Source organism: Chiloscyllium plagiosum, chromosome 4 (genome assembly GCF_004010195.1).
Source record: "Chiloscyllium plagiosum isolate BGI_BamShark_2017 chromosome 4, ASM401019v2, whole genome shotgun sequence".
NCBI classification, from domain to species: domain Eukaryota; kingdom Metazoa; phylum Chordata; class Chondrichthyes; order Orectolobiformes; family Hemiscylliidae; genus Chiloscyllium; species Chiloscyllium plagiosum.
Genome location: NC_057713.1, coordinates 97,350,269 through 97,422,357, shown reverse-complemented (window position 1 = coordinate 97,422,357; position 72,089 = coordinate 97,350,269).

The following is a 72,089-nucleotide window of genomic DNA, read 5'->3' as shown; positions in this document are numbered from 1 at the left end:
CTTGTTTTCATATCATTCCCTGGCTTTGCACCTTCAATCCCATAGTGCTGCAAGATCTCTGTGCTTCTACAGTTCCGGCCTATTGTGCATTCTCAATTTTCTTGACTTTGTACGAGGCTGTACGCTTTGAAATTCCTTCCTTAGATTCTCCACCTCTCTCATTTTCCGGCAATCTCTTATGTCTAGTGCCTGGTGTCTGTCTTATTCCTTTTATGGTACTCTGTTTAGTGATGTAGGGTGCTACGATAGATATTAATAGCTCAGAGGGTTTATGTATAAAATGCATAATGACATCTTTACAAATATGGTGCAGTCACTTATGTGTTTATGAAATGAAACTGCAAAATTTCACTGTTTACTATAGGAGCAGAATTTCACATGAGCTCAGGCTCGTAAAGTTGCTTTCTGCATTTTCTTTGCTGAAACCTTAGCATGATTTATCTGCTTTATGTTTCTGTTTTTAATGTCCACCCACAAGACAGCAGGCAGTTCTGATTTCAACTCAAGCAGTCTTTTTTAATTTGTTCCTGGGATGTCAGTGTCTCTGGCAAGGTCACCATTTGTCACTCATCCATAATGACCCTGGAGAAATTAATGGTGAAATGGCTTCTTGCACTGCTGCAGTTCTCCTGATGTAGGAACACCCACAGCACAGTTAGGAAGAGCTTTCAGGATTTTTTACTCAGTGAAAACAGTGAAGGAATAGTGATATAGTTTCATGTCAGACTAGCATGTGTCTTGGAGGGAAACGTGCGGATGGTCATGTTTCCATACAAATGCGGAAGAGAGTTGTGTGCTTGGAGGATGCAGTTGAAGATGCTGTAGGTGAATGGAGTGCCAGTCAATTCGGTTACAATGCCATTGTCTTGAATGTTTCCAAGCATCCCTGGTGTGCTTTCCTTATGGGGTGAATTTCTACCTTACCATGATTGATAGAGTGAAAAAAAGTCACCCTGTTCAAGAAGAGGAGACATTCAGCATGGCCCAATTATTGATGTCTCCTGCAGGCCACTCAGGAAATAATAGACCCAGGGCCCCCATGAAATCTTTGCAGTTTTGGCAATCTCTGTGCACCATCTTCAAAGTCAAAAGTAATAAATGCTTTATTATTGAAGGAAACACATAACACAGGATAAATGAAACTTTCTGATTCCCTCCATAAACCTCCCTCCATCTACACCTCTCCCTCATCCTCTCGAATACTCCCTACCATGTTTTTGATCACCAATCCAAATGTCCTGTCATGTGGCTACTTTTCTTTGCTAAAGGTCGCATGAAGCACCTTAAGATACTTTACAAAATTAAAGGTGCCAATTAAATGCAAGTTGTTGTTGTGAAAAATAACACAATCCTGTTGTCCAACATTAGACTAACAGTTGTTTGTTGAATTGCTTCATGACGTGAGTGGTCACTGATTTGGAAAATATACACTAATGATTCTGTTGGGTCATTTGTTTGCAAGACAGAATGTAAAATACTGAATTTGGAAATATGAGCGAAGGAGGAGACTTTCATCTTACTGAAAACTATCTGTTCAAACAAAAAGTGAGCAAAATCATATCCCTTTCATCAGAAATCTGTGAAAATGACTGCTTAATCTTTAGGACTCTGTCCAATATTTCGATAAGTTATGAAGAACCCCTGAAACTAATGTGATTCTATTACTTAGCTGGAAACCCTCTGAAATTTCATATGTACAACAAACCTGGGTCACATAGAATCATCACAGAATCATAGACTCCCTACGGAGTGGACAAAGGCCCTTCAGCCCAACAAGTCCACACAAATGCTCCGAAGAGTAGCCCACCCAGGCCCATTCCCCAACCCCATTATCATATATTTACCCCTGACTAGTGCATCTAACCTACACATCCCTAGACACTATGGGCAATTTAGCATGGCCAATTCACCTAACCTGCACATCTTTGGATTTTGGGAGGAAACTGGAGCACCAGGACAAAACCCTTTGGGAAAATTGAGCCTTTACTTCACTTAATATTTTTAAGACAACAGCTATATAGCAACACACTGCACTAACCCCATTACCTCTGCTGTATGAAGACTGAACAGTGTTCTTGATAATGCTAATGAAATATCTTGCAATAGGAACAGGAAAATGATTAGGATACAAGACTGCAACTTAAAGATGAGTTTATTTTAATCTCAGATTTTACCATCCCCCTGCTTTCTCTTCTTCTCCTTATGGTGAACACATTGTGATCAATTCTGAAATGCTAACTGCCCATCCCTCACCTGAAGATGGGAAGATAATACTTGATCAGCAGACATTCGCCTATGTACATGCATCTCTATTCCTCTTCTGTGTTAATGCTTCTCATATTCAGAGTACATCCATCTTATTGACTGGTAACCCTCAAAATTTAGCATTTTGTGAAATTCTACATTGAACAGCACTTGTCACCCTGTTTAATTTGCTAATCTGTTCCTTTCAATCTCTGGCATTAACACATGACGTTGCTATCTCTTCATCAGCAAACAGTCCAACTATTGGCTTTTTTTTTCTACCAAAACCACTTCTTGACATTTTGTGGCTGAGGGATTTCAGTCACAATGTTGGTTTGGAGAATTTCAGCTTCTTCCCCTTGGAGCAAGCAATTGAGGGAAGATTTCACAGAGGTGTACAACATTATAGCAGATAGATATGAAAAATACTGGAGGGAATCCTTCAGAATGCTAAAGTGGATTGGTGAAACGCATGAAATTTGGTCATAGCTTCTCAGATGGATTTAACTCCATGTGTGTGTTTGTAAATTTGTGCAGTTAAACTAAGACTCATTTGGTCACATTATCACTCACAGGAAAACAAACAAAACTGCATTCTGGTGAGCAATTCCTCTGAATTCCCTCTTTGTTTGCTATAACCACTATTGAATCATAGCATGCTTCATATTGAACACTCAACAGTTTGTTGTACAGGGTATATGTATTGGAGCAATCACAGAACCTCCACAAAAATGCCTGTTGATGTATTGATTCTAGGTCATTCTGAATATACTTTAATCCTAAATCCATTCCATGATTTATTCATTCTTGCATAGTGGGCATAAATTAGTTACTGCTGTGTCATAGAGTTATATAGCACTGAAACAGACCCTTTAGTCTAACTCGTCCATGCTGACCAGATATCCTAAATTAATCTAGCCCCATTTGACAGCATTTGGCCCACCTTCCTCTAAACCCTTCCTATTCACAAAACCATCCAGATGCCTTTTAAATGTTGTAAGTGTACCAGCCTCCACACTTCCTCTGGCAGCTAATTCCATACATACACGACCCTCTGTAGGCAAACCTTGATCCTTCGTTCTCTTTTAAATCTTTCCTGTCTCATCTTAAACCTATCCTGTCTAGTTTTGGACTTCCCTACTCAGAAAAAGACCTTGGCTATTCACCCTATCCATACCCCTCGTGATTTTATAAACCTCCATAAGTTTACCTTTCAGCATTCAACACTCTGTGGAAACTAACCCCAGCCTACCCAGCATCTATCTATAGCTCAAACCCCCCAACCCTGGCAACTTCCTTGTAAATCTTTTCTGAACCTTTTCAAGTTTACCAACATCTATCCTACAGCATCGAGACCAGACTAATAATAAATGAACACAGAACAGTTGAGCCATTGAATACTCCACCCACGGCAAACATGGAGGCTATTTAACCTGTTGGGTGCCAGCTGGCTCTTTGCAAGAGAAAATTCACTGGTTCTACTTTCCCACCTTGCCTGGAATTCTTTTCCCCTCAGGTGCTTATTCAATTCAAGTTTGAAAGCCATGATTAAGTCTGCCTCCATGACACTTGCAGGCAATGTCTTCCAAATCCTAACCACATGTTTCGTTTTGTTCCTAAAGCCACTGTGTTGTTTTATCATTCACTTTAGACCTGATTCCCCAGGTGCTTGATCCTTCCATGGATGGGAGCATTTCCTCCTTTTTGCTTATGATTTTGAACGTCTCTTAAATCTCCATGCAATCTGCTCTTTTTTAAGGGGAACAACTAATCCAAACTACATCGCAAAGTGTAGTGAGTCTGTATAGTGTGTGTTAGATGCAGTAATTGACACAGTGATATAGTTTTAATAAGAGATGATCCAACATCAGTACAATGCACACCTTTCATTATCACTGATTGTAAATGATACTTATAGTGTCTGATTATCATCTATGTCTAACCTTTATCACAAACATCAGACTACCTAATGATCTTTATCATCGACAATACTCTTAAAGTTAGGGACTTCGATCTTCTTTCTTTGAAGCTCTAATACCATAAGAGGAGGTTTAGTTAGTAAGGTTGCAGATGAGACCAAATTTGGAGGTGTAGTGGACAGCGAAGAAGGTTACCTCAGACTACAACAGGACCTTGATCAGATGGGCCAATGGGTTGGTTTAGATAAATGTGAGGTACTGCATTTTGGAAAGGCAAATCAGGACAGGACACATACAATTAATGGTAAGTGGGGAGTGTTGCTGAACAAAGAGACCTCGGAATGCAGGTTCATAGCATTTGAAAGGAGAGTTGGAGGTAGATAGGATTGTGAATAAGATATTTGGTATGCTTTCCTTTATTGGTCAGCGCATTGAGTATAGGTGTTGGGAGGTCATATTGTGGCTGTACAGGACATTGGTTAGGCCACTTTTGGAATATTAGTATAGATTAGATTTCCTAAAGCATGGAAACAGGCCCTTCAGCCCAACAAGTCCACACTGACCCTCCAAAGAGCAACCCACCCAGACCTATTCCCCTACATTTACCCCTGACTAATGTAACTAACACTATGGGCAATTTAGCATGACTAATTGACCTAACCTGCACATCTTTGGACTGTGGGAGGAAATCGGAGCACCTGGAGGAAACCCACGCAGACACGGGCCGAATGTGCAAACTTCACACAGACAGTCACCCGAGGTGGGACTTGAGCCCGGGTCCCTGGTGCTGTGAGGCAGCAGCGCTAACCACTGAGCCACCGGGCCCCCCCCCCATATTGTGTGTAATTCTGGTCTCCTTTCTATCGGGAAGATGTTGTGAAACCTGAAATACTTCAGAAATGATTTACAAGGATGTTGCCAGGATTGGAGAGCTTGAACTATAGGAAAAGGCTGAATAAGCTGATGCTGTTTTCCCTGGAATGTCAGAGGCTGAGGGCAGATGTTATAGCAGTTTATAAAATCATGAGGGGCATGGATAGAAGAAATAGACAAAGTCTTTTCCCTGGGGTGGGGGAGTCCAGAACTAGAGGGCATAGGTTTAGGGTGAGAGGGGAAAGATATAAAAGACACGTAAGGGGCAATTTTTTCATACAGAGTGTGGTGTGTGTATGGAATGAGCTGCCAGAGGAAGTGGTGAGGCTAGTAAAATTACGACATTCAAGAGGATCTATGAAGAGTTCAGAGGGATATGAGCCAAGTGCTGGTGAATGGGACTGGATCAATTTAGGATATCTGGTCAGCAGGGACAAGTTGGACTGAATGGTCTGCTTAAAAATGTGTTGCTGGAAAAGCACAGCAGTTCAGGCAGCATCAAAGGAACAAGAGAATCAACGTTTCAGGCATAAGCCCTTCATAAGACCTTTTCCCTCCTGAATGGTCTGCTTCCCTGCTTTCCATTTCTATGACTCTATGACGATAAGAAATAGGAATGGGAGTAGGTCATTCAGCCCCACAAGCATGCTCTGTCAATCAATAGGATCATGGTTGATCAGACATCCTCATGTCCACTTTCCTGCTTTTTCCATAACCCTTTATTCCCTGACTGATCAACTATCTATCTCTCTCAGCCTTAAATATACACAAGGATTCTATCCCCAAAGCTCTCAGTGGCAAGAACTTTCAAAAACTCTCAACTCTCTGAGAGAAAATACCCCCCTACTTCAATCCTAAATTTGCGCCTCTTTATTGTAATATTATGCCCACTGGTCCTTGACTCTACCATGAGTGGAAACATCCTCTCAACATTTACCCTGTCAAGTCTCTTAAGAATCCTATATATTTCAATAAAATCCACTTCAAAGTGATTGCCACCATTTAAGTTCCAATGAGTAGATTCCCAACCTGTTTAATCTTTGACCATGCCAAGGATCATCCTGGTGAACCCTCTCTGAAGTTCCTGCAAAGAAATAAAATCTTTCCTTAAGTAAGTGGACCGAAAACTGCTCACAATACTCCAGATGTGGTCTCACCAGCACCTTGTACAGCTGCAGTAAGACTTCCCTTCTCTTATACCCCAAAACCCTTGGGTGGCACGGTGGCACAGTGGTTGGCACTGCTGCCTCATAGCGCCAGAGACCTGGGTTCAATTCCCACCTCAGGCAACTATCTGTGTGGAGTTTGCACATTCTTCCCGTGTCTGCGTGGGTTTCCTCCGGGTGCTCCGGTTTCCTCCCACAGTCCAAAAATGTGCGTAAAGGGGGAATTGGCCATTCTAAATTGCCCATAGTGTTAGGTGAAGGGGTAAATGTAGGGGAATGAGTATGGGGGGGTTGCTGTTCAGAGGGTCAGTGTGGACTTGTTGGGCCGAAGGGCCTGTTTCCAAACTGTAAGTAATCTAATTTAATATAATTGAGGGCCACCATTCCATTAACCTTCCCAATTACCTGCCGCATCTGTGCACTAGCTTTCTGTGTTTCAAGTAAAAGTAGTCCCAAATTCCTTTGAGCGCAGTTTTTCTCCATTGACATAATATGCTTTTTTTTGTGGTACATGTACTTGTGATATACATTACAGAACATTTTGTCTGATTGCCATGTCTCATAATTCAAGCGCAGTTGCAACATGCTCAAGTTAATCACTTCCAATGATGTTGTAGATGTTTCCAACAGTGAGGTTACAATTTCTCACAATAATTATCAAAGACTGTGACATCATACAATTATGCAGCACCTTTTACATAATAAAACATTCCAAGGTGCTTCACAAGGGAACTGTAAAACAAAATATGACACCAAGCTACCTGAGGAGATATCGGCACAGCTGACCAAAGGCTTAGTTTTAAGGAGTGTCATAATGGAGAAAAGCGAATTAGGGAAGATTTGTGACTTACAGAGGGAATTCCAGAGTTAAGATTCAGACAACTGAAGGCATGGCCATCATCGGTGAAAACAACTAAAACCCAGAGATGCACAAGAGACCAAAATTAAAGAAACATAAATATTTCAGAACATTATGGGCCTGGAGGAGATTACAGGGTTTGGGGGAGGGGGCAGCAGGGAGGGTTGGGGTCAAGGCCACGGAAGGACTTAAAACAACAACGTAGATTTTATAATCATGGACAAAGAGCCACTGTAGTTCCACGGGATATCATATGAGACAACACATGGGCAACAGAATTTTTACTTAAAAGTAAAATACTGCTGATGTTACAAATCCAAACTAAAACTAGAAAATGCTGCAGAAACCCAGCAAGTCTGGTAGCACCTAGAGAGAGATCTCTCTCCACAGATGCTGCCAGTCCTGCTGGATTTCTCCAGCAGTTTCTTGCTTTGTTTCAGAGTTTTGTGTTAATTCAAGTTAGAATAGGAGGCTAGCCTTCTACTGGAATTGTCAGGTCTGTCCAGAATCACACAGCTATTGAATTGTTGGCAGTACTAAAGTGATTGATTGTTTGCTTGAAACCTTACAGTTCCTGACACAACAGCTCAGAAAATAATCCCACAGATATAAAAAGGTTGGCTTGAGAGCGAGAGACAGCACCTCTCCCAGTGAGCACAGGATAGTGATGTGTGGAAATTTTCTGTGGGTGTCTCTGTACAATTTTTTTCTCACAGTGCAATACAGATTGGAAACCTCCTGAGATAGGCAGGAGGCAGCCAGACTGGCATCATTACAAGGATTCCCAGAACAGGAACCTAGTGATGACAGGCTGAGATAACACAGCAAAAGGCTAAAAATACAAGGGCATTTGTTGGCCTTAAATTCATTCACCTGTGAAATACAAGACCAAACACATATCGCTTCAGTGTGGATTAAAACACATTAAGTTAATGCTGTTAATTTACTTCATTGTGAATATTGATTCTCAGGAATCTAGCATCTGATATATTAGTGTGTATCATGGTATTGGTGCAGTTGGAAATCCCAGCCATTGTTATCACTACTGGAAGATGATAGAAACTACTGCATCAACAGAGATAACAGTGACTGATGTATGGAACTTCGAGCACTCAACTGTTGGGCGATACAGTCGAGGCAGACTTGAAAAATATCCAACTACACCACCAACACAAATATGAGGTGAGAATTTCCATCCTTCCTGAGCACTTGAACAATAGCACTTCTGTTTGAGTAAGACTTCCATCAAATAATGATTTGAAATCACTAATTCCAATTTTAACAGATCATACTTTGTGGATCACTATATTTAACAAAACTCTATGAAGGGTTTTGAAAGAGTAAAGAAGGAGAAGCTAGTTTCACTGGAGGATAATCATCAGAGCTCATCAGGGGGATTCTGGGTAATCCAAGATGAAGAACGGGAATAATTTCTGGCTGTAACAGCTGCTCCTTTTTTGAGGTATTTTAGGTGTTGGAGGTGATTTCCTCGAATTCCAGGAGCAGCTATTACTGTTTTATATGCTGTTGCATTGTTTTGGAACATTGGAAAAAAAAAGTCAAAACAACAGCAGTTTTAAAAGGGAGAAGAACGGACAAAGGAAGCACATGATGAGGTCAGTGCAGGAGAGAGAGAGAGAAAACCTGCACAGTTACTGCCTTTGCTGTTTGAATTCATGTATCGCTGGACATCGGAGTGCATCTGGGAAAGTTGACAAATTCACAACTGATCTTGGAGGATCTGTTGGGTGAAGTTCACAGCACAGAATCAGATACGTTAATTGTTGTTTTTAAGTGTGGCCTACAGAGAATCTGCAGTAGTAAGTAGAGTGGGTTCTTTCTTGATTATATGTTTATGGAGATATGTCTCTTGATTAAACTTAAAATATAAGCCATAACTATTAATTTAACTTGGGGCGGTGTTTGTAGGGGAATAGGACGGTGTTATTTTCTGGGTCTGTAGATTGTGAAGGAGGAAAAATGGCCTTTAATAGAGTGATATGTTCTTCTTGTCAGATGTGGGAGTTTAAAGAGAGTTTAAGGGTTATTGCGGATTATATCTGCCATAAATGCTGTTGGCTGCAAATCTTATCAGATCGAATTGATCAGTTCGACAGACAGTTAGAAGCAATGAGGAATTTGCAACAGCTACAGTATGTAATGGATGACAGTTATAGGAAGGGGGAAAGTCTCAGATACAGTCACATAGATGGGTTAACTCCAGGAAGGGTAAGAGAGGTAGGCAGCTAGTGCAGGAGTCTTTTGCAGATAAAGCCATTTCAAACAGGTATGCTGTTTTGGAAAATATAGGGGGTGATGGATTCTCAGGGGAATGTATCACTAAAAGCCAAATTTATGGTATTGAGACTGGCTCTAATGCAACGAGGGGTACATCGAGTTCCAAGAGATCAATTGTGTTAGGGGATTCTGTAGTCTGAGCTACAGACGTTTCTGTGGCCAGCAGCAAAAAAGCAGAATGGTGTGTTGTTTCCCTGGTGCTAGAATCAAGGATGTCTCAGAGACAGTGCAGAATATTCTCACGGGGAAGGGGGGCCAGCAAAAGGTCATTGTCCACTTTGGAACCAACAACACAGGAAGGGAAAAGGTTGAGATTCTGAAGGGAGATTACAGAGTTAGGCAGGAATTTAAAAAGGAGGTCCTTGAGAGTAGTAATATCGGGATTACTCCTGGTGCTATGAGCTAGTGATGGCAGGAATAGGAGGATAGAGCAGATGAATGCACGGCTGAGGAGCGGGTGTATGGGAGAAGGATTCACATTTTTGGATCATTGGAAGCTGTTTTGGGGTAGAAGTGACCAGTACAAGACGGACGGATTGTACCTAAATTGGAAAGAGATTGATATACTGGCAGGGAAAATTGCTAGAGCTGCTCAGGAGGATTTAATCTAGTAAGGTGAGGGGGGGGGGAAGGGTGGGACCCAGGGAGATAGTGAGGAAAGATGTCAATCTGAGACTGGTACAGTTGAGAATAGAAGCGAGTCAAACAGTCAGGGCAGGCAGAGACAAGGTAGTACTAATAAATAAATTAAACTGCATTTATTTCAATTCAAGGGGCCTAACTGGGAAGGCAGATGAACTCAGGGCATGGTTAGGAACATGGGACTGGGATACCATAGCAATTACAGAGACATGGCTCAGGGATGGGCAGGACTGGCAGCTTAATGTTCCAGGATAAAATGCTACAGGAAGGATAGAAAAGGAGGCAAGAGAGGAGGGGGAGTGGTGTTTTTGATTAGGGATAGCATTACAGCTGTGCTGAGGGAGGTTTATCCTGGAAATACATCCAGGGAAGTTATTTGGGTGGAACTGAGAAATAAGAAAGGGATGATCACCTTATTGGGATTGTATTATGGACCCTCTAATAGTCAGAGGGAAATTGAGAAACAAATTTGTCAGGAGATCTCAGCTATCTATAAGAATAATGGAGTGGTTATTGTATGGGATTTTAACTTTCCAAACATAGACTGGGACTGCCATAGCATTAAGGGTTTCGATGGAGAGGAATTTGTTAAGTGTGTACAAGAAAATTTTCTGATTCAGAATGTGGATGTACCTACTAGAGAAGGTCCAAAACTTGACCTACTCTTGGGAAATAAGGCAGGGCAGGTGACTGAGATGTCAGTGGGGGAGCACTTTGGGGCCAGCAACAATAATTCAATTATATTTAAAAGAGTGATAGAAAAGGATAGACCAGATCTAAAAGTTGAAGTTCTAAATTAGAGGAAGACCAATTTTGATGGTATTAGGCAAGAACGTTCAAAAGCTGATTGGAGGCAGTTGTTCGCAAGTAAAGGGACAGCTGGAAAATGGGAAGCCTTCAGAAATTAGATAACGAGAATCCAGAGAAAGTATATTCCTGTTAGGATGAAAAGAAAGGCTGGTAGGTGTAGGGAATGCTAAATGACTAAAGAAATTGAGGGTTTGGTTAAGAAAAAGAAGGCAGCATATGTAAGGTATAGACAGGATAGATCGAGTGAATCCTTAGAAGAGTATAAAGGCAGTAGGAGTATACTTAAGGGGGAAAACAGGAGGGTAAAAAGGGGAGAACTCTGTGGGAAGCTAGAGAAGTGATTTCTGGGCCTCTTGCTGAGATATTTGTATCATCGATATTCACAGGCGAGGTGCCGGAAGACTGGAGGTTGGCTAACGTTGTGCCACTGTTTAAGAAGGGTAGTCAGGACAAGCCAGGGAACTATAGACTGGTGAGCCTGACCTCGGTGGTGGGCAAGTTGTTGGAGGGAATCCTGAGGGACAAGACATACATGTATTTGGAAAGGCAAGGACTGATTAGGGATAGTCAACATGGCTTTGTGCATGGGAAATCATGTCTCACAAACCTGATTGAGTTTTTTGAGGAAGTAACAAAGAGGATTGACAATGGCAGAGTGGTAGATGTGATCTATATGGACTTCAGTAAGGCGTTCGACAAGGTTCCCATGGAGACTGATTAGCAAGGTTAGATCTCGTGGAATACAGGGAAAAGAGGGTTACCTCAGATTACAACAGGATTTTGACCAGATGGGCCAATGGGCTGAGGAGTGGCAGATGGAGTTCAATTCAGATGAATGCGAGGTGCTGCGAGGGAAAGCAAATCTTAGCAAGACTTATACACTTAATGGTAAGGTCCTAGGGAGTGTTGCTGAACAAAGAGACCTTGGACTACAGGTTCATAGCTCAGTGAAAGTGGAATCATAGGTAGATAGGATAGTGAAGAAGGCATTTGGTATGCTTTCCTTTATTGGTCAGAGTATTGAGTACAGGAGTTCGGAGGTCATGTTGCGGCTGTAGAGGATATTGGTTAGGCCACTGTTGGAATATTGTGTGCAATTCTGGTCTTCCTATCAGAAAGATGTTGTGAAACGTGAAAGCGTTCAGAAAAGATTTACAGGGATGTTGCCAGGGTTGGAGGGTTTGAGCTACATGGAGAGGCTGAACAGGCTGAGGCTGTTTTCCCTGGAGCGTCGGAGGCTGAAGGGTGACCTTATTGAGGTTTCCAAAATTATGAGGGGCATGGATAGGATAAATAGGCAAAGTCTGATATGGGCTGGGTGTGGGCAGGTGGGACTAGATTGGGTTGGGTTATCTGGTCTGCATGGACGGGTTGGACCGAAGGGTCTGTTTGTGTGCTGTACATCTCTATGACTCTATGACTCATCAAAAAAAATCTCAAGGTAATTAAGGAACCGGAGAGGATATGAGGATACTTGCTTTTACACCATGACTTTGTTGTGTTCTGAATGCATTGCTGAAAGGGTGGTGGAAACAGATTCAACAGTAATTTTGCCGATGGGGCACGATCCCATGAGTGTTGGTCATTCCTCAGTGAATGCGCAGCAACCTACTGAGTCATGGAAAGCATCACAGCCAGGCCATATCCTGCTTCCACCCAACTTTCATAAGCATGGACTTTCCAATTTGAGTCATGGATCGAGATTAAATGTAATAATGTCATCTGATTGACCTTTATATTCCTGAATTATGAAGGCTGTAGTAAGTTAGAAATTGTCATATTCATTCACAAAGAAACAATGGTGCATTTTCAAGTAGTTAATGTCTTTTTGAATTTATGCTTGCTAGCTCTCAGCTGGAACATTGTGTCCAGTTCTGGGCATCACACTTTAGGAAGGATGTGCGCAGTAGCAATAATGCAGTGAAGATTCACAAGATTGGTTCCAAGGATGAGGGTCTTCAGCTCCATGAAAGGATTGGGGAAAATGTTGCTCATATTCTCTTGAAAGAAGAGTTGGATAAGAGATTTAATCAAGGTATTCATAACGACAAGAAGTATAAATACAGTAATCCTTGATTTTCCTTGATTACTAACATTCCCATTGGCTGAAAAATAAAAATAAAATCTGGAATTAAGAGTCTAATAATGACCATGAAACCATTATCGATTGTCTGATTCATTAATGTCCTTCAGGGAAGGAAGCTGTCATCCTTACCTGGTCTGACCAACATGTGACCCCTGACCCACCGCAATAACTCTTCATTGTTCTCTGGGCAATTAAGGATGGGTAATAAATGCTGGCCCAGCCAGTGACACCCACATCCCGTGAATGAATATAATAATGGACCAAGTGCCAGAATGCACAGACTTAAGGTGATTGACAAAGAAGCCAAAGGCGAACTCAGTGATTGGTTCATATCTGAAATATACTGTCTGAGAGTGTGGTGGAAGCAGATTAATTTGTGGCTTTCAAGTGTTGGCAGGGCAAGAATTTGTCTGCTTTACTCCAGCTATTGTGACACAGTATCATTGAAAGTCAATCTTGAATGCTGTGAATATACATTTATCCTTGTTGAGTGTCAAATAGCATTGAGCCAGTCAAGTATTCAGCACTGATTGGCATAGAAATAAGTGAGGACTGCAGATGCTGGAGGTCAGAGTCAAAAAGTGTGGCGCTGGAAAAGCACAGCCATTCAGGCAGCATCTGAGGAGCAGGAGAGTCGACATTTTGGGCATAAACTCTTCATATGGATTATGTCTGAACTGTCGACTCTCCTGCTCCTCAGACACTGCCTGTCCTGCTGTGCTTTCCCAGTGCCACAATGATTGTCATAGAGTTATAGAGTCATACAGCATGGAAACAGACCCTTCTGTCCAGCAGTCCATGCTGACCATAATCCCAAACTAAACTACTCCCACCTGCCTGCTCCTGGCCCACATCCCTCCAAACCTTTCCTATTCATGTATTTATCCAAATGTCTTTTAAATGTTGCAATTGTGCCACATCCATCACTTCCTCAGGAAGGTCATTCTACACTGAACCATCTTCTGTGTAAACAATTTGCCCCTCGTGCCTTTTTTAAATCTCTTGCCTCTCACCTTAAAAATGTGATCCTCATCTAGAAATCCCCCATCCTCGGGAAATGACACTTATCATGAACCCTTTACATAACCCTCATGATTTTATAAACTTTATACGGTTGCCTCTCAACCTCTTACACTTCTGTGAAAAAAGTCTCAGCTTTTCTTTATAACTAAAACTGTCCATACTCGGCAACATCCTGGTAGATCTCCTCTGAACCCTGTCTAGCCTAATAATATGCTCCCTATAACTGGGTGACCAGAAATGGACACAGTGCTCTGGAAGATTTTCTTCAGCTTTGGGAGAAAGGGATTTTATGAAATGCACTAGTTACTGAACAAGGTGTTGAATGGAGCATTCTGTGGTACAGAATATATCTCCCTGAGTAACAACAGCTGTATAATATATATTTTGTAATATCTGAAAACAGCTGCACTGCACTGGGAGCATCATTAGCACTGTTGGGCCATGAAATTATGTTGATAGTTCTTCTTTTCTAGGAAATGCATTCCCTTCTGGAATAAAAAAAAAACTGAAAGAACTGCGGATGCGGGAAATCAAAAACAAAAACAGAAATTGCTGGAAAATCTCAGCAGGTCTGGTAGCACTTGTGGAGGGAAATCAGAGTTGATGTTTCAGATCCAGTGACCTGAAACAGTCACTGTTCTGAGGAAGGGTCATTGGATCTAAAAGGTTAACTCTGATTTCTCTCCACAACCGCTGCTGAGATTTTTCCAGCAATTTCTGTATTAGTACTTTTCTGGAATGATGGCCTGGTTGACAACAAGGTTCAGTTTGCTACTATCGCGTTGCGTAATGACTGGATTTGAGATCCATGGCAATGAATTGATTCACTCAATGATACAGTTGCATTGTGTCATTTAAACTCCTATGAAACGATTGCTTAATGGCAAAGAGCCACCTAGCCTTCTCATACTGACACTGTTCAATTCCAGACACAATGTCATGCCATTTATATGGTGCAGTGTGATTAATATGGCCATAGTCTCTTGTGGGGACTGGTAGATGTAAAATTCAACAGAATGCTCAGTGGAAATGTTACCCTGATTGGACACTTACTCCAATATGGAGTCCATGACTGATGATATATTCTAGTAGCATTGGTAACTTTAAACAAAGGTGAGGGAGAAGGGAACAGAAAAATGGCCTTACCTATGTACTGTATAATTCTAAATCTACGGTTTGGCCTCTCCTAATCTATCCTCTGTAAATCTGATCTCATCCAAAACTCTGCTGCCCGTGTCGTTATTTACACCAAAGCCCATTCACCCATCACCCATGTCCTCATTGCCCTGCATTAACTCTTTGTGAAAGGATAGCTGTATTTCAAACTTTTTATGCCTTTTATTTTCAGATCTCTCCAAATCCTAGCCATTCACTATCACTACAAACTTGCTTCAACACCACAACCTTTTGATATCTCTGTACTCCTCCAATTCTGGCTTCTTAAGGACTTCTGGTTTTAATCGTTACCCATGCTATCAGCTGTCTTGGTCCTAAACTCAGGATTTCCCTTCTTAAACCTCTCTACCCTCCTTATGGACACATTTTAATTCTACTTCTTTGAGTAAATATCTCCTCATGGGATCAGTACTAAATTTTGTTTTATAATGCACTTGCATAGTGACTTTGAATGCATATCACATTAAGGGCGTTATAAAAATGCAAACTGTTGATAGGATGGAATGAAGAGGAGCAGGAGGAGGCTCCTGGAGTCAAACAACCTGTTTCTGTGCTGAATGTTCTCTGTGTCTGGATGTAAGTAAATGGTTTTCCAGCAGCAATTGTAAATCATCATGTATTTACGTGGCCCCACTGGACTTCAGACCCTGCTCTGGGTGGAGTGAGATAGCTTGTCACAGATGGCATTTCACTGAGGAAACACTGCCACCACTGACAGCCCGCCATCCCCCCCACCCCCCCTCCCCCTCTCCCCAATCAACATCTGTGTCTGTTTTTAATCTTGGACAGCACTGAGAGTGACTCTGCCTAGTTTTCCTGTACATCCAAAGGATGTTCTTGTAGAGGCTTGACTTCCACTCCGGCAAAACAGAATTTTTGTTCACATCAGGGATATCACCCAAAATAATCTATGCTGCAAATGACGTGAGAATCATAAGTGGGCTTGCTGAACATTTCAATAAAGTCATAGAGTTGCACAACACAGAAACAGACCCTTTGGTACAACTCCACCGCACCAACAAGATATCCTAATCTGACCTACTTCCATTTGCCATATTTGACCCACACCCCTTTGAACCCTTCCTATTCATACATCCATCCAGGTGCCTTTTAAATCTTGTAATTGTACCAGCTTCCACCACTTCCTCTGGCAGCTCATTCCATGCATGTACTATCCTCTGCATAAGAAAATTGTCCCTCGGGTCCCTGTTAAATCTTCCCTAAGACCTTAAACCTATACCCTCTAGTTTTGTACTCCCCTACCCAGGAGGAAAAGACCTTGGCTATTCACCCTATCCAAGCTCCTCAAGATTTTATAAACCTCTATAAAGTCACTCATCAATGTCCGATGCGCGAGGGAAACCAGCCCCAGCCTATTTGGCCTCTCCCTACAGTTCAAAACCTCCAATCCTGTCAACATCCCTCTAAAACTTTTCTGAACCCTTTTCAGTTTACCAACATCCTTCCTATAGTAGGGAGATCAGAGTGTACACAGTATTCTAAAAGTAGCCTCACCAATGTCCTGTACAGCCGTAACATAATGTCCCAACTCCTGTACTCGATGTTCTGACCTTTGAAGGAAAACGTGTCATGTGCCTTCTTCACCACCCTGTCTACCTGCGACTCACTTTCAAGGAACTATGCACCAGCACCCCTCGGTCTCTTTGTACAACAACATTCCCCAAGGTCCTACCATTAATTTTATAAGTCCAGCCCTGATTTGCCCTACCTCACATTTATCTAAATTGAACTCCATCTGCCACTCATCAGCCCATCTGATCAAGGTCCTATTGTACCCTGTTCTGTGCTGTATTGTTCTATGTTCTATGTTCTATACTTCTTACGCTCACATCCAGATCATTTATATAAACGATAAAATGTCTTTGCAGTATACCGCTGGTCACAAATCTCCAGTCTGAAAAGTAACCCTGTACCCACCAACCTCTGTCTCCTACCTCGGCAACACAATAAGAATTTTTCAAATGCAACTGGAAAGCTTGGAAGCAACTCTGGTTTCCAGTGGAAGAGTGTTGAACATAGGAGTTCGGGAGTGACTAAAGCAATACTTTCAAGTAATGCCTCTTTGGGAGGGATGAAGATGTCTCATCACGAGACACCAGCAAAACCATAAATAACTTCAGTTGTGACAGGGACCATGCAACACAAAACTGAGTTCTAACCAGTTGTAAAGATAAGCATTGCTTTTATATTGTCAAAGTGTTTCTTTTGTTTTTGGGAGTGTTTAATTGTGAGGTTCAGGGGATAAGCAAATGAGCCATGATGGGACTCTGAGCAATGTGGACAATGACCAGATTTGCAAGGCAGAATCGGTCAAGACAACTGACACTGCCCTTGTTAATGTTTGGGGAATCTCACTCCATCTTTAATGCTCTAGCCAAGTGGTAGAGTGAGATTCTCACTAAGCAGCACCAAGTTCTCAATTAACTGGGATTACAACTTGGAAAAAGTGAGGACAGCAAATGCTGCAGAGACAGAGTTGAAAAGGGTGGCACTGGAAAGCTCAAGAAGCCAGGCAGCATCCGACCAACAGGAGAGTCATGTTTCGGGCATAAGCCCTTCATCAGAACTATTCTCCTGCTCCTCGGACGCTGTGCTTTTCCAGCGTCACCCTTTTCGACTAGGATTATTGCTGGTTCAACGCCTCATTAACGAACAACTTCATTAGTATTCAGCTTCCTATCTTATCAAACGCACCAAACAAGCGAGGCATTAAGAATTCTCAACTTGGAGTTGGAATGGATACCTGGTAACCTCAGCTTGCTACTGGCTGTGAGCAGTTTCCGTATTGATTGGCACCAAACATTATCTCAACGTCTGGTCCACAGGCACCAGCAACATACACCCCTCATCAACAAACGTCCAACACTTACCATCATGAATCCCCTCTAAACCATTGTAGGATGCAAAGGAAGCACCGACCAATATTGCAGGCCCATTGACAACTGGCATTGGAAGGCTGCTGCAAGGACACTTTACACTCAGGGACAGCTATCCAGCTCACACACTGGACCAGGCTGCATGTCAGGGCTGCTTGCTTGTTCTCTTAAGGACTCACTCATTTACTGCCTATCTGCATGCTCACAGCATTTTCGCTGTCTATGCCTTGCCATTGTTATCCCTTACCTTGTTATGCTGTGCCATGCCTGTTAGCATTTGGCTCTGGCTGAAGAGCCAATGTGCTCTCAGCATTGCTGCTATGATGTGCTGTTTTGTGCAGACACACAGGCTGCTTTTTGTGCTTGTCAGTTGGAATCTGTCCACGCTGGGGCAATAACATCATGATGTGAGTTATTCAACTAAATGGCATGTCAGAAATTGAGTATGGTCTAGTCCCTAGTCCAGTCAAGTGGAGGCTGGTGTCAGTCAGGGAGTCTCAGTACTCACAGTCAGGGGCACAGTCCATACACAGTCCAAGGGTCAGTCAGCAGCTTGGGTGGCTCACAGTCAGCAGATTTGTCCGACTGCAGTCCAGGGATTCGGCAATGGTCCATACCTCATCATCAGGGAGCTGCAAAGACAGCAGTCAGAGTCTGATCAGTCATGTCTTGGAGCTGCTTTTCAAGGTCATTTGGAGGCCTGGGGCAAATACGGTCCTCTGGGGGTCCGTCTGTGGATTGTTAAGGAGGGTGCTGTGGGGGTCTGTCGGTGGATTGTTAAGGAGGGTGCTGTGGGGGTCCGTCTGTGGATTGTTAAGGAGGGTGCTGTGGGGGTCCGTCTGTGGATTGTTAAGGAGGGTGCTGTGGGGATCTGTCTGTGGATTGTTAAGGAGGGTGCTCTAGGGGATATGGCAGAGTCAGGGTTAGGTGAGGGTGTGAAGATGCAAAGGCATTTATGCAGATGGTAACAAGAATATGATGGGGCAATCTCAAGGTGTATGCAGGATTTGCAGAGCAGTCTCACAGGCATGGTAGGCTATGAGCATGAGGGGCTGGGGTTTGTAGGAACCATCATAGACGGAGCATGGAGCAGCAGGGTGGCTATCATTTTGGGACTTGGGGATGGGTGGAGGAGGGAGCAATTGGAGGCAAAGTTCAATGTCATGTGTTTCTATATTGGGTGTTAGATAGAAATGGGCTGTTTTGGTAGAACAAGGTAAAATGGGACAGAAAGTATCTGGGGTTGATGGGTATCTGGCAACCAGGCAGAGCCCAGTGCTTACGGTGCTCAGCATTCCCTGCCATCACTTGCGGTTCTCTTGTTGTGAAATGTAACGGAGAAGTGACTGGGACTGCATCCAGGATGGTCAGAGTCTGTGTCAATTTGATGGGCAAAAGCACAGGATCCACATCTGCTTGGCATTAAAATCTTGAAGGGCTAAACACTGTGTTTGCAAACTCCAGTTACATTTAATTTGCAAACATACCTTTACACAAACGCAAAGTATGCAGAGCAAACATGTTTAGATGACAAAAGATAAATAGCACCATACCATCAAGGCTAGGCAAACAAATATCATCATCTCAGTAGTTCAGGAAGGAGTGGCAATAATTTAAAAAGGAGGTGAATGCTGGCCCATCAGTGGTTGAATCTCCAAGGGTGCTGTGGGGCCAAGGGAACATCCCAGTTATTTCCCAGTTTATGTAGCTGACTTCCATGTTCCCCATCTGGGACGTGACTAATAATGTGGAATACACAGATTGGCTTCCTGTAAGGAATGTTGCCCCGGCTGCTTGTCTTTCAGGATCTGGCAGCTCCGTGTGACATTGCCATCGGTGGAGCAACACTTGTACAGCAGGAGCTAAAAATTCAAAGCAAGCACCAAAGCATCTGAAACTATTCTGGAGGTTCTCCAATGGAGAAGATTTGCTGCTGACATCTCTCATCCATACTTTTGTAACTTCCAGACTCGAAAGCCCCAATGTTTTCTCAGCCTCCCACCTTCTGTTCTCCATAAACTTCAACACATCTCCAACAGAATGTGCTCATAAACACAGCAGGTCAGGCGACACCTGTGGAGAGAGAAACAGAGTTAACATTGCGAGCCTGATATGACTCTTTTTCAGAACTGAAAGGGGTCGGAAAATGGTGATCTTTATGCTTTGGCCAGAAAGGGAGGAGGAGAGATTGTGAAGAGTGCCCACAGCAAATGGTGGGGAAGTAGAGATAGAAATGTAAAATAGGTGTAAATGGAGATCTGAAAATGAAACACGAGGTCTGCTATTCTAAGTGGAAAGTCAACGAAACACAAATAAGACATGGCCTAGTGGAGAGGGGATGTAAGCAAAATGGAAGATCATGTTATGAAAGTTATGGAATTCAACATTGAGTCCTAAAGGCTGTCAGATGCTGAAGCAGAAAATGAGGTGCTGTTCCTTCAGCATGCATTATGCTTTGTTGGAACACTGTAGCAGGTCAAAGATGGACATGTTAGCATGGGAGTATGGTGGTTTATTGAAATGGCATGTAACTGGAAAGTCAGGTCATATCTATAGACAGAAAGGAGGTAGTCACCAGAAATCAGTCGACCAAATTGAACAAAGCACGATTAAAATGCTGCTTTGCCTGGAAAGTGTGTTTGGGACGTTGGACAGTGAGGAAGGAGGAGGTGAATGGGCAAGTGTGTTTGTATGGTGCTATGGACCAGGCCAGACCCCCTCAAAATATTTTAAGAAGGTAGCCTAGACCCCAAGTTTTTCTTATTTTAACAGCAGATTGAAGTGGATATTCCAGGTGTGATGCAGCTGGTCAAACCACTTGGCTTTAAGCAAAACAGAATTTATTTAAACACTACAGTTGAAACAAAAACAAAAGAAAATGGAATTTAGAATAACAACAATTGGAAAACATATTCTGGATTAGTGGTGCTGGAAGAGCACAGCAGTTCAGGCAGCACCAACCCAATACAGCAACTTAACTAAGGAACTGTTCCAATGCCTGTAACATCCTGTAAACACACCCCTTGGCAAAAAGGCAAATTGAAACACAGATTCTTACAGGCAGGAGGAAACAACATCCAAAGAGATTTCAGAGAGAAAGTCAGGCAGGAATCATTTCCTGAAGCTTGCAACTTTCCTGGACTCTAGCATCTTGAGGCTGCCACAGCTAAACCAAATTAGAAAGAAACCTGAACTGGGAGAACTGGTCACTCCCTTGGCATTGTTAAACTAGGCTCTTCTTAGACTCCTCAGCAACTCTGCCTTTAGAATCCCTCTTAAAAAAAACCCAAACAGAAAATAACCTTGTTAAGGTGATAGCATCATCACAATGGGAAGGTGCTTTGGGGAGTGAGAAAATGATAGAAGTGATGCAGGAGTGAACCACAATTTCATGACATAAGCTTCTATAACTTTAAATGTTCAATGTGAATGTTAGTTAATAGATGAATAAGTGAATGGACAGGTGACATAACTCCATAAGATGACAGTGGGTGAGGTGTGGAGGGTGCCAAATGGGTAGGGTTGCAGGGGTTAGGTTGGTAGAGTGGAATGTGTGTGAAGTGGAGAGAGGACTCACTGATTCAGTAGTCAGGTGGTTAGTCGGTTCAGGTCATGTGATATCTTGTTGGGACTAGCTGAGTGGTTGGTGTACAACATGGTCAGGAGGGGTAGTCAGGTTTGATTGCAGAGATATACGGGGAATCGGAGGGGTTGATAAGGAGTGAGTCAGTAATGGGGGTGGAGCAGTTAGTCTGCATACCTGGGAGTCAGGTCTGTAATTACCAAGAGTTCAGAATAAGGTGTTTCTGTCTAAAAATAACAATCCAGCAATGTAAATTGGAACGATCTAAAGTCTCTGACTTTAGCTCCGACTCGGAGATCCTTTCAGAAGGTTCCAGGGAGCAGGGGAATTGTCCATCTGATCTGGGCCATTTATCACATGTTTATGGGCACTAAAGGGAAAGGAAAGAATCTGTCAAGGCTCATTTCACTTCAACCTCTTGCAGTCAGCAGACAGAAGAGAACCTTAACCTCATCTGTGATCTCTCAATACTGGTCACTATTTATGAAGTCAACAATAGAGGCCAATATTTTTCAAGCTAATGATTGGTACCAAATGAGAGATTGCCTCAAGATTTAAAGCAAAATGCAGAAGCTGATGTCATGTTTTCCAAGCTCAAAGTCAATTTTTACGCTTCTCATTATGTGAAATTAGTTGGATTTATGTGCAATGAATTAACCTTTGTGCCTTGATCTTGTTTGATTCTCTCTCTGTTAAGAACTATTGGAACATTTAAAGTAAAAATGTTTACTGTTAGGTTAAAGGGATAAATGTAGGGGTATGGGTGGGTTGCGCTTCGGCGGGTCAGTGTGGACTTGTTGGGCCGAAGGGCTGTTTCCACACTGTAAGCAATCTAATCTAAAGAAAGTCTGTGCATGCACCCTCATCTGGGACTAAATCCTGGGCTTGGTTTCCCTTGCTTCCCTCACTCTGTCCTGCCCTTTCTACAATGCCTTCATTACAGCAGTGAGATTTAGGAATCCAGTACCTTCTTGTGAGTAAGTGACTCTTAGGGGAGTTCTGGAAAGATGGAGATTGGAGAAAGAGTTCTCTGCTGTCACGATGACAACCTGCTGACATAGTAGCCCTGAACGCTTAGGCCCCTACTTATGCCATTGAGGTTCAAGAATTGTGAGAGCTGATCCTCGTTGGTGCTTCCCCCCCCCCTCAACATGATGAAGTGCATTTCATAGAACATACAACATAGAACATAGGAAGTACAGCACAGGAATGGATGCTTCAGCCCAGGAGGTTGTGCTGAACATGACACCAAATTAAACTAATCCCTTCTGCCTGCCCATGACCCTCCATTCTGTACATATTCATGTGCTTATCATAAGTCCCTTAAATGCCCCTATTCTATCTGCCTCTTTAAGTTGCCTTAGCTTTTAAGATCTTCAGTGGGACTCGGGCCAGGAGTAGACAGGTGGGACTAGTTTAGTTTGGGATAATGGTTGGTTGTTTTGATCGAAGGATCTATTTCCATGCTTTTTGACTCTATGACTCAATTTACACCACACCTCCTCCACATGTTTATCTGTCACTTATCAACTAAAATTAGTTCTAAACAGGAGATGGAATTGGCAGCAAAGACAAATGGAACAGAATTATAGAAGAGTTACAACACAGAAGCAAGCCATTCAGCCCATCATGTTCTTACCAGCTCTGGTTCTTTCATAACCACCTTAAATCAGTGTCCTCTGGCTCTCAACACCTCCTCTAATAGGATTAGCTTTTCCTATCTATTCTGCCCAGACACTTGTGATCATGAACACATCTACCAAATCTCCTCTCAACCCTCTCCTCTCTAACTGGAGCAATTTCTTGTCAAATATTTTTTGCACACTCTCTAATGCCGTCACTCCTGCCTTGATTTTCAGAATTGGTGCACAGCCAAAGTTAATGGCTTTGGTTTTCCCAGTTTGTAGCTGAAGAAAATTATCGTTCATTCAAGTCAAGTGATTCTGACAAATATTTGTCAACCTCATTGCCGAGGTTAAGCACTGGAGGTACATCATTAGTAGCGCCTTCACAAGATCCTCCAGATTCGCTGGTAAAAGAAGAGAGTGCAATTGTGACAAATTCTCCCAAAATAACTTGTTCAGCATCAAGGCAATAATCACTCAATAATCACCAGCCCTCTGGGAAACGAGGACATGTCTGTTGTGTACCTGACACCAGACTTCTGAAGCAACTGTTTTACTCAGTACCCAACTTCATCAGGAGGACAGTGGAGGATAGAAATTTTAAGTTTGTAATGTGCTGAAAGGTTGTGGAAAGCGGGCAGGAAAGTGAAGTTCACACCAAGATGAGATTAGCCATATTCTTATCATATGACAGAGCAGCATGAAGGGGTTGAATTGCCTCCTCCTGCTCCTAGTTCTCAGATTCTCCTGTTCGTATGTCATAAAGTCATAGAGTCATAGGGATGTACAGCAAGGAAACAGACACATTGGTCCAACCCATCCATGCTGAACACATATCTCAACCCAATCTAGTCCCACCTGTCAACACCCATCCCATATCCCTCTAAACCCTTCCTATTTATATACCCATTCAGATGCCTTTTAAATGTTGCAATTGTACCAGCCTCCACCACTTCATCTGGCAGCCCATTCCACACACACACACCACCATCTGTGTGCAAAAGTTGCCTCTTAGGTCTCTTTTACATCTTTCCACTCTCACCCTAAACCGATGCCCCCTAGTTCTGGACTCTCCCACCTCAGGGAAAAAACTTTGTCTATTTATCCTATCCATGCCCCTCATGATTTTATAAACCTCTATAAGATCACCCCTCAGCCTCCGACGGTCCAGGGAAAACAGCCCCAGCCTATTCAGCCTCCCCCTATAGCTCAAATCCTCCAACCCTGGCAACATCCTTGTACATTTCTTCTGCACACTTTCAAGTTTCACAACATCTTTCCGACAGGAAGGAGACCAGAATTGCACGCAATATTCCAAAAGTGGCCTAACCAATGTCCTGTACAGCCGCAACATGACTTCCGATCTCCTGTACTCAATACTCTGACCAATAAAGGAAAGCATACCAAAGGCCGCCTTCACTATCCTATCTACCTGTGACTCCACTTTCAAGGAGCTATGAACCTGCACTCCAAGGTCTCTTTGTTCAGCAACACTCCTGCTAAGATTGACTTGCAGTTTGGGAAAGCAAATCTTAGCAGGACTTATACACATAATAGTAATGTCCTAGGGCGTGTTGCTGAACAACACTTTAGGGGTTGAAGAGATCAAACATCCCAGTCAATTCATGGGAGCCCTTAACTTGCGATTAACCAAGATAGAAGAGCTTCATCCTAAACGTCACTGATCACATCCAGAGACTGTGTTAGGAATGTACTGAGGCAAATTTGAGATATTGGAGAGCATGTACAAAACTCAAATCAACTCATCCCAATCCTCCATTGCCAGCAGCCACCGATGTGACAAATTTTGCAGATCATGTGTCAAATGTATCAGCCATTTCAGAACCTGTCGGACAGAAGTGGAAGCAAGTCAACTTTGATTCCAGAGTTTGTCACATTACAGGTGATCACCATTGCACTACACACACACACTCTCACATACACACGGACACAGGTACACACAGACGCACACACAGACACCCACACACACTCTTATAGACACACACACTCCCACACTCACACATGCACTCACTACACACACACACTTTCTCACACTCACAACCCCCACCCCAGACAGACACACACACAGACAGACAAAGACCCACATGCACACATATATTTTGTGGGGTGAATTTGTACTTGCAGAGTTACATTGTACTTTGCTCAAAAACTGCATGAATTTATGTAAAACTCTGTTATTTCACTTTTTAGATTAGAATCAATCTAAACATCATGGCATAGACAGAGAACACAGGGGGCCAACATCTTCAACATATTGTCTAGCTATCACCATTGTTAACAGCTAACCCCGAGAATACAACTTTATAAAAAAAGGGTTTTGTGATTTACACATGAAAGAAGTGAAACTATCACTGTATTCTAACAGATGAAAGGCTTAACAGACAATCAATTTTTCAATGTATAATTTCAGTTACATCACACTGTAAATTTTTGCTACAAATTCTGTGTTACAATCGAGCCCTCCACTATCACCTGATGAAGGAGCATCGCACCGAAAGCTAGTGTGCTTCCAATTAAACCTGTTGGACTATAAGCTGGTGTTGTGTGATTTTTAATCTTGATTCCAGAGGACTGCCTCAGATAAAGAAGGAGGTGAAGAGAGCCAGCAGGGGTGCTGGAACTGGATATAAGGTGATCCTATAATAACAATATTGCATTCATATAGCACGTGGGATATCATCAGGACATACCAGAGTGCATTGCAACAATTGAAGTATTTTTGAAGTGTCCTCATTCTCATAATTTAGGAATTTCAGTGCCCAATTAACACACAGCAAACTCCCGTAAGGAACAATGTATTGATAAAAGATTATCAGCCTTTGCAAAATTATGTTGACTGCAGCTTGTGCTGGATAAATGGAATGCTGTCTTGCCGCCTGAGAGAGCAGATGAATTTTGGACTGGATGCCTCACAGCATGCTTTAGGATAGTCTGAGGTTGGGTGCTATAGAAATGTTCTTCCTTTCTTAACTGAAATAAATGTTGGCAACGTCTCATCAGGGTAGAAGCAATCAATATATTTTACTTTCTGATGCATAGTTTGAAGCATAAAGCAAAGCAACTTTAATTAATACTATTTCTCTTGTTAATGTGTGATTGTACATTAATCTACATGGGAGGTTGCAGCTTTATGCTGAAAATTAATCCATGGAGAGAAAATTTAAAAAAAGGCAGAAGAATAAACAATGGGTGAGTGAGTTTCCCAGGAAAACCATGAATACGACTTTCAATTCTGGTCTCCCTGCTATCGGAAGGATTTATGAAATTTGAGAGAGTTCAGAAAAGATTTACAAGGATGTTGCCAGGGTTGGAGGGTTTGAGCAATAGGGAAAGGCTGAACAGGCTGGGACTGTTTTCCCTGCAGCATCAGAGGCTGAGGGGTGACCTTACAGAGGTTTATAAAGTCATGAGGGGCATGGATAGGATAAATAGACAAGGTCTTTTCCCTGGAGTGGGAGGGTATGGAACTGGAGGGCATAGGTTTAAGAGGGGAAAAATTTAACAGGTACATAAGGGGGCAATATTTTCATGCTGAGGATGGTGCATGTATGGAACAAGTTGCCAGAGGAAGTGGTGGAGGCTGGTACAATTACAATATTTAAAAGGCATCTGGATGGTATATGAATAGGAAGGGTTAAGAGGGATATGTGCCAAATGCTGTTAAATAGAACTGGTTAATTTTGGATATCGGGTCTGCATGGACCGAAGATTCTGTTTCAATATTGTACATTTCTATGATTTCCTATGAACACACAAACTGATGACGATCTTTTTCAGTATCAGAGAGTAAGAGCTCAAAAAGGCATCTAAGAAAAACTTATCTGCTCTGTATTTTAGATTAGATTAGATTAGATTAGATTAGATTAGATTAGATTAGATTAGAATACAGTGTGGAAACAGGCCCTTCGGCCCAACAAGTCCACACCGACCCGCCGAAGCGAAACCAAACCATACCCCTACATTTACCCCTTACCTAACACTACGGGCAATTTAGCATGGCCAATTCACCTGACCCTGCACATCTTTGGACTGTGGGAGGAAACCGGAGCACCCGGAGGAAACCCATTTGTGGAAAGTTACTGCAGGAATATTTAAGAATTACAGTTAAATAGTTGGTGCTATGTTAACAGAGTGTTTAGAGTACAGAAGGAGGCCATTCCGCCCATTCCATTTATGCTGAGCCCCTGAATAAACGACGTTTCCAGTGCCTTCCTCACCCCCACCCTCTCCCAGAAGCCTTGCAGATTCTTCCATTCTAGATAATAATCTAATTCCTCTTTAAATGCCTTGGTTAAACCTACCTCCACCACACGCTCAGGCAATGCATTCCAGATTCTAATCACTCACTTCGGGAAAATGTTTTGTCATTGCATCTCTAATTCATTACCTTAAACATGTGCTCGATCCATGCACCAACAGGAAGAATTTGTCTTCGGCTACTCTGTCCAGATTTCCAACTGATGCTTTTAATACGAACAACAACGTGAACTCTTCATCAGAAATGTTTGGAGTGATATGGGCCAAGTGCAGGCAGGTGGGACTAGTTTTGTGTTAGATTATTGTTTGCATGGACTGGTTGGACAGAATGCTGTATGGCTCTATGAATCTATGATTCTCTGGCTAAGCAGGCTGTAACCTTAAACTGAAATCTGGAGTGAAATCTGCAATGGGTGTTTCCTAGCACCGTCCAACAACTCCAGTAGCCTATTAGGCCTGGAATTTCACTTTCTCTTTGACACCATGTTACCAGGTGGAGAGGCAGATTCAGAAGCTAGGCAAAGTGATAAACTGTGGTGAAAAAAAACAAAAGGGATCTTTGGCATGTGAAATTGTAAGAAGGTGGATGCCAACTGTCCAGGTAGAAGCAGGCTGCCAGGAGGAGAATGCAATGCAAACAGATGAGAATTCAGGATCTTTGCAAACAGCGTAGCAGAAGCTCACGAGCTGTCTCTAAATCACCGTGTTAACAATGTAAAACAAAGAGCATCCTGGCAACAAACACTCCAGGACATGGGACAAACGTCAGTCATGAGCCATTCCTGGAACACCCATGTGGGTTAGTCACTCTGATCTGGTCCATCTGAAAACATGCCCGGGCCATGCAGTGAACAAAGAGAGGGGAAGTTCTGAAGAAGACTCCAAACTCCAAACATCAACTCTGTTTTTCTCCCTACAGATGCTGCCAGATCTGCTGCATTTCTCCAGTACATTCTGTTTTTATTTAAGATTTCCAGCAACCACAGCATGTTGCTTTTATTAAGGAAAGGGGGAAATTGCCTCATCCCCATCAGATTGGATTCACGACATGCCCAGCATTCTGGATAGATGGGATGATGCTGATAACAGCAACAAGCAGTGACTACCGTATCAAACATGTCCAGCCATCCTTCCTAGTCATCAGTGCAGAGGGAGATGCTGCATATGTTCAACAGTCTCTTCTTTTATTGGGGGCTATTGAGTTTCTGACTGGATAAACTAGACTTCCCCTTTAATTGAGAGGTATTGCATTAACTCCTTGGTAGGTTCAAGCATTAATTGAAGCTGTCCATTGTGCCCAGCTACTTGAAAAGATCAACAGCGTCCTGCTCACTGAACTATAACATACAGCACTTTAGTGTAAAGAAAACAGCCCTAAAGATCTTTCACTTTAGACAATACAACAGTTCTGTTGTATCTTGGTAAGAGATTAGAACATGTCAGCCTATGGTATATCTGAGGGTTAATTACAAGATGTGTTATCTATAAGTGAATTGCAATTCCCCTCAATCCATCACCCTGACATTCTGTTTGTTATCCTGTTATTCACAAGTTCAGAAATAAAGCCAATAGCAAAGGCTGTGATTCTTTGATGTGCCTGTGAGCTTGTTTGTTTCCGGTCTATTTATCAAGATGTGACAAACTACAGCCCCCCACTCCGCTCCATTGATCGTCATTTGGAAAGTGAGCACTCACAGTTTAAAACCCAATCTGAGAATTAAGTGTGAAAGAATGTTGAGGTCTCACCTGCACTAGAATCAATCTTAAAAATCACACAACACCAGGTTATAGTCCAATAGGTTTATTTGGAAGCATTAGCTTTCGAAGCACTGCTTCTTAACAACCACCTGATGAAGGAGCAGCGTTTCGAAAGCTAGTGATTCCAAATAAACCTGCTGGACTATAACCTGGTGTTGTGTGATTTATAACTTTGTCCATCCCAGTCCAACACCAGCTCCTCGAAATCATGGAATCCATCTGCAAAGGTAAAGCATGAATCACAATCTCCAAACCTGTTTCCAGGAGCTTTCAAATTTAATTCCCCCTACCCGGTTGTTGATTTAATTGCTCCAGGTGGGATCTTGCTGTGTGTTGTGATTCCCTGTGACCTGAAGTGTTGTCTGTGAGAAACTTTGGGATACCCTGTGGTCATGAAAGATGCATTACCACTAGTAATGCTAGTCCTTCCTCCTTGTCTATCAGCAACCCTGTGTGTAAGTCATTTGCAGGGTAAACAAACATTCAACACTTTCAATCTGTCTGAGAGAAGCAAAGAAAATGACCCACCAAAGAGAAGCTTATCTTAGTAAATGTTGCTTGAAAACTTCTTCCAGCTCAGTAACAATCCACAAACAGTTTTAAGAAAAGCTATTTTTGTGCTTTATCAAGTTTTAGCAAATCACTAACACTTAATTTTTTTCTAAGAACGGCCGACTGAACTTGCATTCAGTCTCCAGTCCCTCCCTATAACTGAATGACCTCACAAGCAATGCTGCTAAGAAAATGCCGCTCATGCATCACTGTCATGGTTAACTGCTCAATGTGCCCCAGTTGAATCTTCCTAATAACTGAATGACTGGTCCCTACAGTCTACAGGCTCCCTGACTGAGAAACAGATCAAAATCTGACCAGGATCAATGTAGCACTTTGTTGTCAAGTTGCAGTAACAAAGGTGTGACAACAATTTAATAACCCTACAGGCACAGAGGAACCACAATTTCTTGCAATGTTACTAAATGGCCCTGGCCATATTATTAGTGTGGTTACAAAACCTGTCATGGGATAACAGGAAGGTCAACAGCGTTGTTATGCGGCTGTTAAATGTGACACCATTGTCACTTGTGCAGTAATGGCAGTGCATTGTAATTGCATTGCTTGTTCATGTCCATTTCAAGTGAAGCATTATAAAAGTCTGATTGCCCTGGTAATGTTCTATTGTTTCCCCAGACATTCTGACATCTCCAATGGGCAAATCAACTCATCCTGTCTGGAATATAGATGAGCCAGTGATAAAACTAAGTATAAATGTTAGAGAAAGATTTTAAATAGCTTACAACAATTGGTGTAAATAAAGTGTGCATCATTGAAAGGGTTACAAATGCTTGACTTTGTGTTTATGGGGCACATTGATTTGACTTCTCTAATATGTATAGTGTCAGCAATGGTTATATTCTTCTCACTGCTTGTTTTTATTTTCTTTATAAAATTAGTAAAATTAAGATCTAAATCATTCCAAATTTGATATTACAAGATTCAAGTTGTCTCCATAATACAGCATGTTCCACATTGAGATACCTCAATAGAATTTCATAACTTGTGACATTTACTATCCCCATTTTATGTCAAAATTAAAAATCACACAACACCAGGTTTATTTGGAAGCACTAGCTTTCGGAGCGCCATTCATTCATCAGGTGGTTGTGGAGGTTAAGATCACACTCACAGAAAGGAGTTCAGTGTCATGGAGATGTGATACAGTAAACAATCTTAAATTAAAACTTGCATCTTTTATAATGGGATATGCTGGTTTCTGTTTTTTGATATGGTATAAGGTTGGTAGATATGCTCCAGATGGTGTGCAGGGGAAGGACGAAACATAAATGATACATGAAGATGGAGCCCAGCAAGACAGAACAACAGCTGGGCAGAAGCAGGAATGGGTAATGTTAGCCAGGCTGATCTTTCATTAATTTTTTAAAGGGCTGGTCACTCGAGCTATGCCCAGTATCCTGGTCAATAATTATCTGATTATTACACATTGTTGTTTGGAGAACATTTGTTGTGTGTAAATTAGATCTTATGTCTCATTTTTAATAAAAGTTGTTACACGGCAAAGATATTTCACTATCAAAGACACTTCAGCACCTTGATACATCCAGTAGTTGTTATGAAAAATACAAGGCTTTTTTTACATATGGAGGTGTTTTTGTTTGGAGGTTAAAATTAGAAGGGTAGACCCCGAGTTACATAAAACCACAGTGATCCTGTGTTCTGGAGAAAAATGCTGGTGGTTACCAGTGTCAACAGAGAACAGGATATAGAAATCATTCTCCCAGATCCACGATCACTCAAGTTACCTGAGCAGTATAGTATTTGCGAGCAAGAAGAGCTAATGATTTACCAAAACATCCAGTTGGCAAATGCACTATAAAACCACAGTGATCCTGTGTTCTGGAGAAAAATGCTGGTGGTTGCCAGTGTCAACAGAGAACAGGATATAGAAATCATTCTCCCAGATCCACAATCACTCAAGTTACCTGAGCAGTATAGTATTTGCGAGCAAGAAGAGCTAATGATTTACCAAAACATCCAGTTGGCAAATGCACTGTTTGATAAAAAAAAACTAAGCTGTAGAATTAACAGCTCCCATGACCTCAGTCCCGAGATGGTGTGTGCTCACTAACCTACAGTGAGCCCAGTTGAGCAACACCTCAACTTCAGAAGTCTCTTCCTTGTTTTTCAATCCTCACCTTCCCTATTTCTGTAACCTCCACTAACAATTCTCCAATTGAGCTTCCTGAGCATCTTTAATTCTCATTAATTCTCGCATGAATTCTCTAATTCTCCATTGTTGCCAAGTGTATTTCAGCTAGGCAAAAATGAGGACTGTAGATGCTGGAAACCAGAGTTTAGATCAAAGTGGTGCTGGAAAAGCACAGCAGGTCAGGCAGCATCCGAGTAGCAGGAAAATCGATGTTTCGGGCAAAAGCCCTTCATCAGGAATTTGTATTTCAGCTGCCTGGGCCCTAAGCGCTGGAATTATTTACCTAAACTTCACCAGCTTTTTACTTCTCTCCTCCTTTAAGATATTTCTTAAAACCACACTACTTTATGAAGCTTCTGGTCACCTTACTTACTGGACAGTGGGGCCACATATTTGTCTGATACTCCCAGAATGCTTTTATTATGTTAAAAGCATTATATAAGTATAGTTGATCCTTTCTGCAACATGTTATTTAAACATCAACTTTCATTTATATAGAGCCTTCAAGAAAGTAAAATATCTCAGGAAGCATGAAAAATTAGGAGAGAGGTTGAGGAAGAGAATTTCAGAGAGTTTTGATTACAGGCAGTTAAATGTCATCAGCGCTGGAGCAATTAAAATTTCAACAAGGTGCAAGAAGCTGGAATTAGAAGAATACATATATCGCAGAGGATTGTGGGACTGCAAAAGGTTAAGAGTTAGAGGGCTGAGGCTTCCAGATTCTTGGTTCAAACATGGACAAAAGAGCTGAAAGAGGTGAGAGTTACTACCCTTGACTAATATGGCATTAGGAAGCACTAGCAAAACTGAAATCAATGGGAATCTGGGAGAAGACTCTCCCTGATTGGAGCCATCGCTGGCACTAAGAAGATGGTTGTGACTGTTGGAGGCCAGTCATCTCTGCTCCAGGACATCTCCTGAAGAAGGGCTTATGCCCGAAAAGTCGATTCTCCTGCTCCTTGGATGCAGCCTGACCTGCTGCGCTTTTCCAGCAACACATTTTTCAGCTCTGATCTCCAGCATCTGCAGACCTCACTTTTTTCCAGGACATCTCTGCCAGAATTTCTCAGAGTAATGCCTTCAGCCCAACCATCTTTAGCTGTTTCATCATAGAGTCATAGAGATGTACAGCATGGAAACAGACCCTTTGGTCCAACCTGTCCATACCGAACAGATATCCCAACCCAATCCAGTCCCACCTGCCAGTACCCAACCCATATCCCTTCAAACCCTTCCTATTCATATACCCATCCAAATGCCTCTTAAATGTTGCAATTGTACCAACCTCCAACACTTCCCCTGGCAGCTCATTCCATACACGTACCACCCTCTGCGTGAAAAGGTTGCCCGGTAGATCTCTTTTATATCTTGTCCCTCACACCCTAAACCTATGTCCCCAAGTTCTGGACTCCTTGACCCCAGGGAAAATGTATCTATTTATCCTATCCATGCCCCTCATAATTTTGTAAACCTCTATAAGATCACCCCTCAGCCTCCGACGCTCCAGGGAAAACAGCCCTAGCCTGTTCAGCCTCTCCATGTAGCTCAAATCCTCCAACCCTGGCAACATCCTTGTAAATCTTTTCTGAACCCTTTCAAGTTTCACAACATCTTTCTGATAGGAAGGAGAATTCCAACATTAGTCTAACCAATGTCCTGTACAGCCGCAACATGACCTTTCAACTCCTGTACTCAATACTCTGACCAATAAAGGAAAGCATACCTTCTTCACTATCCTATCTACCTGTGACTCCACTTTCAAGGAGCTATGAACCTGCACTCCAAGGTCTCTTCATTCAACAACACTCCCTAGGACCTTACCATTAAGTGTATAAGTCCTGCTATGATTTGCTTTCCCAAAATGTAGCACCTCGCATTTATCTGAATTAAACTCCATCTGCCACTTCTCTGCCCACTGGCCCATCCGGTCAAGATCCTGTTGTAATCTGAGGTAACCTTCTTCGTTGTCCACTACACCTCCAATTTTGGTGTCATTTGCAAACTTACTAACTATACCTCTTATGCTCACATCAAAATCATTTATATAAATAATGAAAAATAATGGACCCAGCACCGATCCTTGTGGCACTCCACTGGTCACAGGCCTCAGTCTGAAAAACAACCCTCCACCACCACCCTCTGTCGTCTACTTTGAACCAGTTCTGTATCTAAATGGTTAGTTCTTCCTGTAATCAGTGAGATCTAACCTTGCTCACTAATCTCCCATGGGGATCCTTGTCGAACACCTTACTGAAGTCCATATAGATCACGTCTACCACTCTGCCCTCATCAATCCTCTTTATTACTTCTTCAAAAAAAACTCAATCAAGTTTGTGAGACATGATTTCCCAAGCACAAAACCATGTTGACTATCCCTAATCAGTCCTTGCCTTTCCAAATACATGTACCTCCTGTCCCTCTGGATTCCCGCGACAACTTGCCCACCACCAATGTCCGGCTCACTGGTCTATAGTTCCCTGGCTTGTCCTTACCACCCTTCTTAAACAGTGGCCTTCAGTCTTCCAGCACCTCACCCATAACTATCGATGAAACAAATATCTCAGCAAGAGGCCTAGCAATCACTTCACTCACTTCCCACAGAGTTCGAGGGTACACCTGATCAGGTCCTGGGGATTTATCCACCTTCACGCATTTCAAGACATCCAGCACTTCTTCCTCTGTAATTTGGACAATGACCTTCCATCCATCATAAGGTCAGAAGTGGGGACATTCATTCATGATTGCACAATGTTCAGCATCACTTGTGACTGCTGCAATACTGAGGCAGTCCATGTCCAAATACAGCAAGCATTGCTGGATCAAAAGTCTGGAACTCTCTCTCTAACAACATTTTGGGTCTACCTACACTCCATGAATTGAAATGGTTAAAGAAGGCAGCTGACTATCATCTTCTCAATGACAACTTGGAACAGGCAATAGCTGATGGCCCAGCCAGTGATGGCCATGTCTCATGAATAAATTTTAAAAATCTCAAAATCAAGGCATTGCTGCATTTTTAACATGTTTCAATGGGATGTATGTGTTGCTGACTGAGGAAACATTTATTGTCCATTCCTGATTACCATTCTTGAACTGTGACCGTCCTTGGAGTGTAAGTGTCTCCATAATACTGTTAGAAAGGAAGCTCCAAGAATTTGCCTCAATAACAATAAAGAGATGGCAAGTCAGGAATGGCTTTGAGGTAAATCAGAGATGGTTTCCATACATCGGTTGCTCCTCCCCTTCTATTGTGCAGTGGTCACAGGTTTGGAAGGTGCTGTCTAATGAGACTTTGTGATTTACTGCATTGCATCTTATAGATGGTGCATACTGCTGTCAATGAGTATCAGCCATAGAGAGAGTAAATATTGAAGGTGGTGGATGGGATTTTTATTCACATTGTGGGCTAGGCCACCACTTATTACCTGGCCCTAGTTGCCCTTGAGAAAGGGGTGGTGACCTGCCTTCTTGAAATTCTACAGTCCATGTTCTGTAGCTTCTCCACATTACTGTCAGGGAGAAACTTCCAGGGTTGTAATCCAACAATACTGAAGGAACAGTGATATGGTTCGAAGTCAGGATGGAGAGTGGTTTGGAGACAAACTTGGTGTTTCCATGTATCCTCTGCACTAGTCTTTCTAATTGGAAGTGGTTGTGGAATTGAAAAGTCCTGTCTAAAGAGGTGAATTTCAGCAGTGCAAGTTGTAGATGGTGCACACTGCTGCTAATGAGTATTGGTGGCGGATTGTGTGAATGTTTGTGGATATGTGCCAATCTAGTTGTCTGCTTTGTCCTTGATACTGTTCAGCTTCTTGAACATTGTCGGAGCTGCACTGACCCAGGCAAGTTGGGAAATCGCCATCACAATGTTGACATGTACCTTCTAGATGATGGACAGGAGATATGGGGTGTCAGGAGCCTAGCCTCTGATCTCCTGTTGTAGCCACTGTATTTATATGGTTAGTCCAATTCAGCTTCTGGTAATGGTAATGTCAGTTGTTGATAGTGGGGGTTCAGAGATCGTAATACCATTGGACACCAAGAAGAGACAGCTAAATTCTCTGTTGTTGGAGATGGCATTGATCTGGAACATTTATGGTGTTAAGGTTATTTGTCAATTGTCAGCTCAAGCCTGGAGATCGTCCCTGTCTCACTGTATTTGAACATGGACAGCTTCAATATTTGCGGAGTCATGAATGGTACTGATTATTGTACAATCATCAGTGAACATCCTCACTTCTGACCTTATGACTGAGGGAAGTTCATTGATAAAGCAGAGTCGAGTGTGATGCTGGAAAAGCACAGCAGGTCAGGCAGTTTCCGAGGAGCGGGAGAATCGATGTTTCAGGCATAATCCCTTCATCAGGAATGAGGCTTGTGGGCCGGTGGGCTGAGAGATAAATGGGGAATATGGTGGGGCTGGGGTGAATGTAGCTGGTAATGTGATAGGTAGATGAAGGTGCGGGTGGAAGTGATAGGTTGGAGGGGAGGGTGGAGCAGATGGGTGGGAAGGAAGGAAGATGGACAGGTAGGACCAGTCAATGGAGAGGTGCTGAGTTGGAGGCTTGGGATTAGGATAAGTGAGGGGAGGGGAAATGAGGAAACTGGTGAAATCCACTTTGATCCCATGTGGTTGCAGGGTCCCAAGGCAGAAGATGAGGCGTTCTTCCTCCAGGCGTCAGGTGGTTAGGCTTCATTGATGAAGCAGCTGAAGTTGGTTAAACCTAGGACACTAACCTGAGGGACTCCTGAAGTGGTATCCTGGGATTGAGATGATTGATGTGCTACAAGTAGAGCCATCTTCATTTGTGCTAGATTTTACTCCAACCAGCAGAAAGATTTCGCCGGATTACCACTGACTCCAGTTTGCTGGTCCTCACTGAGGCCACATTCGATCGAATGTTGCCTTGAGGTCCAGGGCAGTCACTTCACTTTGTCACTGGAATTGTACTCATTTGCCCAGATTTGGACCAAGGTTGTAATGCATTCAGGAGATGTTTGAACCTGATGGAACCCAAACTGAGCATCAGACACTATAGTATTGTTGAGTAAATTGACTTGATAGCACTATTGATGATCCCTTCTATCACATTACTGATGATTGAGAGTATACTGATGGGACAGCATTTGGCCAGGACACTGAGTGGGGATTTATATAAGTATATGAAATCATGAGTGATGTGGATAGGGTGAATGCAATCAGTCTTTTGTCCCCTTTCTAGGTGAGATTCTCAGTGCTGTGGAGCCTCCTGTGAAGGGCTGCTGTACTGTGTCAGTTGGAATTTGTTTGGTTTCATTCCCGCTGCTTCTGGTTGTCAGTTCCGTTTGTTACAGTGTCAGGTATATTGGGTCTCAGTCAATGTATTTATTAATAGAGTCTGTGGATGAGGGCCAAGCTTCTAGTAATTTCTGGCTGTCCCCTGTTTGACTTGTCCTATTATTGTTGTGTTTTCCCAGTCAAATTTGTGGCCCGTGTCATCTGCATGTATGGCTACTAGGGACAGCTGGTCATGGCGTTTAGTGGCTAGTTGGTGTTCATGGATGCAGATTGCTAGTTGTCTGCCTGTTTATTCTATATATTGTTTTGTGCAGTCTTTGCATGAAATCGTGTATGCCATGTTTGACCTGCACATGATGGGTACTGGATCTTTGGTATCTGGTTCAGATATGTGGATGACACTTTTGGAATAATTAAAAGGAGAGCTCGAGAGCACACACTGGATTATCAACACCATGCTGACAGGGATCAAATTTACGAGAGAGGAGGAAACCAGCAACCAACTCCCATTCCTGGATGTGATGTTAGAAAGAACATTGAACAGTAAATGACAACAAAAGTATACAGAAAAAACACACACGGACCAGTTCCTCAACTACAACAGCAACCACCCAAACACACGCAAGAGAAGCTGCATTAGGACCCTGTGACAGCACAGTGTAGCACTCCTGACCTGCGAAGAGAGGAAGAATACCTCTCCAGAGTCTTCACCAAGCACGGACAGCCCCGCAACTTCATCCACAGATGCCTGGCAGACAAACAAAGGTGACGAGTTCATGCTATGACCCAACACATTAACCACTCTACCACTCGACCTTGTATGAAAAACCCCTCAGAACTGGCAGCCAGACTACTTCATCCACTCAGATTCATGATGGCCCACAAACAGACAGCCACACTCAGACAGAAACTCACCAGAATAAAAGACCCTATACCCATCATGTGCAAGACAAACATGGTCTACAAGATTCCAGGGAGTGCATGGAACACTATATAGGACAAACAGGTAACTGGCAATTCGCATTCATGAACACTAGCCACTGAACGCCACGACCAGCTGTCCCTAATAGCTGTACACACAGACAACAAGAACCACAAATTCGACTGGGACAACACAACAATAATAGGACAAGCCAAACAGAGGACAGCCATGGAATTCCTAGAAGCTTGGCACTCTTCCATGGGCTCCTTCAATTAACACATTGACCTAGACCCAATAAACCTAACACTGTAACGATCAAACAGATCCAATAACCAGAAGTAGCAGGAACAAAATCAAATAAATTCCAACCGACACAGTACAGCAGTATGTCACAGGAAGCTCCACAGCACTGAGGATGTCACCTCGACAGGGAACTAGACGTCTGCAAACCAACCTCCCAGCTTGGCGAATATATCCACAACAACTGAGGGTCAGTGTGGACTTGTTGGGCCGAAGGGCCTGTTTCCACACTGTAGGGAATCTAATCTAAAACACTGCAATCAGCACCCAAGCTACAAATCTTTACACAAACCTTGAAGATAGGTACAATATCTTTGTACATTATGATAACACTTTGGCAGATGTATGATACGATTGAATCTAGCCCTTGTATAATTGTTATGACCTGACTCTGCAGCTTCACTCTGCTATACAGTCAGTGATTATGGATGGATGTGGATTTTACTTTCTCGCCATCTGGTCATTGTCTGGTATAATACTTCAGAATTATCATTTTGTAAGGCATAGAGTTGGTCACAAACAACTTGAATGCGTCACCAACTTGAACAAGAGCCCTTTATCCTGTTCCCACTCCATGAGACAATTCTATATCCATGCCAATATACTACCTCCAACACCATGGGCTCTTATCTTATGACTTAACCTTTTGTGAGGTATCTTGTTGAATGCTTTCCAAGGGTTAAAAATGCAACACACCTACTGGTTGAGAGATCCTCAAAAAGCTTTTAATTTATAATTGGTTTTGTAGAATTCAGTCATGGGAGATGGGCATCACTGGTTGGAGCAGCATTTATTGCCTGTTACACAGTACCCTAGAGAAGGTAGTGGTCAGCTGCCTTCTTGAACCACTGCACTCCGCTGATGTAGATAGAATCTGAATGTTGTTAGGGAGCTATCCCAGGTTGACAAAGTGACAGTGAAGGAATTGTGATGGTATTTCAAAGTCAGCATGGTGAGTAGAGGAGACTTTGCAAGTAGGGGTGTTTCCATGTAGCTGCTACTATTGATTTTCTAGATGGAAATGATCATGGGTTTGAAAGGTCTATCTGAAGATCTAAGCTAATAGATGGATTTATGTGCCAATCTCCTGGTATTTTCTGTGTCCATATGACCTATGTGTGTATGGTCAAGCTAATCTTGATGTTTGAAAACTACATGCCTAGAGAATACAAATTCATCCCTGAATGACCAGAAAGATTGTGGCTGTCCGTAGACTTGTTGCAAGTGGTCAGACCATCTTTGAACAATTTTTAACCAACCTGTTCAGGAATGGTATAACACACTTCTGGAGCAGGTGGGATTCGAACCTGAGCCTCCTGGCTCAGAGATAGGGAAACTACCAATGTATCACGGGAGCCCTGGACACTCGTTGATGATGATCTTTTTGAGCTGTTGCTGGTGGGCATCAGCAAACTTTGCTGAGTGAATCTGCATTGCTCAGCTCTGACCAAAATAACTGTGAGTGTTGTGGGACTAACTTGGATTCAATAATATCCACATTTAGTGGGGTTGGGAAATCAGAAAGGAGCATCAGGAATAGTCATCTGTGAGCCTGGCTTGCAGCGTGCTGTTGAATTACATCCTTGAATCTTCATAAACAGATGTCGTATCCATGAACATGCACTGTGAGAGGTTTTAGATAGATCATTTCCAATGGTTTGAGGTCAGTGTGAACAATGCAAGCTGACTGCGTAGATACGGGTGGAACATTTATATTCTGAAAACAAAAGTGGAAGTTTCCCTTTCTATGTTGCAGTAATTTGCCTGAGCTATAAGTACTTTGGAACTGAATATAATAGGCTTTCATCCTGTAATAGATAAACACTGAAACTTTTCTAGAATGCATCCACTTCCAACACGGTAAATTTGAAGAATTTACTTACTGGTCAACAATACTTAAGATATTGAAAAAGACATTGGTGATTTTCACGTCTCTTGTATGATGTATCTTTCTGGAACAAATCTCAAAGAGGAGATACTTTAGCTGCAAAATTCAGGACTTGAAAAACTGAAGAAACCATGATATCTTTGTAAGTCACCTTCATCTTGTTTTGTAGGTATCTTCTTTATTTCTGCTACTCCAGTGGGACCAGGTCTCTTTTGAAGACTGGATGAATCTGGAGAAGATGATTTAGCTCATATTGATTTGACATATTTTTTATTGTAAATGCGACGATGCTTTCTTGCAGCTGCCATGAGCTGATGGAGATATGTCATGTTCATGTTTAGTTTTCCTTAGAACTTCAATGTCATCTGAAAACACAGAGTCAAATTGGTAAATTTGCAATGATATAATCCACACGTTTTCAGAAATTATCCTAGCTAATGGATGTCCAAAGGGTAATCTAAGAAAACAGAGTCTTCTGAAAGGACTTCCAAAAGTTGCTAGTTCCTGAGACTCTGGGGAAAGATGTGTGGATTAATATCCATTCTTGGAAACAAGCTTTGAAAAATGCTTCACACCAGAAAGCTTGGAACTGAATTCTTCTAGGGTAGGAATATTGCATGGACATCTCTTCAGTGCAATGTTTAGTTAAACTGGATCTGAACATACTCAACCTTTCTTAAAAACACAAGTAATGAAATTGCACCAATCTGTGCAATGCCCCAACTTAATTGATGAAGTTGTTTTGAACCACAGAATCCAATTCCAAGTTGAGCTTATCCTGAATGTGAACATTACACTCGTGAGGAACATCAATGATGGGTTGGACATCACTTTTCAGATGTAATACTACATTGCCATGAAGACCGACTCTTAACTGTCCTCTGGGCAATTAGGAATGGGCAATAAATGTTGGCCTTGCCAGTGTGTCACTCCCATTCTGTGAATGAATAAAATAATTTTAAAAACTGTCCCTTTCACCGAAATCATTTTTTTTTACATGAGACAGTCCATATCTTGTACAAGATTTAAATGGCTGGCCTTGTTGATGGCTACCACAACTGTTACAGAGTCAATGACCTGAAGATATTGCTGACTAGTTTCACTTTCTTGAAACACAACTTTCTCCTCTAGCAGTGTATCGATGGTATATTCTTTACATTTGTCCAGAAATGCTTTTGTAATTGAGTTAATGGGTGTAGAGGCATTGACCTTTCAGCTAAGTTAAATTTAGTGAAATTATATTTGTACCTTTGCTGTCTATGTATTAGTCAATATTTTCACTTGGTCATTGTTGTATGACATGAAGTCAAGCTTGCATATCCCAAAGTGACTCAGACCATTGGTGGATCTTGAAACAATTAGAAACTTTTGTCCAGATTCTTGCAGTTATCAGTAGAAATGCCAAAGGATTTGATCCTTCTTAATCCCTAATTTCCAAAGTGGTAAAATGTCTGAGTGCTTGTCTTTCTTCATCAGTTAACTGTTGATCCATAGTGTAAAGATTAATTCTATTTTGAATAACTGAAATTCTGACAGATTGTCACTGCATTTCCATTCCATGTTTAGAAGTTTGTTTTTGATCCCTATTGTGTTTTAGAAAATGGCAGTGTGCACTGGCTCTGATTGCAGTATGCTGCTTCTCTTATTTTGTACCTTCTTTTGTTTCTTTCCTTGTTGTTGCTTTAGAGGTTACTGCTTCCTTTTATTAGCATTCTCATCAAAAAGGATCATGGTGATGTCCTGCTTTCCTTCTGTTTTCATGTCATTTCCAAAGATTCCAAAGGAATCAACCAGTGACTGTGAACAGGTAAAGCTTACTAATATGAAAAGTACTTTTTTTGTCATTTTCAAGCTGCATTTCATTTGGGATTTTGTTTTGAGGCGGAACTGTCTTTGGCCTTTTTCAAGATGCTGTTTTTGTTTCAATTAGACACACCATGGCCTGCTTTTTCTCAAGAGAGAGATAGTGCCCACAAATGTTCCTCCATTTTGGTTGCCATTCATCAGTACAGTTCTAGACTTCACTCTTTCACCTTTAAGGTGGCGGTATACAGATTTATGATAGACAATTGAATCAAAGGTAGATGTGAATAAAAAACCCTCAACACACACATGATGTTATTGAATGTAGGAGCAGGTTGAGTGACAAATGGACTACTTCTCCTAGCTAGTACGTTTGCATTTTCTTAGTTGTTAAATATGAACTTCAGCTCCAAACTCAGGCAAATGATGTTAGGAAAAGAAGGTTTCCCAACATCCCAATGCTGTCATCTTCTTTCAATCAATGGTTGCAACTTGCTGTCATGTCTTCCAGTGCCCACTGCTGCCACCATAATATAATGTGATTTTGATATGTTGACCCACATAACCTATATCACTGAGAGACAGGATGTATCATTGAAGTTTGTGAAAGTTTATTAACAACTAACTATGCGCACTAACATGGTGTCTCAGATTTACATATACAGGCTGGGTTATTTACTTATTGTCATTACCATTGTATTACTTACATAGTTGACTGGCTAACCAACATGCTGACTGTTTCGCTGCTTGCTAACAGATAAGTGATTATTTGTACAGAGAGTAAGATGGCAATCTCTTATGCCAGAGAGTCACATTTTGTGATGTCTTCTAGTTTCTAGTGCCTTTCTGAAACCTGTGCAATAATACAACATGCCAATGGTCCTTTTTGTGTGAGCGTGCTATGCATAAATTGATTGTTATGCTCCCAAGACTACATAATGGGTATAACACTCCTGTGCTATGTCCTGGAGTTGTGAAAGGTGCTTCATAAATGCAAGCTCTTTATTGTCCGTGTGCACAGTTGAAGTTTATTTTCATTTAAGCTTTCTCATGCCAGTCCAAAGTGGTCCTGTCCAGTTTCTTTCGCTCCTTCCGTCTCATTTGAAAAGTTAATCTATTTGGTGAATGTCAACCTTGAAAATAAACATAGCTCCATTTCTGAAAACAGCTTTCCAATCTGTCTCGAAATGACATTTCCTTGAAACTGATAGTCCAGCATCAGGTAAACGTGTTCCCAAAGAAAAACATAATATTCCAGGGTCAGCCACTTTTGAAAGTGTCAAAGCAGACAAGCTTTTAATGCATGAACTGCAAATTGGCAACAGACATAATGAGGCATGAGGTAAGTACAGGAGGTTGCAGAATTTTACAAACTAATCTCATGAGAATGAATGTCAGAGTTTTGTTCATGAAAACAACATTGCTTTTCTCCTGTGAGGAATTATGAGTAACATCTTCGAGGAGAAAGTGAGGTCTGCAGATGCTGGAGATCAAAGTTGAAACTTTATTGCTGGAACAGCACGTTTTGTTCATGAAAACAACATTGCTTTTCTCCTGTGAGGAATTATGAGTAACATACTGGGTGACGCAAGGCTTCAATTTATATATAACTTACTATAAATGTCCTGAATCTCATAATAGGAGCAGCTAGTTGTTGAAGGCGTTATTGGGTTATTATCCCATTTGTTCATCTATTTACCGTATTCACAGTGAAGCCATGACACTATGGGATACAAGATTAATGAAGAGAAATTTTGTTTAAGCTGGAACTACCTTTGGAATGCAATAACTTGTCAGCAAATAAAGCAACGACTTGGGAAATAGCAGGATCCCGTAAATGGCAAATGATTGAATTAATTAATAAACCACTCCTCAAACATTTGGACAATTTTACCCTAACCTCTAGGATACAGTACCAGGCAAAGGTTTAATCTTATACCTGCCTAATGAGGCCAATTTTAATCTGTTTTCTCCCAGTAAGGGACTTGGTTTGATTTGAATGGTATTTTAAATTTAATTTCAGACATAGAGAATAGAGAAATGTGATCACACTTCCAAGAGTGAGCACTCACGCAGAAGTAACCTAAATTATTTAGTCAACTATCTAGAGAAGGATTTGGCAATATGATGGCTCACTGGATAGAGCTACTGCATCATAATGCCAGGGACCTGGGTTCGATCCTATCCTCTGTCTATGTGGAGTTTGCACATTTCCCTCATATCTGTGTGTGTTTCCTCTGGGTGCACTGGATTCCTCCCACAGTCCAAAGATGTGCAAACTAGGTGGATTGGCTGATTCTGGGTACTCCAAGACGGAGGATGGGGAAAATTTCTGGCTGTAACAGGCTGCTCCGTTTTTGAGGTATTTTAGGTGGTGATTTCCCCAAATTCCAGGAGCGGCAATAGCTGTTTTATATGCTGTTGCAATCGTTTTGAAATTTTGTTTTCTCCAAAGTCAAAATAACAACACTTTTTAAAGGGAGACAGACAAAGGCAGCAAAGGCAAAGGTTTCTTTCTCTCCCTTGTCTGTAAGGGAGAGAAAGAAACCCACACTGCTAACTGACACAGCACTGAACCTGCGCAGTTACTGCCTTTGTTGTTTGAATTCATGTATCACTGGACATCGGAGTGTGTCTAGGAAAACCTAACAAACAGCAAAATTCACAACTGATCTTGGAGGAACCTGTTTGGGAGAGGTCATAGAACAGAAACAGGTAAGTAAATAGTTTTAAGTACAGTTTTGCTGTAAGTCTATAATAGTGAGTAGAGTGGGTTCTTTCTTGATTATATGCTTTTGTTGGGATTTGTCTGTTGATTAAATTTTAAAAATATAGGCCATAAATATTAAGTTAGCCTTGAGCAGTGATGTACAGAGTAATAAGATGTTGTTATTTTCTGGGTCTATAGATTGGAAGGAGCAAAATGGGCTTTTGTAGAGTGACATGCTCTTCTTGCCAGATGTGGGAGTTTCGGGAGAGTTTATGGGTTACTGAGGATATATCTACAATAAATGTCGTTGGTTGCAAATCCTGTCAGATCGAATGGATTGGTTGGAGCGACAGTTAGAAGCAATGAGGAATTTACAAGAGCTAAGGGCTGTGATGGATGGCAGTTATAGGAAGGGAGAAAAGCCACAGATACATTCAGGTAGATGGGTTAACTCCAGGAAAGGTAGGAGAGGCAGGCAGGGAGTAGAGGAATCATCTTTGGCTATCTCCACTTCAAACAAGTATGCTGTTTTGGAAAATTTAGGGGGTGATGGACTTTCAGGGGAATGGAGCACGAACAGCCAAGTTTCTGGTATCAAGATAGGCTCTGATGTAATGAGGGATACAACGGGTTCGAAGTGATCGACTCTGTTAGAGGATCCTCTAGTCAGAGGCACAGACAGATGTTTCTGCGGCCAGCAGCGAAAAATCAGAATGGTGTTGCCTCCTTGGTGCCAGGATGAAGGATGTGCAGAATGCTCTCAAAGGGGAGAGGGATCAGCAGGAGGTCATTCTACACATTGGAACCAACGACATAGGAAGGGAAAAGGATGAGATTCTCAAGGGAGAATATAGATAGTTAGGCAGGAATTTAAAAAGGCGGTCCTCGAGAGTAGTAATATCTGGATTACTCCCAGTGCTATGAGTCCGAGTGAGGGTAGGAATAGAAGGATAGAGCAGATGAATGCATGGCTGAGGAGCTGGTGTATGGGAGAAGGATTCGCATCTTTGGATCATTGGAATATCTTCTGGGGTAGAAGTGACCTGTACAAGAAGGATGGAGTGCAACTGAATTGGAAGGGGACAAATATACTGGCAGGGAGATTTGCTGGAGCTGCTTGGGAGGATTTAAACAAGTAAGGTGGGGGGAGCGGTGGGACTCAGGGACATAGTGAGGAAAGAGATCAATCTGAGACTGGTACAGTTGGAAAAGAAGCAATTCAAACAGTCAGGGCAGGTAGGAACAAAGCAGAGAGCAAGGTAGGACTGATACATTAAATTGCACTTATTTCAACGCCAGAGGCCAAACAGAGAAGGTAGATGAGCTCAGGGCATGATTAAGAACATGGGACTGGGATATCATAGTAATTACAGAAACATGGCTCAGGGATGGACAGAACTGGCAGCTTAATGTTCCAGGATACAAATGCTATAGGAAGGATAGAAAGGGAGGCAAGAGAGGAGGGGGAGTGGCATTTTTGATAAGGGATAGCATTACAGCTGTACTGAGGGAGAATATTCCTGGAAATACATCCAGGTAAGTTATTTGGGTGGAACTGAGAAATAAGAAAGGGATGATCACCTTATTGGGGTTGTATTACCGACATCCTAATGCCAGTGAGAAATTGAGAAACAAATTTGTAAGGAGATCTCAGTTACCTGTAAGAATAATAGGGTGATTATGGAAGGGGATTTTAACTTTCCAAACATAGACTGGGACTGCCATAAAGTTAAGGATTTAAATGGAGAGGAATTTATTAAGAGTATACAAGAAAATTTTGGGGAAATAAGGCAGGGCAGGTGACTGACGTATCAGTGGGGGAGCACTTTGCCAGTGACCATAATTCTATTAGTTTCAAAATAGTGACGGAAAAGGATAAACCAGATGTAACAGCTGAAGTTTTAATTGGAGGAAGGCTAATTTTGACGGTATTCGGCAAGAACTTTCAAAAGCTGATTGGGGGCAGATGTTTGCAGGTAAAGGGGTGGCTGGAAAATGGGAAGCCTTCAGAAATGTGATAATGAAAATCCAGAAAAAGTATATTCCTGTTAGGGTGAAAGGAAAGGCTGGTAGGTCTGGGGAATGCTGGATGACTAGAGACATTGAGAGTGTGGTCAAGAAAAAGAAGGAAGCGTATGTCAGGTATAGACAGGGTAGATCGAGTGAATCCTTAGAAGAGTATAAAGGCAGAAGGAGTATACTTAAGGGGGAAATCAGGAGGGCAAAAAGGGGACATGAGATAGCTTTGGCAAATAGGATTAAGGAGAATCCAAAGGGTTTTTATAAATACATTAAGGACAAAAGAGCGACAAGGGAGAGAGTAGGACCCCTCAATGATCAGCAAGGCAGCCTTTGTGTGGAGCCACAGGAGATGGGGGAGATACTAAACAAGTATTTTGCACCAGTGTTTCTTGTGGAGAAGGACATGGAAGATATATAATGTAGGGAAATAGATGGTGACATTTTGCAAAATGTCCAAACTACAGAGGAGGGAGTGCTGGATGTCTTGAAATGCATGAAGGTGGATAAATCCCCAGGACCTGATCAGGTGTTCCGTAGAACTCTGTGGGAAGCTAGAGAAGTGATTGCTGGGCCTCTTGCTGAGATATTTGTATCATCGATAGCCACAGGTGAAGTGCCGGAAGACTGGAGCTTGGCTAACATGGTACCACTGTTTAAGAAAGGTGGTAAGGACAAGCCAGGGAACTATAGACGAGTGAGCCTGACATTGGTAGTGGGCAAGTTGTTGGAGGGAATCCTGAGGGACAGGATTTTCAGGTATTTGGAAAAGCAAGGATTCATTAGGGATAGTCGACATGGCTTTGTGTGTGGGAAATCATGTCTCACAAACTTGATTGAGTTTTTTTGAAAAAGTAACAAAGAGGATTGATGAGGGCAGAGCGGTGCACATGATCAGTTTAAGTTCAGCAAGGCATTCGAAAAGGTTCCCCATGGGAGACTTGTTAGCAAGGTTAGATCTCATGGATTACAGGGAGAACTAGCCATTTGGATACAGAACTGGCTCGAAGCTCGAAGGGTGGTGGTGGAGAGTTGGTTTTCAGACTGGAGGCCTGTGACCAGTGGAGTGCCACAAGGATTGGTGCTGGTCCACTACTTTTCATCATTTATATAAATGATTTGGATATGAACATAGGAGTTATAGTTAGTAAGTTTGCAGATTATACCAAAATTGGAGGTGTAGTGGACAGAGAAGAAGGTTACCTCAGATTTCAACAGGATCTTGATTAGATTGGTCAATGGGCTGAGGAGTGGCAGATGGAGTTTAATTTAGATAAATGCGAGAAGCTGCATTTCGGAAAAGTAAATCAAAGGATTTAAACACTTAATGGTAAGGTCATAGGGAGTGTTGTTGAATGAAGAGACCTTGGAGTGCAGGTTCATAGCTCCTTGAAAGTGGAATCGCAGGTAGATAGGATAGTGAAGAAGGTGTTTGGTATGTTTTCCTTTATTGTTCAGACTATTGAGTACAGGAGTCGGGAGGTCATGCTGCGGCTGTACAGGACATTGGTTAGGCCACTGTTGGAATATTGCGTGCAATTCTGGTCTCCTTCCTATCGGAAAGATGTTGTGAAATTTGAAAGGGTTCAGAAAATACTTACAAGGATGTTGCCAGAGTTGGAGGATTTGAGCTATAGGGAGAGGCTGAATAGGCTGGGGCTGTTTTCCCATGAACATTGAAGACTGAGGGGTGACCTCATAGATGTTTATAAAATCATCAGGGGCATGGATATGATAAATACACAAAGTCTTTTCACTGGGGTATGAGAGTCCACAATTAGAGGGCAGAAGTTCAGGGTGAGAGGGGAAAGATTTAAAAGGGACCTAAGAAACAACTTTTTCACACAGAGGGTGGTACACGTATGGAATGAGCTGCCAGAGGAAGTGGTGGAGGCTAGTGCAATTGCAACATTTAAAAGGCATCTGGATGGATATATGAATAGGAAAGGTTTAGAGGCATAAGGCAACATGCTGGTAAATGGGACTAGATTAGTTTAGGATATCTGTTTGGCATAGACGAGTTTGACCCAAGGGTCTGTTTCCGTGCTGTACATTCCTATAACTCTTTCTGGAGGCTAGGTGGGTTGGCCGTGGGAAAATGCAGTATTGATGGCATAGGGCTGCGTCTGGATGGGATGCTCTTGAGAGGATCAGGGTGGACTTGATGGGCCAGATGGCCTGCTTCCACACTGCAGGGATCCTATGATTTGTACTCACTAAAGTAGACAAAAAGGACTTCAGTTGAACATCACACCTAAAGGACACCTCTGACAAATGCAGCTGTGTGTGTGTGTGTGTGTTAGTCCCTCACAATGAGGATGATGCTTGCTCATGTGTGGAGTCCTATATATAAGGAGCCTGGGGGGTTATGGCACATGAGGAAACTTTCCCACTCTTACCAATTGCCGTGTGTATCAGAGTATTTGCAGATTGATAATCTACCTCTTTGACTGAGTTATGACACACCTTCCATGACCACCATGTCCTGAGCTGAGACTTTCACCAAGATCTTTTAGCCCATGTTTGAGGACACTATTATAGTGCCACATAACCTCCTTCCCTTGGAACTGGTCTGGAATGTATACCAAGTTCATCACCTAACCCCCATTATTGCTTAACCATATTTAGATTTAAATCTGTGAAGCAGACAGTGAACTTCTATATACAGCAGCAACATTGTTTTGGTTTGATCACGAAAGCAATAACTTGCATTCATGTCGCAACTTTAAACCAAAATGACTAAAGTGCTTTCAGGGGCATTGGGCAGAATTACGCACAGTATATGTTACAAACTTTGACAATAAGCCACACATGGAGATGTACAACATACAGACACTTACCCTTGATGGAGCAAGACTGCACCAATAACCTCCATTCAATATACAATAGCGTCTTGAACATAGCAAAATGAACACAAATTTCACAAGATCAGTCCTGGACAAAATGTGGAATATTAAGGAAATTTTAGCACAAGCAAACGAACATTTAGCTAAAATGCTAGTGTTTTAGGAGTGTCTTATTGGAGGTCAGAGAGACAAAGAGCTTAGCGAGGCAATTCCAAAGCTTAGAGTCCAGGCAGCTAAAGATACAGGCCATTTTGGTGCAGTAATTGGAGGGTGCTTAAGAGGCCAGAATTTGAGGAGTTGTAAGGGTGCAGGAGGTTTCAAGAAAAAAAGGGGCAGTGTAGGTATGCAGGTTTACTTTAGGTTCAACAGAGATCAAATCTTTCTGGAAAGACTTGCTGAGAATATCCCAATGATCTCAACAGCCTCAACAGACACCACAAGGCATGGGGATATTATTGCAAACTAAAGCTGTGGTCACCCGATCAGCCAAAGACCTATTCCATCCATCTATTCCACATTTCCGACAATGTCTGGAACTGTTGGGAAGAGAAGGAGCTCAATGCCAGGTTAAACTGCATAAGAGCTGCTTCACTGTCACCCACTGGGACCATCACACCCACATTCACAGACAGAGTCGGCCAGATCTTACTTTGGCAATCGATGAAAATATGTGTTGAGTTCCTGTCTGAAGAAAATATGAATGGGAACCAGGCCATCTGATGTAAGGACATCGTTCTTTTATTTCTTCATGGGATATGTGCATTACTGGCTAGGCCAGCATTTATTGCCCATCTGTAATTACCAAGAGGGCATTTAAGAGTCAATCATATTGCTGTGGGTCTGGAGTTACACATAGGCAAGGCCAGATAAGGACACTATAATTACTTCACTGAAAGATATTTGTGAACCTAAGAGAGATTATATATGACAATCAACGGGTAGGTACATGCTCTCCATTAGACTAGCTTTTCAATCCAAATATTTCATTGAAATCAAATTTCTGCCATGGTGAGATTCGAAGCTGTGGCCTCAGAACATTAGCCTAAGAAACAGTGAGTGGAGATCTTCAGGTTGGTGACCAGACGGGCTTCACAGGGATCAGTGCTGGGTCCACAACTGTTTACAATACATATTCATTTCATATTGACTTGGAGAAAGGAAGTGGGTGTACTGTAGCCAGATTTGCACACGACACTAAAAAGAGGTGGAAAGGTAGGTTGCAAGAGGGATATGAAGAGTTTACAGAGAGATATTGATTGGTTAAATAAGTGGGAAAAAAAGGTGTCAAATGGAATATAATGTAGGAAAATGTGAAGTTCATTTTGAAAGGGTAAACAAAAGAATAGAGTATTATTTAAATGGAGAAAAACTGCAGAAAGTTGCAACACAAAGAACCCTGTACAGAAAACACAGAAAGGTGCAACAGGTAATCAAGAAGGATAATGGAATGTTGAGCCTTATTTCAAGGGGGCTAGAGCATAAGGGTAGGGAAGTCTTACTGTAACTATACATGGTACTGGTGAGACTACACCTGGAGTACTGTGAGCAGTTCCAGTCCCCTTATTGAAGGAAAGATATCATTTCTTTGGAGGCAGTTCAGAGAAAGCTTATTCAGATGATCCCTGCAATGGAGGGATTGTCATATGAGCAGAGACCAAACAGGTTTAGACTCTACTGATTGGAGTTTGGGAGAATGAGAAGTGATCTCATTGAAAGGATTCTTTTAAAGGGCTTGACCGGGTAGATGCTGAGAGGATGTTTCACTTCATGGGAAAGTCTAGGACCAGAGGGCACAGTCTCAGAATAAAGGGGCCGCCAATTTAAGATTGAGATGAGAAGGAATTTCTTCTTTCAGAGGATTTTGAGTCTTTGGAATTGCTTGCCACAGAGGTGACAGGGAAGTGATGTCATAGTGGTATTATCATTGGACTGTTAATCCAGATGTAGTGTTCTGGAAATGTGGGTTTGAATCCTGCCAAGCAGATGATATCAGTTTTTAAAAATCCAGAATTAAGAGTCTAATGATGACCGTGAATCCATTGTTGATTGTTAGGAAAAATGTCATTTAGGGAAGGAAGCTGCCATCCTTTCCTAGGCTGGCAGCAGACCCACAGCAATGTGGCTGACTATCAACTGCCCTCTGGGCAATAAATGCTGAACTGGCCAGTGATGTCCTCATCCCATGAATGAGTAATAAAAAAAGCAAGCTGTGGGGTCGTAGTCCTTGTGTATATTTAAGGATGATAGATTCTTGACCAATAGGGGAATCAAGGGTTACGGGGAAAGAGAAGGACGTGCCGAATGTCGGAGAAGCCATGATCCTATTGAATGGTGGGGCAGGCTCATGCAGCGAAACGATCTACTCCTTTTCCCATGTCTTATGATGTGTTACGGGTTCTGGGTTACCAGACCAGCAACATTGCTACTACACTACCACCTCGCCCAAGAAAGATTTGCAGTTGTAAAGCACCTTGTATGGCTCTCAAAATGATTTACCAATCATAGAGTCATATAGTATAAAAGAGGCTATTTGGCCCATTGAGACTGCCTGACAAGAAAACTACTCTAACTCTACACTAGTCCCACTTTCCAGCACTCAGCCCATAGCATTGAATCTTATGATATTTCAAATGCTCATCCAAGTACTTTTTAAAAGGGTATGAGATTTCCCACCCCAACTGCCCTCTAAGTCAGTGCATTCCAGATTCACACCATTCTCTTGCTGAAAAAGCTTTTCCTCAAATCCCCTCTAAAATGTTTACATTAAAATATGTTCCCATGCTATTGATCCTTCAACAAAGGGGAACAGCTGCTTTCTATTGACCCTGTCCATACCCCTCAATCTTATACACCTCAATCAAGTCCCTTCTCAGCTTTGTCTGCTCGAAAGAAAACAGTCCCAGATTATCCAACATCTCTTCAGAACTGAAATGCTCCATCCCATAAAACGTACCGGTAAATTTCCTCTGCACTCTCTCCAGTGCAAACACGTCCTTCCTATAGTCATCCACAATGTTATTTATCATCTCTCATATTTTCTTCAATATCTTTTCTATTTATCATTAATAATGAAACAGTTTTAAATGTAGTTGAAGTGAAGGGTCACTGTTGACCAGGAACTTAATTGCACCAACTAATTAATTATCGCAACTACAAGAAGGCTGAGAATTCCGATTGGATCATCTCACCTTCCAACTCCCCAAAGCTTGTACACAATTTACAAAGCACTGCCAGGAATCTAACAGAATATTCCCCAATTGCTTGGATGAATGTGGTTCCAACAACATTTAAGGCCACATTTCCAACAAGAGTGTCATCAATGTAGGTTACTCATGCTTCCAGACTCACAGAACCTATTTCCTGTCCCTTCATTTTTTAGATTAGATTCCCTACAGTGTGGAAACAGGCCCTTCGGCCCAACAAATCCACACCAATCCTCTGAAGAGTAATCCACCTAGAACCATTTCCCTCTGACTAATGCACCTAACACTATAGACAATTTAACATGGCCAATTCACCTGACCTGCACATCTTTGGACTGACGAAACCCATGAAGACACGGGGAGAATGTGCAAACTCCACACATACAGTCGCCCGAGACCAGAATCGAACCTGGGACCCTGGTGCTGTGTGGCAGCAGTGCTAACCACTGAGCAACCATGCTGCCCTTTGCTGGAGACTTTATCCCATTATCCTGCTGGACTCAATATCGAGTTCAACAACTTTAGGGCTTGAACTTTCCCATGTCCTTGCCCCAACCCTCACACAACCAGGCCTTGATATCATGTCATCTGCTATTACATACAATCCATTGTTAGTCATTAACCATCCCTATTAACAGCTATTTGCTCTTCCAGCTAGATCGTTATTTCCCCCTTTGTCTGTCCAACTGTTCTTCTCTCTCTTTGGACTCTATCCCCACCTACCAGTTACTCCTTACCCTGTCCACCCACTCTATCTTTAACATAAAAAAAAATTTTCCTCTCTACCATCAATTTTGAGGAAAGGTCACTGGACCTGAAACATTAACACAGATCCTTCCTCACAGATGCTGCCAGACTTGCTGAGCTTTTCTAGCAATTTCTATTTTTGTTTCAGATTTATAGCATCTGCTGTTCTTTTGGTTTTTCCTTGCTAAGGGTTGTCAATGGCTGTGGGATAGGTACTGATGCTCATCCCGGAATACCATGTCAGAATATAATGTGATACCTGGGAACCAATGACAGGTGGCTAGTGGTTGGGTATAGAACTGTCCCCAATTCTCCTTCCTACGCTGGACTAAGCTGGGCTGCTCAGTTGTCTGCGATGGAGGGTGGACCACAAATAAACCTCAGCAAAAGAGGATCTTCTTTTAAGTAATAGTAGATATTTTATTACATCTTAGTAACTATATGCAGATTAAATTAACTCAACCCTCTTAACTAATGCATACATAAGGTAGGTGTGATGCATGCATCTCAAGACTGTGCCTCATTGCTGTCTGTCTAAAAACCTGGACCATTCTTTCACAATGTGTGCGATGCTGCACAGAGTGCAGTGTGATATATATCTGAGTGGGCAGAGCTCCAGCTTCCTGATGAAGGGCTTTTGCCCCAAATGTTGACTTTTCTGCTCCCAGGATGCTGCCTGACCTGCTGTGCTTTTCCAGCACTCGTCTCATCTTGACTCAGAGCTCCGGCTTGGCTCCTATTAACCTTTCCGCATCCATTTTCTCAAATAATAAGGAGGTTGAGATGTCTTGGAGCCTTTGAAAAGACTTTCAGAAATGTTATAATCTAGAATGCACTGCTGGGAGCAGATTCAATAATAACTTTCTGAATGTGGATTAATGCTTGGAAAGGAGTAATTTGTGGGGCTGTGAGCAAAGAACAAAGGAGTGGAACTCATTGAATAGCTCTTCCATAGAGCCATCACAAGCAGAATTGTTCCGTGCTCAATAATTAATGTAACCTGTGTGTTGTTACAAGGATGTAATAAACTACCCTCTGTTACTTAAGAGGAGATCCTCTTCTGCTGAGATTTATTTGTGGTCCACCCTCCATTACGGATTACTGAACAGCCATAAAATATAAACATAAACCTCAGAAAAACAAATACTCAGATGTTATTAGCTAAGAATGGAAAGATTGACCACAGCATCAAGGAATATGTCTTGTTTCCTGCGTAAGACCCAAACAACAAAAAATTGCATTTATATAATGCCTTTAACACAGGATTTATAGGCGATGTTAGACCTGAAGCAGGTCAATGAAACATCTGAAAATAAGACAGAAATGAGGTAAGTCATCATTGAAAGCTTCTGGAATCTTCAGAAATTCAACATTTGGTTCAGTGAAGTCTAATGAGTGACTATTTGTATGGGAACTACAAAAGGAGATGATGGTGAACTCAAGAGAAGTCAGGAAGCAGGATTTACATCTTGAACATGAAGCCATGTTAACAGATTTAGAAACATCATGATCCAGGCAAACAGAGGGAGGCAGGGCCCCCGAACAAAAAAGGGTGGTGTAAATGTCACGCAATTGTACAGGGAATGCACCACACACATATGACTGAACAGTTTAAGATATTAAACAGGAAAACTAACGAGACTGCAATGCATGAAGGAAGAAAAGAGGACTTTGACTGTGAAAACACTGTGGGGAGATTTGAGCAACAAATGAGTAACCTTTCACTGGTTGTAAGATCGAGCCCTGAGGGGCTTAAATTTCAACTGAAATTAAACCAGAATTTTTTTTTAACCCTGCTCTTATGAATGAAACCACTGTATGAGTCTGTTCAATATGATAGGCACTAGCATGCGTAACGCTGAAATTGATTTGCCAATTTTTCCCATTAACTATGTCGGCACAGGTCCCTTAATCATATACATGTTTTCTTATGTACACAAAGTGAAGTATAGCATTTCCCTACAGACTGTTCCCCTTCTGAAGGCAGTCACAGGCTGTTGTTGCCTGCAGCCCTCATCAGCTCACTCTTGTAAAGAAAGACTTACATTTATGTAGTGCCCATGGCAACCTTTGGATGTCACAAAGCTATTTACAGTTAATGAAGCAGCTACCAAAACTATGACCTCTTTCACCTGGAAAGACAAGGGCAGCAGTGGCATGGGAACTGACCACTTGCGAGTTGCCATCTGCCACATATCATCCTAACTTGGAAATGTACCGTAATTCCCTCAGTGTCACTGGGCCAAAATCCCATCATTCTCAAATAGCACTTTTGGGTCCACCTGTCCCAAACAGACTACAGCAGTTCAAGAAGGCAGCTCACCACCACTTTCTATAGAGCAGTTAGGGGTGCTCAATAAATGCAGGCCTATCCAACGATGCTTGCATCTGAACAATTAATGAAAACAAAATGTTGATGCAGTGTTTTTCCAAGGGAAACACAGCAGCCATCTGGGGTATTGTTGTATGTGGCAACAACCACAGTCCAAAGATGTACAGGTTAGAAGAACTAACCATGCTAAATTGCCCACAGTGTCCAGGGATGTGTAGGTTAAATGGGTTAGTCATGGGATATGCCAGGCTACAGGAATAGGGTAGTGAGATGGTGTCTGGGTGGGATAGTCTTTAGAGGGCTGGTGTGGACTAAATGGGTTGAATGGGCTGTTTCCACACTGTAAGGATTCCATGATTCTATGACAAAGACCTGCACCATTTCATCCAAAATTTGCATGAATATGAGAAAACATTTTTTAAACACCCTTTCAGGGGATGTAGACATTGCTAACCAATCCGCAATTGCCCTTACCTGAGTGAGTTGCAAGGTCATTCAGAGGGTGGTTAAGTGAGTGCAGAGGGATGCATGGTTGAACTCAGCCTGTTCAGCAGGAATGAGGCTTTTGGGTGAGGGAGGGAAGTTGCAATCAAGCCTGGTGCTCTTGAAGACTGAAAAAGGTCTGTTTCCAACATCCCTCACAACCAACCTTTGACTCTGAATGGTTAGAACTACTGGTGGCAGCTAAGATTCCTGTTGCATTCAGAAAGTTGAAATGTGGATCAAGGCCACTATAACATCAAGCTGGGTCATGGAACATGAAGAGACTCCTCTTGTAACTCCTATGGGATAAGTGAGTAAAACCTTTCCTTAGTTATCCAGAAAAATCAGGAGTGGCCCCTCTGCTTCCTACAAGGAACAAATATTCCACACCTTTCTATCCATGTCTCCATGTTTCCACCCACTTTCACCCCAGGCGATCCTCCCACAAACCCTTCCCTGCAACTTACTGAGAAGCGCTTGTCCTGCAGAGTCTCTGCCTGTGCCTGTAAGGATGTAAGAGATAGGAGCAGGAGAAGGTCAACTTGGTCCCAGGCTTGTCCCAGGCCTTTCCTGTCATTTAATAAGATCTTGGCTATTCTGACGATGGCCTTAATTCAACTTTCCTGTTGAACAACCACACCCCTCCTACCTATCCTCACCAAGACTTGAATTCTCTTATCAATCAAAAATCTCTCACTTTTCTCCCATTTGACCAGCAGCCTGTAGTTAATTGTAGTGAGATAAAACATCCAATACCTCAAGCTTTGACCTGGGATGGCCTTTTGTCCTCACGAGGGATGGATCTAAATCAGGAGTTGCATGGGGGCTCAGTGGTTAGGATTTCTACATCAAACTGCCAGGATGACTGTCTATGTGGAGTTGGCACATTCTCCCCGTGTCTGTGTGGGTTTCTGCTGGGTGCTCCGGTTTCCTCCCACAGTCCAAAGATGTGGAGACTAGGTGGATTAGCCATGATAAATGTGATGTTACGAGAATAAGGTAGGGGGCGAGATCTGGCTGGGATGCTGTTCTCTATGTCAGTGCAGGTTCGATGAGCTGAATGGCATTTTTCTACACTGTAGGTATTCTATGATTCTAAATCTCCTCCCCAGCCAGGAAACAAGGCTCATGCTTGTCTCTATTTACCTCAGGAATGGTGCAGTCACGGTCACACACTGCAGTTAGAACCACCTTGCTTAAACTTCATAACCGTTCCATTTCCCTGCTACCAAAGAATGGATAGGCAGGCAGGAGGCTGGAAGAACACAGCAAGCCAGGCAGCATCAGGAGGTGGAGAAGTCAATGTTTCAGATGTAGCCCTTCTTCAGGACTGAAGAAGGGTTACACTTGAAATGTTGATTCTCCACTTCCTGGTGCTGCCTGGTTTGCTGTGTTTTTCCAGCCTCCTGCCTATTTACTTGTTTTCCAGCATCTGCAGTTTTTTTGCCTCTAAGCAAAGAATGGGTGAATAACATGACAAAAAACCTTGCACTGCGGAAACTATTCATTCAGACCAATGTGTCTATGCTGGTGTTTATGCTCTCATCCCGCTTACATCTCACTCCACACCTTTCTATCCCTGTCTCCCTCATTTGTTTATCTAGCTTCTCGGTAAATACCAGCATGGACTTGATAGACTGAATGGCCTCCAACTATGTCATAGTGACACTCTGACTCTGCAGCTAATTTGTGCATGGGGCTTAGACCTACTTCTGCCATGAAACACATCTTCCAATATTTTTAAATGTTTGTCTGTTGAAAGTAAACACCGAGATAATTTGCGAGACTGTATGAGTGCAAAGATGCAATAAAGTGAGTTGCTCGTCAGTGAAGCTTTAGAGGTCAGTTGGGGGCAGGGTAAGGGGTGGGGGGGTGTTGGTTGAAAAAAGTGAAGCAATCAAAGGGTCTTTGTTCTTTTTCAGCTGTCAATTAATGGCTACCACTCTCACCTCTGACTCAGAATGTTGTAGTTTCAAATATAGAAACAAGGAACAAGAATGGGCCATTCAGCCCTTCAAAAGCCTGCTCAGCCATTCAATATGATTATGGCTGATTCTCTATCGTAACACCATATTCCCACTATCTCTCCATATCCCTCAATGCCTTTAAAAATTACCAATCCTTTTCTCATACTCAGAATACACTCAGTGATCTGAGCTCCACAGGCAAATTTCACAGGCTGACCTCCAGTTCAGCCCCACTTTCAGACATGACAATCAGAGCTGACTTTCCTAATGCAGGACTGAGGGAATGCTGCACAATGGTGGGGTTGGTGGGTTTCAGATAAGGCATTAAACAGAGACCTTGTCTGCTCTCTCAGATGGAAATAAAAGACCCTATTGGCACTTTTTCGAAGAAAAATGGAAGAGATTTCTCTCAGTTAACAGATTATCCAATGTATTTGTGTGAGCTTGCTGTGTGCAAATTGCCTCCTGCATTTTCCACATGACAACAAGTGGCTGAACCTCTTCAGTCGGGAATTGTTTCACAGTCCTGTCAGTTTTAGAACATAGAACATTACAGCACAATACAGCCCTCAATCTTGCACTGACTTATGGAACCAATCTGAAGCCTCTCTATCCTGCACTATTCCATTTTCATCCATACGTTTATCCAATGACCATTTAAATGCCTTTAAAATGGCAAGTCTACTACAGTTGCAGGCAGCACGCCCCCATTTCTCTTTGAGTAATAAACCTACCTCTGACATATGTCCAATATCTATCACCCTTCAATTTAAAGCTACATCCATTCACCATCCAAGGAAAAGGTTCTCATTGTGCACCCTATCTGATCATGTGATTAGCTTATGTGTCTCAATTAAGTCACCTCTCAACCTTCTTTTGTCTAATGAAAATAGCCTCAAGTCCCCAAACCTTTCCTCATAAGACTTTGCCTCCATACCAGACTACATCATCGTAAATCACCTATGAATCCTTTCCAAAGCTTCTACATCCTTCCAATAATGTGGTGACCAGAACTGTACACAATACTCCAAGAGCGGTCTCACCAGAGATTTGTACAGCTGCAACATGACCTTGTGGCTCTGAAACTCAATCCCTCTACTAATAAAAGCTAACACACCGTATGCCTTCTTAACAACCCTATCAATCTGGGTGGCAACTTTCAGGGATCTATGGACATGAACACCGAGATCTCTCTACTCATCTACACTGCTAAGAATCTTACCATTAGCCCAATTACTCTTTATTCCTGTTACACTTTCCAAAGTGAATCACCTCACACTTTTCCATATTAAACTCCATTTGCCACTTCTCAGCCCAGCTCTGCCATTTATCTATGTCCTTTTGTAACCTGCAACATCTTTCGGCACTGTCCACAACTCCACCAACCTTAGTGTCATCTGCAAATTTACTAACCCATCCTGCTACACCCTCTTCCAGGTCATTTATAAAAATGACAAACAGCAGTGGAGCCAAAACAGATCCTTGTGGTACATCACTAGTAATTGAACTCCAGGATAAACATTTCCCATTAACCACCACCCTCTGTCTGCTTTCAGCTAGCCAATTTCTGATCCAAACCGCTAAATCATCCTCAGTCCCATGCCTCCAGATTTTGTGCATTAGCCTACCTTGGGGAACCTTAACAAATGCCTTGCTGAAATCCATATACGCCACAGTAACCACTTTACCCTCATCCACCTGTTTGGTCACCTTCTCAAAGAACTCAATAAGGATTGTGAGGCATGACCTACCCTTCACAAAACAGTGTTGACTATCCCTAATCAACTTATTCCTTTCTCGATGCTTATAAATCCTATCTCTTATAACCCTTTCCAACACTTTACCCACAACCGAAGTAAGGCTCACTAGTCTATAATCACCAGGGTTGTCTCTACTCCCCTTTTGAGAGATGCGAAGTGCAAATGCTTCTCTTTGTGGTACTTGGACAAAGCAATTGAATATTATTCCCTGCTTTGTACCATGGAGTACAAATATTTGAAGCCACGTTAAAAGGGCTTTTGCCCGAAACGTCGATTTCGAAGCTCCTTGGATGCTGCCTGAACTGCTGTGCTCTTCCAGCACCACTAATCCAGAATCTGGTTTCCAGCATCTGCAGTCATTGTTTTTGCCACGTTAAAAATGTGCTGAGTGAGTTTTCTGGTTGAGCAGCCACAGATCCGAGGTGAGGCTGGCATTCCGTGGACTTCCCAGCACATTCACAGCAGTGCTGATACATCGCATTCCCTGAGCTGAGCTACCTCTTCAGTCATTTGGATCAGTTCCCATCTGCACATGTGAAAAGTCTTCCGAGGGTTCCCAGTGAGATTTACTGGCTCAGAGAACAGCCCTCTGCCTCACAAAGTTGCGAGTTCAAGAATCCAGAGAGTAGCGGTCATAATGCAAGGTGCAACCCTTTGACGCAGTAGTGAGGGACTCCTGCACAATGGTGGTGCTATCTTTTTGATGAGATGTTAAACTAAGGCTTTGTCTGTCTTATCATTTTGGATGCAAAAGGTCCTGCAGCACTATTTGAAAGAAGAGCAGCAGAGTGTTCCTTGGCTGGTATTTATTCCTCAATGAGCATTACTAAAATCACATAATCTGGTCATTATCTCATTGCTGTTTGTGGGATTTCATGCAAATTGACCGTGAATAGAAGCTATTCATTCTTCTATGGTTGATGTCAACTGTGAACATCTGCTTCTTAAAATGGGGTTTATGTCAGTGTTGATGAGCAATGAGATTTCCTGATGTCAGTGCAATACTTCGGAAACAATGTTTTTTCTAATTCTTCCACACCCCACAGCAACATCTCTCATTAGGGTAGTGGCTCATCCTGAGGTAATGTTACATTTTCATGACACCCTGAACTGGTTAATTTTACAATTCTGTTGGCTGGTGATGGTGAAATGTCATATTTCCCAATGTAAAACACCTCCAAGCCCAGGAACCCTGGATGAACCTGCCCTGTTGTAACTGCAACAATAATGATTTGCATTTATATGGCACCTTTAACATAATGCGGAGGTGCCGGTGTTGCTTAGGGATGAGCAAATTAAAAATCACGCAACACTAGCTACCTGACGAAGAACAGCACTCTGAAAGCTTGTATTTCCAAATAAACCTGTTGGATTATAACCTGGTGTCATGTGATGTTTAACCTTTGCCATAACAAAACCTCCCAAGGCACCTTCACAGAAACATGATAAAACAGAAAATTAGGTCAAATTAAATAAGGAGGCTATTAAGGCAGATAACCAGAAGATTCTTTAAAAGAGGTAGGTTTTAAAGAGTATCGTGTAGAAGGAAAATGTGGAGAATCAGAGATTTGGGAAGAGAATTTGAGAGATTGTGAACTCTAGAAAGTGGCCACACAAGTAGATAGGGTAAAGAAAGTGTGCAGCATGCTTGCTTTTATTAGTTGGGGAATTGAGTATGAGAGTCAAGACGTCATGTTGCAGTTTTATAAAACTTTGGTTAGGTCAAAGAGTGTTGTGTTCACTTTTAGTTGCCATGTTACAGGAAGGATGTGGAGGCTTTGGAGAGGGTGAAAAAGAGGTTTAACAGGATGCTACCTCAGTTAGAAGGTATGAGCTATAAGGACACACTAGAAAAACTTGGAATGTTTTCTCTGGAGCGGAGGAGGCTGAGGGAAGAATTAGTAGAAGTGTATAAAATAATGAGATGCATAGACAGGATTCTTGGTCAGAGTCCTTTTCCCTGAGTTGCAATGTCTAAAACTAGGGGTCATGCATTTAAGATGAAGAGGGAAAGTTCAAATGAGATGTGAGGAGCAAGTTTTTTTACACAGAGTATGGTAGGAGTCTAGATCATGATGTTGGAGGCAGATACAATAGGGGCATTTAAGGGACTTTTAGATAAGCACATGAATATGCAAGAAATGGAGGAATACGGACCAAGGGCAGGCAGAAGGGATGAGTTTAATTTGATGTCATGCTGTCATACTCAGCACAACATCATGAGCTGAAGGGCCTGTTCCTGTGCTGTACTGTTCTATGTACTTCATTCTATAACGTCATCTGGGCAACTGAAAGCACGGTCATCAATGTCAGTGCAATTATAATTGGGAATGTTAGGGAATTAAAGGAGTGATATTAGAGGATTGTGGGCTTGAAAGAAATAAAGAGGCAGAGAGGGTCAAGTCCCGGGAGGGACTTGAATCAAGGATGAAAATGTTGAAATTGAGTTAATGCTTGAGCTATTGCGGATCAGTGAGATATGTGTGAGAGGGGATAATGACTTGGTGCAAGTCATAGAGTCATAGAGATGTACAGCATGGAAACCTTCAATCAGATTCATCCATGCCAATCAGATATCCAAAATTAATCCAGTCCGATTTGCCAGCACTTGGCCTGCATCCCTCTCAGAATGGCGTGTTGCTTCCCTGGTGCCAGGATCAAGGATGTCTCAGAGAGGGTGCAGAAGGTTCGCAAGGAGGAGAAGGACCAGCAGGAGGTCATTGTCCACATTGGAACAAACAACATAGGAAGGAAAAAGGATGCGATTCTGAAGGGAGATTACAGAGAGTTAGGCAGGAATTTAAAAAGGAGGTCCTCGAGAGTAGTAATATCTGGATAACTCCCGGTGCTACGAGCTAGTTAGGGCAGGAATAGGATAGAGCAGATGAATGCATGGCTGAGGAGCTGGTGTATGGGAGAAGGATTCACATTTTTGGATCTTTGGAATCTGTTCTGGGGTAAAAGTGACCTTTACAAGAAGGATGGATTCCATCTGAATTGAAAAGGGAATAATATACTGGCAGGGAGATTTGCTAGAGCTGCTTGGGAGGATTAAACTAGTAAGGTTGAGGGGGGGAGTTGTGGGGGGTCTGGTGGTGTGGGACCCAGGAAAATAGTGAGGAAAGAGATCAACCTGAGATTGCTACAGTTGGAAAAGGGAGTGAGTCAAACAGTCAGGGTAGACAAGGACAGAGCAGAGAGCAAGGTAGGATTCATACATTAAATTGCACTTTTTTCAATGCCAGAGGCCTAACAGGGAAGGCAGATGAAGGCATGGTTAGGAACTTGAGACTGGGATATCATCGCAATTACAGAAACATGGCTCAGGGATGGACAGGACTGGCAGCTTAATGTTCCAGGACACAAATGCTATAGGAAGGATAGAAAGGGAGGCAAGAGAAGAGGGGGAGTGACGTTTTTGATAAAAGGACAGTATTACTGCTGTACTTAGGGAGAATATTCCTGGAAATACATCCAGTGAAGTTATTTGGGTGGAACTAAGAAATAAGAAAGGGATTGGAATTGTATTGTAGCCCCCTAATAGTAAAAGGGAAATTGAGAAACAGATTTGTAAGGAGATCTCAGTTATCTGTAAGAATAATAGGGTAGTCATGGTAGGGGATTTTAACTTTCCAAACATAGACTGGGACTGCCATAGTGTTAAGGGTTTAGATGGAGAGGAATTTGTTAAGAGTGTACAAGAAAATTTTCTGATTCAGTATGTGGATGTACCTACTAGAGAAGGTGCAAAACTTGACCTATTCTTGGGAAATAAGGCAGGGCAGGTGACCGAGGTATCAGTGGAGGAGCACTTTGGGGCCAGCGACCATAATTCTATTAGAATTAAAATAGTGATGGAATGTAATGTAATCTAATCTAAAAAATCTAAAAAGAATAGACCAATGTAACAGCTGAAGTTCTAAATTGGAGGAAGGCTAATTTTGACAGTATTAAGCAAGAACTTTCAAAAACTGATTGGGGGCAGATGTGTACAGGTAAAGGGACAGCTGGAAAATGGGAAGCCTTCAGAAATAGATAACGAGAGCCCAGAGACAGTATATTGCTGTTAGGGTCGAGGGGTCGAGAGTGTGGCACTGGATAAGCACAGCAGGTCAGGCAGCATCCAAGAAACAGGAGAATCGACATTTTGGGCATAAGCCCTTCAGCAGGAATGAAGGTTGTGGGCCGAAGGGGGGTGCTGAGAGGTAAATGGGGAGAGGAGGGTGGATCGGATAGATGGGAAAGAAAGTGGACAAGTCAAAAGGGTGAGTTGGAGGCTTGGGACTGGGATAATGTGGGGGAAGGGGAAATGAGGAAGCTGGTGAAATCCACATTAATCCCATCTGGTTGCAGGGTCCCAAGTTGGTAGATGAGGCTTTCTTCCTCCAGGCGTCGGATAGATAGGTTTTGGTGATGGAGGAGGCCCAGGACCTGCCAGTACTTAGTGGAGTGGGAGGGGGAGTTGAAGTGTTCAGCGACAGGGCGTTGGGGTTGGTTTGTGCGCGTGTCCCAAAGATGATCTCTGAAATGATCTGTAAGTTGATGTCCTATCTCCCCAAAATAGAGGAGGCCACATCGGATGCAACAGATACAGAAGATGATCTTTGTGGTCATACAGGTAAATTTCTTTTGGATGTGAAAGGATACTTTGGGGCCTAGGACGGAGGTGAAGGGTGAGGTGTGGGTGCAGGTTTTGTACTTCCTGCGGTGGCAGGGGAAGATGCCAGGAATAGGGTGAGGGCTGGTGGAGGGCGTGGATCTAAAAGGGAGTCGCGGAGGGAATGGTCTCTCCAGAGCGCTGATGGGGTGGGGAGGGAAATATATCCCTATTAGTGAGGTCTGTTTGTAGGTGGCAGAAGTGGCGGAGGATGATGCGATGTATACGGAATTTGGTGGGGTGGCAGGTGAGGACCAGGTGGTCTTCTGTACTTGTTGCAATTGGAGGGATGGGATTCAAGGGGGGAGGTACAGGAAGTGGAGGAGGTGCGCTGGAGGGCCTCGTCGACCATGTGGGAGGGGAAATTGTGGTCTTTGACAAAGGAGGCCATCTGGGATTTTCTAAGGTGGAATTGGTCATCCTCGGAACAGATATGATGAAGGAATTGGGAATAAGGGATGGCGTTTTTACAGGAGGCAGGATGGCAGGAGGTGCAGTCCAGATAGCTGTGGGAGTCCGTGGTTTTGTGCTAAATGTTGATGGTTAATCGGTCGCCAGGCCTTTTCCATCACAAACCCTAACCACCCACGCCTGGAGGAGGAACGCATCATCTTCTGACTTGGGACCCTGTAACCACATAAGATTAATGTGGATTGCACTAGTTTCCTCATCTCCTCTCCCCCCAACCTTCTCATTAGAACATTAGAACATTAAAGTGCAGTACAGGCCCTTCGGCCCTCGATGTTGCACCGACTTGTCTTACCAATCTGAAGCCCATCTTACCTCATACCCTTACTACTCTCTGAGTAAAGAAACTACCTCTGACATCTGTCCTATATCTATCACCCCTCAATTTAAAGCTATGCCCCCTCGTGCTCGCCGTCCCTATCCCAGTCCCAACCCTCCAACTCAGCATCTCACTCTTGACCTGTCCATCATCTTTCCCATTTACCTGCTCCACTGTCCTCTCCGACCTATCACCATCCCCCCCACCTTCATCTTCCAATTGCATTCTCAGCTATCTTCCCCTCAGCCACATCTCCCCCCCGCCCCTCCTATTTATCTCTCAGCCCCTTGGCCAATAAGCCTCATTCTTGATGAAGGACTTATGCCCAAAACGTCGATTCTCCCGCTCCTCGGATACTGCCTGGCCTGCTGTGCTTTTCCAGCACCACACTCTCAACCCTGATCTCCAGCATCTGCAGTCCTCACTTTCTCTTATTCCTGTTAGGATGAAAGGAAAGGCTAGTAGGTGTAGGGATTGCTGGATGATGTGGGAAATTCAGGGTTTGGTTGAAAAATTAAGGAAGCATATGTCAGGTATAGACAGGAGAGATCAAGTGAACCCTTAGAAGAGTATAAAGGCAGTAGGAATATACTTAAGAGGGAAATCAGGAGGATGTGAGCTAGCTCTGGCAAATAGAGTTAAGGAGAATCCAAATGGTTTTTGCAAATACATTAAGGACAAAAGGGTGACTAGGGAGAGAATAGGGCTCCTCAAAGATCAGCAAGGCAGCCTTTGCGTGGAGCCACAGGAGAGGGGGGAGATACTAAATGAGCATTTTGCATAGTGTGAACTGTAGAGAAGGATAGGGAAGGTATAAAATGTGGGGAAATAGATGGTGACATCTTGAAAAATGTCCATATTTCAGAGGAGGAGGTGTTGGACGTCTTGAATACAGAAAGGTGGATAAATCCCCAGGACCATATCAGGTGTACCCTAGAAGTCTGTGGGAAGCTAGAGAAGTGATTGCTGGGCCTTATGCTGAGATATTTGTATCATCAATAGTCACAGGTGAGGTGCCAGAAGACTGGAAGTTGGTTAACGTGGTGCCACTGTTTAAGAAAGGTGGTAAGGACAAACCAGGGAACTACAGACTGATGTTGGCGGTGGGCAAGTTGTTGGAGGGAGTCCTGCGGGACAAGATTTGCACATATTTGGAAAGGCAAGGACTGATTAGGGAAAGTCAACATGGCTTTGAGTGTGGGAAATCATGTGTCATGAATTTGATTGAGTTTTTTGAAGAAGTAACAAAGAGGATTGATGTGGGCAGAGCAGTGGACGTGATCTATATGGACGACAATGTGTTCGACAAGGTTCCTCATGGGGGACTGGTTAGCAAGGTTAGTTTTCATAGAATACAAGGAGAACTAGCCATTTAGATGCAGACCTAGCTCGAAAGTAGAAGACAGAGGATGGTGGTGGAGGGTTGTTTTTCAGACTGGAGACCTGTGACCAGTGGTGTGCCACAAGGATCGGTGCTGGTCCATTACTTTTTGCCATTTATATAAATGATTTGGATGTGAACTTAGGAGGTATAGTTAGTAAGTTTGCAGATGACACCAAAATTGGAGGTGCCATGGACAGCAAATAAGGTTACCTCAGATTACAACAGGATCTGGGCCAAATGGGCCAATGGGCTGAGAAGTGGCAGATGGAGTTTAATTTAGATAAACGCGAGATGCTGCATTTTGGGAAAGCAAATCAGAGCAGGACTTATACACTTACTGGTTAGGTCCTAGGGGTTGTTACTGAACAAAGAGACCTTGGAGTGCAGGTTCATAGCTCCTTAAAAGTAGAGTCGCAGGTAGATACGATAGCAAAGAATGGTCAGAGTACTGAGTATAGGAGTTGGGAGGTCATGTTACAGCTGTACAGGATGCTGGTTGGACCACTGTTGGAATATTGCGTGCAATTCTGGTCTCCTTCTTATAGGAAGGATGTTGTGAAACTTGAAAGGGTTCATAAAAGATTTACGAGGATGTTTCCAGAGTTAGAGGATTTGAGCTATAGGGAGAGGCTGAAGAGGCTGGGGCTGTTTTCCCTGGAGCGTCGGAGGCTGAAGGGTTATAAACCTTATAGAGGTTTACAAATTTTTAAGGGCATGGATAGGATAAATAGACAGTCTTTTCCCTGGGGTGGGTGGCACAGTGGCACAGTGGTTAGCACTGCTGCCTCACAGCGCCAGAGACCCAGGTTCAATTTCCGCCTCAGGCGACTAACTGTGTGGAGTTTGCACGTTCTCCCCGTGTCTGCGTGGGTTTCCTCCGGGTGCTCCGGTTTCCTCCCACAGTCCAAAGATGTGCAGGTCAGGTGAATTGGCCATGCTAAATTGCCCGTAGTGTTAGGTAAGGGGTAAATGTAGGGGTATGGGTGGGTTGCGCTCCGGCGGAGTGGTGTGGACTTGTTGGGCCGAAGGGCCTGTTTCCACACTGTAAGTAATCTAATCTAATCTAATCTAAAAAAAATAGAGGGCATAGGTTTAGGGTGAGAGGGGAAAGATATAAAAGGGACCTAAGGGGCAACATTTTCACGCAGAGGGCGGTGCATGTATGGAATGAGCTGCCAGAGGAAGTGGTGGAGGCTGGTACAATTGCAACATTTAAAAGGCATCTTGATGAGTATACGAATAGAAAGGGTTTGGAGGGATATGGCCGGGTGCTGGCCTATGGGACTAGATTGGGTTGGGATATCTGGTCGGTATGGACGAGTTGGCCCGAAGGGTCTGTTTCCATGCTATACATCTCCATGACTCCATTCATGTACCCATTCAAATGCCTTTTAAATCTTATAATTGTCCCAGCCTTCACCATTTTCTCTGGCAGCTCATTCCGTACACACACCACTCTCTGTGTGAGAAAAACGTCCATAAGTTCCCTTTTAAATTTTTCACCTCTCACCTAGTTTTGGACTCCAACACCCTGGGGAAAAGACTTTGGCTATTCACCCTACCCATGTTCCTCATGGTTCTATTAAAAACCCTATAAGATCATCCCTCAGCCTCCGATGATCCAGGGAAAATAGCTCCAGCCTATTCATCATTTCCCTGTAGCTCAAACACTTCCACCCTGGCAACACTCGTAAATTTTTTCTGAACCCCTTCATGTTTCGCAACATGTCTGTAATTGGGAGACTGTAATTGCATACAGTACTTCAAAAGTGGCTTCACCAATGTTGCACAACATGACCCCTCAACTCAATACTCTGATCAATAAAGGCAAGCATACCAAACCCTTTCTTCACTATCCTGTCTATGCAATTCCACTTTCAAGGAACTGTGAACCTGCACTTCAAGAGCAGAGGTTTAAATGACTTCAAGTCATTCGGTTAGAATGTGGGAGTCACAGCCAGTAGTGGGTTGGAATCGTCAGGTCTAGAAATAATAAAGACATGGATGAGAGTTTTAGCAACAGAATAAGCCTAGACAGCAATGTTATCTGATGTTACAATGGTGGATGAAGGTAGACCTAGTGATGGAATGAATATTTGGTCAGAAGCTTATCTCAGGGTATGATAGCAAGCCTGCTTAGGCTCACTATGGGGATGGGATGCTTCAACATATCTGAGGTCTGTTAATGGCGGATGGGCCAAAGGACAAAAAATGGAGCATTGCTGTAATGTATAGAGACATACAGCCTCTCAGTCTATTGTCCCTGTTCTTCAATAGAATCACCACTTGGTCCTATTAGCTTGATCTTTCCCACAGCCCTGCAAGTATTTCCTTTTCAAGCATTAATCCAATTGGCAGTATTGTGCAGCATTTCAATGAATGATACTTCTATTGGATGTATTGGATTATGAAACTACTTAGCGGGAGGAAGAGTCATCACCGGGATATAGTCTGAAACTGGAAGTGTTTGGTAAGGGATGATTGTCTGAAAACTTCCTTCACTGTCAAGGAATGCATGAAAGATGGATTCCATGGAATCACAACTAGAACTTTTCCATAATCCTGAAATAATGTGGGCAGCATGGTGGCACAGTGTGGGCGGCATGGTGGTTAGCACTGCTGCCTCACAGTGCCAGAGACCCGGGTTCAATTCCCGCCCCAGGCAACTGTCTGTGTGGAGTTTGCACATTCTCCCCGTGTCTGCGTGGGTGTGCTCTGGTTTCCTCCCACAGTCCAAAAATGTGCAGGTTAGGTGAATTGGTCATGCTAAATTGCTCGTAATGTTAGGTGAAGGGGTAAACGTAGGGGAATGGGTCGGGGTGGGTTGCTCTTCGGAGGGTCGGTGTGGACTTGTTGGGCTGAAGGGCCTGTTTCCACATTGTAAATAACCTAATCTATTTATCTAAGATAAGTTTGGCGATCAGTTTTTTTCAGGTTTACTGACAAGATTACAATATGGACTGGGGAGTCCTCAATCAACGTGTATTGACAGAAACTTGAATTTATATTTTGTAAAGCATTACCAATCTAAATTTGCTGCTGAAACGTGTAAGATACACACACGAAGGAGGTAATAAGAGTTGATGGTCATAAAATTGATTATTGAGCTAGGTTTTAAGGAGTGCCTTAAGCAGTAAGGAGATGTAGAATGGTTGAGATGCTCAGGGATCAATAACTAATCAAAATTTCCAGGTATGGGCTGCACGGTAGGTCGGTGGTTAACACTACTGCCTAACAGCACCAAGGACTGGGGTTCAATTCTAACCTCAGGTTACTGTCTGTATGGAGTTTGCATGTTCTCCCTGTGTCTAGGTGGGCTTCCACTGGATGCTCTGGTTTCCTCTCAGAGTTCAAAGATGGAAAGATTAGGTGGATTAATCATGATAAATAGGTGGTTATGGGGATAAGGTTGGGACTGGGTTTGAGTGAGATGGTCTTTGGAGGGTTGGCGCAGACTCAATGGGCTGAATGGCCTCTTCTGTACTATAGGTATTCTATAACACTGTATTTAAGCTGTTTCTTAAACTGATCCAATATCAGGATATCCACCAACACCTCAGCCATTGTTTTCTGGAAACCATCAGGCGCGTAAGAAACATCACAAGCTGTGCTTGACTGTGTTCACGTGAAATGGAAAGCACCAGCAAAATCATGAAAAAGAAAGACTTGAATTTCTATAGCACCATTCAGGACTTCAGGAAATCCCAAAAGGCTTTTCAGGCAAGTAAATATTCTTGGAAGTGTGACCACTGTTGAAACTTGGGAAACAAACATTGATCATGCAAACAGTAACCTGAGGTTGACTGACTAATTCTGTCTTTGCCATGAAAGTAGAGGGTTAAATATTATTTAGGCCACCAGTGAGAACTCTCCTGTTCTTCTTCAAACTGGTGCCATGGGATAATTTATATTCACCTGGGAAATCGAAAAAGACAACTTAGTTAAAGTTCTTTCCTGAAGACCATTAACAGAGCAGTACTCTGTCAGTACTACACTGCAAGTGTCAAGTTCAATTACATATCGGTTTTGAGACTTGAACCCAAAAACCTTCTGACCTAAAACTGAGAATGCTGCCAACTGTATCAGCACCTCGTACATCAATGACCAAAATGTCATTTATCCATGGAGTCTGGGTTTTGTGGCAAATTACAAAGAAATCCGAAGGAGATCAGGGGCACATATCCACTTCTACATTCAGGAAATAATGTTGTTTAAATATCCCGGGCGTGAGCTGGCATCAGTTGCAGTGCCATGGCAATGAGCACCTCATTGAGATGGCAGATTGCAAATGTTGAAGCTTGCCATTCGCCAGAGGGGATCCCCAGACTGGAATAAATGAAACAGTATCTTCCCAGATAGGGCAGAGTCCTAGGGAAGCCGAAGGTTGCCACTTCCCCGCAACCACCCAATATGCCCGCTGAACTGGCACAGCTTGTGTCACTCCTGAGAGCAGTCTCCCTGATTTTTCTAAATGGAGTAGGAAATACAGATTCCACCTAAAATAATGAAGGCCCACACCTCCCCACCTTGGCTCCGTGGGACTGGCTCCTATTTCCGCCTCCCACGCCCCTGATTTATGAAACTTCTCCAGTCAGGGGTTTAAGAGGTCTCACACCTTCGGAGGTGAGACATTAATCGTTGGACCCTTGCCACTTCCTCTACACATTTTCCCATTAATGGATCTGCATTTGGAGTTAGTCAGCCCACATATGGTAACATTTCCATAAGTTATTCCAGCTGCCAAGCAATCGTGACTTAATTAGTTTCTGAACAAGGTTTTGAATGACAAAGAAAACCCAGTTAGAAAGAGACAATCTTGTGGAAAAGGCTGCTTGGCCTAAAACAGTTAGCCACTCACTATTGCTGAAAAAGAATAGGGCCTTTCTAGAGACAGCTGACTGAAGTTCATTTTAAGTCAGATTTTCTTTTATAGGATACATCAAAAAAGAAAGAACTTGCCCTAATTCACACGAAGTCCCCTTCTCCATCACGTTCACTGACTGAATCTCCAGTAAAACCATTTCCAAATATCACTTTTTTA